General features: G+C 45.8%; 1 protein-coding gene across 2 annotated transcripts; it reads right to left on the reverse strand.

Moving 5' to 3' along the window:
- Positions 1-40707: 40707 nt before the first annotated feature.
- LOC123426874 (WEB family protein At4g27595, chloroplastic-like) lies at positions 40708-43519 on the reverse strand. 2 transcript variants are annotated; one of them, XM_045110774.1, is made up of 4 exons: positions 43314-43519; positions 43010-43127; positions 41330-42898; positions 40708-41111 (listed from the first exon to the last, which is right to left on the reverse strand). In XM_045110774.1, the coding sequence occupies exons 1-3, from the start codon at positions 43433-43435 to the stop codon at positions 41345-41347; spliced, it is 1794 nt and encodes a 597-aa protein (XP_044966709.1). In that variant the 5' UTR covers positions 43436-43519; the 3' UTR covers positions 40708-41111; positions 41330-41344. The 2 variants fall into 2 exon arrangements, with proteins under 2 accessions (XP_044966709.1, XP_044966708.1); XM_045110773.1 differs by lacking the exon at positions 40708-41111 and having other exon boundaries at positions 41241-42898; positions 43314-43516.
- Between the last annotated feature and the right edge of the window lie 28570 nt (positions 43520-72089).

Here is a 72089-nt window from a genome sequence, read left to right on the forward strand (position 1 = left end):
ATGTTGTATGTTGTTTTTCCTCTAGTGGTTTTATGTGAACGTCGACTACATAACACTTCACCATTATTTGGGCCTAGAGGAAGGCATTGGGAAGTAGTAAATAGATGATGGGTTGCTAGAGTGACAGAAGCTTAAACCCTAGTTTATGTGTTGCTTCGTAAGGGGCTGATTTGGATCCACTAGTTTAATGTTATGGTTAGACTTTGTCTTAATTCTTCTTTCGTAGTTGTGGATGCTTGCGAGAGGGGTTAATCATAAGTGGGATGCTTGTCCAAGTAAGGGCAGTACCCAAGCATCGGTCCACCCACATATCAAACTATCGAAGTAACAAACGCGAATCATATGAACATGATGAAACTACCATGACGAAAATTCCCGTGTGTCCTCGGGAGCGTTTTTCCTCCTATAAGACTTTGTCCAGGCTTGTCCCTTGCTACAAAAGGGATTGGGCCACTTTGCTCCACCGTTGCTACTTTTGTTACTTGTTGCTAGCTACGAATCATCTCACCACACAATCACTTGCTACAAGCGCCAGCGAGTCGGCGGACGCTCGAAAGCCAACGTTGGCAGGGAAGAACTCAGCGGGCGAACCCCCTCGGGTGGCCCTCAGCCGAGCTTGTTCTTCAAGATCGGTGTTGAGAGCGCAAAGCTACCTGTGGTGATCCTTGGAGGCCCTGCACCGACAATTAGCCTCCTGAGCCTCGGAGAGAGCACACTCGCGGGCTTCCGCCGCCACGGCAAGAGACCTCTCCACCTCCGCGCGGGCGCGTTCACGTTGCAGACGGGCAAGGTTCACAACAACTTCAAGCTGGCACCACCCTGATGCAAGGTGCCGGTGCTCGTCCTCCAGGCGGACTTTATTGGTGGCAAGCCCCATTCCTAGACGCTGAAGCGCTTCCGCCGCGGTGCGGAGCAAGCCCCATGACGTGGCACGCAAACCCTCAACAGGCTCCAGTGGCCAACGAGAGCTCTCGCTTTCTACACGACGAGCGGGAGAGGCGCGTGAGGAGTCTCTCAGCCCAAATCCATGCTCGGGGATTGGGGGCTCACCCGCAGGCGCTTCGTAGGAAAGAAGTGACCCCTGAGGCCCTACGTCGCAAAGCAGAGGGGGTTCGGAAGGGAGGCGCTGCATGACCCTGGGAGGAGCCGCAGGCAAAGGGAATGGCACTCCCGTGGGGAGCCGGAGGCCACGGGCGAGGAAGACCGCAGTGGGCTCATGCGCGAGGGACTCAGGAGGTTGAACCCCGCTGGGTGCGGGGGAAGAAAACACAATATGCTCGGCGATCTCAGGGGCGGGCAGCACCGACCCGCCTCCCCTGTCGCCGGTAGGGAGCCTACAGAACAAAGTCTGAGAAGGGAGGCGCAAAAATAAAGGACGAAGGAGGGTGCGGGCGCTTACGCGTCTATGGCGACCCACTTCCTCTGCACTGGGGCCCATCGCGTCGAGGGGCGGCCGCCCTCAGGCGACCTCCTCTTCCGGCAAATGTGACTTTCCTGCGAGGAGACTCGGTGGACCTCGGTTGAAACTTCAAAGTGGGGACGGCGACTTGCACCGTCGACCGGTCATCACCACCAACCCCGGCCCGTCCCGGAGCAAGAGTCGGGGAAGCAGGCGGCGATACACCTCCCACCTCGGCTGCCGGAGGCGCAGCACGTCCAGGGTTTCGTGGGCCTTAACCCCAAGGGTCGAAGCCCCCCGGGGGCGCTCGTCCCCCCACGGAGGAACCCACATTCATCGCAGAGCAGCATCACTACGACGAGAGCTTCTGGGGCCTTGAAGTTATACAATGGGAGGCCATTCTGAGGAAGCTCGTCAGGATCGCCACCGGTCAGTCGAAGGACCAACTCATGCAAGACGTCAGGGGAGAGAGGTAGGACCTGGAACCTCATTGGGTCGCGACGTCCCACTTAGGCCCACATCGGGTGGGAGTGGCGCTGAAGAGGAGCGATCCGCCGACAGATAAACTCCCGCACCACCATCGCCATCGTCACCCCCGCCTGCTTCAGTCTCTCCAGTCGGGTCAGGACCGGTGTGAGCCAGGGGTCATTGATCTCCTCACATTTCCACCTGGGGTTTGGCGTTGTGGGGGTTGATGAGGGCTGGAACTGGGCTCCTGCCTCGGCAATTTCGACATGCACCCACAGCCGCCGGAACCCCTTTGCTTCGGGGAGGAGCTCGGCGTCGAGAGCACCCGGGGTCGAGGCGTCGGTCGTTCTCAAAGACGCGCACCCGGAGCACTGCTCCTCGGAGTCCAATTCGAGGGAGAATAAGTGGCGAAGTAATGCCACGGAAGGGGTAACACCGACAAAGGCCTCACACAAGAACGCGAAGGCCGAAAGGAGAACCAAGGAACTAGGGTCAAGGTGGAGCGCGTGGATCTGGTAATGTGAAAGCACTGCATTGATGAAGCTCGAGAACGGTGGCAGTACACTAGAAAGAAGAGCATGGATATGAAGGGGGACCGTGGAGGTCGCCATCTCGCCCCGGGGCCATGAACCTGGCCAGATCTTGGTGGCTCCCCACTCATTGGAGCCGGCCGCGACTACCAGTCTGATCTTTTCCAACCCCTCGAGGTTCACCACCGTCGACCGACCCAACGCGCGCAGGGGCGCCGTCGGGGCGGTCGGACCCCGCAAACCTCCGCTTTTCCCCCCTTTCGGAGACATGGCGAGGAGAATGGGGGGAAAAGACACGACGCGCGGGGGCTCGGAGGACAGAGCCGAGATCGTGCAGGAGGAAGAACCGATAGTGAAGTCTACGGGAGACGAAGGCGGCTTGCAGATGCGGGTCAAGTGGTTCATCGAGCCTGGGTGAGGCTGGTCAAGCACAGAGAAGATGGGGAGATAAGCTTTCAGTTCGTTGTGCATAGGGCCTGGCCCACAGGCAATTAGGGCCTGCGACGCCTCAGGCTGCCCTGAAGGCTTCGCCCAGAAACCAACCCGAGCGCGCCATGGGCCCGGGGGCTACTGTCGGTGTTCTGGAATTGGGGTACCCATACCAGCCTGCCTGCGGGCCAGGGTTGGCCCACCTCGCCGACCAAAACCAACAGGCCCGACACCACTAAAAGCAAGGCCCTCTCGAGGGGCCAAGCATCACAAGGAGGAGCACCTTCAAGACCCGCATGGGGCCTCCACAAGACCCCTCCGGAGCGGCAGAGATTCCGAGGTAAGACCCAGCCTCGGGAGTCAAGGATGATGTGGGGGGAGGGAACGCAAGCAGCGGATTGCAGGACGGTGCAGTTTCCCCTTTCGTGCAAAGGAGGCAAGGACGTACGCAGGTTCCTAAGGCATCTCCCAAAGGTTTTCATTCTCGTGCAACAAAGCCATCGCCGCCCGCCAGCAGGACAGACGTCATCCCTGGACCCGTCCATGCAGCGCTGGCAGCCACTTTGCAGACAAACACCACCTTTTGGCAGGAGGAGCATGTTCCCGTGTTCCCCTTCAAAATTGGCCATTGTGGGATCCCTTCCCACCGAAACGATAAGGGAAGAGGACCCGGGCCACCACTATATAGAGAGGATAGGTTGCTTCGTAGAAGGGGGGACCGAGATCTATTCATTCTCCCATCGACACCACACAAAGGCCATCGAGCCTCCAGAGGCCCTCGAACACTGTACTAGTTCAACCACTAACCTCCACGAAAGGCAATCCACCAAAGCTGGAGTAGGGTATTATGTTTCCCAGTGGCCCGAACCTGGGTAAACTGCCGTGTTCTGCGTCTTTCTCGCCATCGAGTGAGTTCTTTGCCATTCCCGACGAGTAGTGAGTTAGGTGGGGCGAGCCCATGAGAAATCTTCATACACGCCCCTGAGTTCGAATCTTAAGGGTTTTGCGGAGCCCAAAAGGAGCACCAGCATCCCGAGCTTTACTTGTGTGTCACGATGGAGGGTGCTCGGGCGATAGAATCCCGGTGTTCCAAAGATGTAATTTCTGAGCAGTGGTATTGTAGTGTGCCTTGGAACAATCTATCTTTATGAAACTTGTCCCGATGTAATGCACTTTGAATTATTTTTTGACTCATGCTTAGCCGTTTAATCTGAAAGTTTCCAGTCGTCGGCTTCAGCCCCATGTAGAGAGTACAAGGGGTGTTTCGACATCCGCACTCTCTCCCTTGCCGGTGTTGGAGAACGTTGCATGGGAAACAAAAAAATTCCTACGCACACGCAAGACCTATCCATGGTGATGATCATCTACGAGAGGGACAGTGAATCTACATACCCTTGTAGATTGCTAAGCGGAAGCGTATATAACGCAGTTGATGTAGTAGAACATCTTCATGATTCAAATCGCAACCCGTCCCTCGATCTCATCAAGATCCGTCCCGCGATCTCATTACAATCCGTCCCGATCTAGCACCGAACGAACGACACCTCCGCGTTCCGCACACGTACGGCTTGATGACATCTCCTCCTTCTTGATCCAGCAAGAGAGGAAGGAGAAATAAATGGGATCTCAACCAGCACGATGACATGGTGGAGATGATGGTGGAGTGGTGCTAGCAGGGCTTCGCTAAGCGCTGCCAAAACCGATCTGAGGAGAAGACGGAGTTATGGGAGAGTAGGGCTGCCACCGGGGTGTGGGAATTGATGTGTTCAGCCCCTCCCTCTCCCCCGCTATATATAGGAGGCTAGGAGGAGGGTTGGGTCGCAGCCCTAGCCCCTCCTCCAAGGAGTGGGCGTGGGCTTAGGGAGGTTTCCTCCCTCCCCAAGGCACCTAGGAGGTGCCTTCCCCTTTAGGGACTCTTCCCTACCAACTACATGGGCCCTTGGGGGCTGGCCCAACAAGGCTTGGACGCCGACTTACAGCCCATACACCTCCTAGGGTCTGGAGAGATCCTTCCAGACTCCTCCGGAACCCTCTTGAACCTTCTCGAACCTTCTAGAAGCTTCCCGATACAATATCGATAAAACTTGAAACTTTTCCGCTCGCCAAAATAGGGCTTACCATAAATAAATCTTTACCTCCACACCATTCCGGAGCTTCCCGGGACGTCCGGGATCTCACCCGGGACTCCGAACAACATTCGGTCACCAACATACATATCACAATACTACTCTAGTGTCACCGAACGTTAAGTGTGCAGACCCTGCGGGTTCGAGAACAATGCAGACATGACCTAAGACACTCTCTGGTCAATAACCAATAGCGAGACCTGGATGCCCATATTGGCTCCTACATATTATACGAAGATCTTTATCGGTTGGACCTCTATGTCAAGGATTCAGTTAATCCCGTATGTTGTTCCCTTTGTCCTTCGATATGTTACTTGCCCGAGATTCAATCGTTGGTATCTCCATACCTAGTTCAATCTCGTTACCGACAAGTCTCTTTAGTCTTTCTGTAATACAAGATCCCGTGACTAACTCCTTAGTCACATTGCTTGCAAGGCTTATTGTGATGTTGTGTTACCAAGTGGGCCCCGAGATACCACTCCGTCACACGGAGTGACAAACCCAGTCTTGGTCCATGCCAACCCAACATAAACCTTCGGAGATACCTGTAGAGCACCTTTATAGTCACTCAGTTACGTTGTGACGTTTGATACACACAAGGCATTCCTCCGTTGTCTCGGAGTTGGATGATCTCATGGTCATAGGAACAAATACATTGACATGTGGAAAACAGTAGCAATAAACTGACACGATCATATGCTACGTTCATAGTTTGGGTCTTGTTCATCACATCATTCTCCTAATGAGGTGATCTCGTTATCAAGTGACAACACTTGTCTATGGCCAGGAAACCTTGACCATCTTTGATCAACGAGCTAGTCAACTAGAGGCTTACTAGGGACAGTGTGTTGTCTATGTATCCACACATGTATTTGAGTTTCCAATCAATACAATTCTAGCATGGATAATAAAAGATTATCATGAACAAGGAAATATAATAATAACCAATTTATTATTTGCTCTAGGGTATATTTCCAACAGTCTCCCACTTGCACTAGAGTCAATAATCTAGTTAACACCACTATGTGATTGTAATGAATCTAACACCCATACTGTTCCGGGGTTCAATCATGTCTTGCTTGTGAGAGAGGTTTTTAGTCAACATGTCTGAACCTTTAAGATCCGTGTGTGCTTTACAAATCTCTATGTCATCCTATAGATGTTGTTACCATACGCCATTTGGAACTATTCCAAATGACTGCTCCACTATACGAATCCGGTTTACTACTCAGAGTCATCCGGATTAGTGTCAAAGCTTGCATCGACGGAACCCTTTACGACAAACTGTTTTATCACCTCCATAATCGAGGAAAATTCCTTAGTCCATTAGTCACTAAGGATAACTTTGTCCGCTGTCCAGTGATCCTTTCCTGGATCACTCTTGTACCCCTTGAGTGACTCATGGCAAGGCATTCTTCCCGTGCGGTACACATCATGGCATACTTTAGAGCCTACGGCTAAGTCATAGGGGACGACCTTCGTCCTTTCTCTTTCTCCTACCATAGTCGGGTTGTGAGTCTTACACAATATTCACACCTTACAACACAGCCAAGAACCCCTTCTTTGCTGATCTATTTTGAACTCCTCCAAAAACTTGTCAAGGCATGCATTTCATTGAAAGTTTTATCAAGCGTCTTGATCTATCTCTATAGATCTTGATGCTCAATGTTCAAGTAGCTTAATCGAGGTTTTCTTTTGCAAAACACTTTTCAAACAACCCTATATGCCTTCTAGAAATTCTACATCATTTTCAATCAACAATATGTCAACCACATATACTCATCAAAAATTCTATAGTGCTCGCACTCACTTTCTTGGAAATACAAGTTTCTCATAAACTTTGTATAAAACCAAACGCTTTGATCACTCATCAAAGTACTTTTTCCAACTCTGAGATGCTTGCTCCAGTCCTTAGAAGGATCTTTGGAGCTTGCATACTAGTTAGCATCCTTAGGATCGACAAAACCTTCTGGTTGTATCACATACAACCTTTCTTCAATCAAATCGTCGAGGAAACAATGTTTTGACATCCTATCGGCAAGATTTCATAAATAATGCAGCAACTACCAACATAATTCCAACAAACTTTAGCATCACTATGAGTGAGAAAGTATCTTCGTAGTCAACTCTTTGAATTTGTCGAAAATATCTTTGCGACAAGTCGAGCTTTCTTAACGGTGACATTCACCATCATTGTTTGTCTTCCTTTTAAGGATCCATTTGTACTTAAAAGTCATGCGACCATCAATTAGTTCTTCCAAAATCCACACTTTGTTTTCATACATGGATCCTCCCTCGGATTTCATGAGCTCCAGCCATTTGTCAGAATCCAGGCCCACCATCGCTTCTCCATAGCTCATAGGTTCATTGTTGTCCAACAACATGACCTCCAAGACAGGGTTATCGTACCACCCTGGAGCAGTACGTGACCTTGTCGATCTAAGAGGTTTGTAGTAACTTGATCCGAAGCTTCATGATCACTATCATGATCTTCCACTTCAATTGGTGTAGGCGCCACACGAACAACTTCCTCCGCCCAGCTACACACTAGTTGAAGTGACGGTTCAATAACCTCATCAAGTTTCCACCATCCTCCCACTCAATTCTTTCGAGATAAACTTTTCCTCGAGAAAGGACCCGTTTCTAGAAACAAACACTTTGCTTCCGAGTCTGAGATAGGAGATATAGCCAACTGTTTTGGGTATCCTATGAAGATGCATTTATCCGCTTTGGGTTCGAGCTTATCAGGATGAAACTTTTTCAGAGAAGTGTTGCAGCCCCAAACTTTTAAGAACAACAGCTTAGGTTTCTCCAAACCATAGTTCATATGGTGTCATCTCAACGGAATTACGTGGTGCCCTATTTAAAGTGAATGCGGTTGTCTCTAATGCCTAACCCAAAAACTATAGTGGTAATTCAATAAGAGACATCATAGTATGCACCATATTCAATAGGGCACGGCTATGAAGTTTGGACACACCATCACACTATGGTGTTCCAGGTGGCATGAGTTGTGAAACTATTTTCACATTGTCTTAAATGTGTACCAAACTCGCAACTCGGATATTCATCTCTACGATCATATCGTAGACATTTTATCCTCTTGTCACGATGATCTTCAACATCACTCTAAAACTGCTTGAACCTTTCAATAATTCAGACTTGTGTTTCATCAAGTAAATATACCAGTATCTAATCAAATCATCTGTCAAGTAAGAACAAAACGATATCCACTCGTACCTCAGCACTCATTGGACTGCATACATCTGAATGTATTATTTCCAGTAAGTTACTTTCTTGTTCCATCTCACTGGAAAATGAGGACTTCAGTCATCTTGCCAGTGTGGCATGATTTGCATGTCTCAAGTTATTTAAAATCAAGTGAGTCCAAACGATCCATCTTCCAGGAGTTTCTTCATGCGTTTAGACCAATAGGCATGGTTTGCATGTCTCAAACGATTCAAAAACTAGTGAGTCCAATGATCCATCACTATGGAGCTTCTTCATGCGTTTTACACCAATATGACTCAAGCAGCAGTGCCACAAGTAAGTGGTACTATATTTACTACTTTATATCTTTTGGCATCAATATTATGAACATGTGTATCACTACGATCGAGATTCAATAAACATTCATTTTAGGTGCAAGACCATTGAAGGTATTATTCAAATAAACAGAGTAACCATTATTCTCTTTAAATGAATAATCGTATTGCGATAAACACAATCTAATCATGTCTATGCTCAACGCTAACAACAAATAAAAATTATTTAGGTTTAACACTAATCAAGATGGTAGAGGGAGCGTGCGATGTTTGATCACATCAACCTTGAAAACACTTCCAACACATATTATCACCTCTCCTTTAGCTAGTCTCCGTTTATTCTGTAGCTTTTATTTCGAGTTACTAACACTTAGAAACCGAACCAGTATCTAATACCCTCGTGCTACTAGGAGGACTAGTAAAGTTCACATCAATATCATGTATATCCAACATACCTTTGTCAACTTTGCCAGCCTTCTCATCTACCAAGTATATAGGGTAGTTCCTCTTGAGTGCCTGTTCCCCTCATTACAGAAGCACTTAGTCTTGGGTTTGGGTTCAACCTTGGGTCTCTTCACTAGAGCAGCAATTGGTTTGTCGTTTCATGAAGTATCCCTTCTCGCCCTTGCCCTTCTTGAAACTAGTGGTTTTACGAACCATCAACAATTGATGCTCCTTTTTTATTTCTACTTTCGCGGTGTCAAACATCGCGAATAGCTCAAGGATCATCATATCTATCCCTGATATGTTATAGTTCATCATGAAGCTCTAGTAGCTTCGTGGCAGTGACTTTGGAGAACCATCACTATCTCATCTGGAAGATTAACTCCCACTCGATTCAAGTGATTGTAGCACTCAGACAATCTCAGCACATGCTCAACGATTGAGCTTTTCTCCCTTACTTTGTAGACAAAGAATCTTGTTAGAGGTCCCTTACCTCTTGAGGTGGGCACAAGCCCGAAATCCCAATTTCAGCTCTCGGAACATCTCATATGTTTTGTGACATTCAAAATGTCTTCGGCGCCTCAATTCTAAGCCGTTAAGCATTACGCACTGAACTATCACGTAGTCATCAAAAACATGTATGTCAGATGTTCGCAACATCCATAGACGATGTTCGGGGTTCAACACACCGAGCGGTGCATTAAGGACATAAGCCCTCCGTGCATCAATGAGGACAATCCTCAGTTTACGGACCCAAACCGCATAATTGCTACTATCATCTTCTTTCAAGTAAGTTTTCTCTAGGAACATATTAAAAACAGTAGAGCTACAGCGCAAGCTACCACAAAATTTGCAAAGACCATTTGACTATGTTCATGAGAATGAGTTCAATTAATCATATTACTTAAGAACTCCCACTCAAATTGACATCCCTCTTGTCATTCGGGTGTCGCATGATCCAAATTCACTAACTCAAGTCTGATCATCACATGAGTTGAGTTTAGCTTCAATGGTGAACATCTCCATGTTGATCATATCAACTATATGATTCATGCTCGACCTTTCGGTCTCTTGTGTTCCGAGGCCATGTTTGTACATTCTAGGCTAGTCAAGTTTAACCCGAGTGTTCTGTGTGTGCAACTGTTTTGCACCCGTTGTATGTGAATGTTGAGTCTATCACACCCGATCATCACGTGGTGTATCAACATGACGAACTGTCGCAACGGTGCACAGTCGGGGAGAACAGAACTTTATCTTGAAATTATAGTGAGGGGTCACCTTACAATGCTCTCATCGTCCTAAGCAAAACAAGGTGCATAAAAGGATTAACATCACATGCAAATCATAAGTGACATGATATGGCCATGAGCTTGTGCTTCTTGATCTCCATCATCAAAGCACCGGCATGATCTCATCGTCACCGGTGCCACACCATGATCTCCATCATTGTGTTGCCATCGAGGTTGTCGCGCTATCTATGATGTTACTACTAACGCTACTTCCTAGCGATATAGCAAGAACATATGCAAGCGCGAAATGAATTTAAAGACAACCCTATGGCTCCTGCCGGTTGTCGTAGCATCGGCGTGCAAGTCGATATTTAACTATTACAACATGATCATCTCATACATCCAATATATCATATCATGTCATTGCCCATATCACATCACAAGCATACCCTGCAAAAACAAGTTAGACGTCCTCTAGTTTTTCATTGCATGTTTTACGTGGCTACTATGGGTATCTAGTATGATCGCATCTTACTTATGCAAAGCCACAACCATGATCTGCAAATTGCTATTTAACCTTCTCCAAGGACCGCCTTGGTCAAATCTGATTCAACTAAAGTTGAAGAAACAGACACCCACGAGTCATCTTTATGCAACAAGTTCCATGTCACTCGATGAAACCGGTCTCTCATAAGCGTACGAGTAAAGTTGGTCTGGGCCGCTTCAATCCAACAACGCCGCCGAATCAAGAAAAGACTAAGGAGGGCATCAAATTGGACATCAATGGTCACAAACTCTTTTGTATTCTACTCAAGATATCATCTACGCATGAACCTAGCTCTGATACCACTCTTGGGGAATGTTGCATGGGAAACAAAAATTTCCTACGCACACGCAAGACCTATTCATTGTGATGATCATCTATGAGAGGGGAGAGTGAATCTACATACCCTTGTAGATCGCTAAGCGGAAGCGTATATAACGCGGTTGATGTAGTGGAACATCTTCGCAATCCAAATCGCAGCCCGTCTCGTGATCTCATCATGATCCGTCCCGCGATCTCATCGCGATCCGTCCCGTAATCTCATCACGATCCATCCCGATCTAGCGCCGAACGGACGGCACCTCCGCGTTCAGCACACGTACGGCTCGAGGACGTCTCCTCGTTTTTGATCCAGCAAGAGAGGAAGGAGAAATAGATGGGATCTCAACCAGCACGACGGCATGGTGGAGATGATGGTGGAGTAGTGCCAGCACGGCTTCGCCAAGCACTGCCGGAACCGATCTAAGGAGAAGATGGAGATATGGGAGAGGTTGGGCTGCCACCGAGGTGTGGGAATTGATGTGTTCAGACCCTCACTCTCCCCCAATATATATAGGAGGCTAGGAGGAGAGTTGGGTCGCAGCCCTAGCCCCTCCTCCAAGGAGGGGGCGTGGGCCTAGGGAGGTTTCCTCCCTCCGCAAGGCACCTAGGAGGTGCCTTCCCCTTTAGGCACTCTTCCCTACCAACCGCATGGGCCCTTGGGGGCTGGCCCAACAAGGCCTAGACGCCCCCTTACAGCCCATGCATGTCCTAGGGGCTGGAGAGACCCTTCCGGATTCCTCCGGAACCCTCTGGAACCTACCAGAAGCTTCCCGATACAATAGCGATAAAACCCGAAACTTTTCTAGTAGCCAAAATAGGACTTCCCATATATAAATATTTACCTACACACCATTCCGGAGCTCGTAGTGACGTCTGGATATCATCCAGGACTCCGAACAACATTCGGTCACCAACATACATATCCCAATACTACTCTAGTGTCACCGAACGTTAAGTGTGCAGACCCTGCGGGTTTGAGAACTATGCGAACATGACCTAAGACACTCTCCGGTCAATAACCAATAGCGGGACCTGGATGCCCATATTGGCTCCTACATATTCTACAAAGATCTTTATCATTTCAACCTCTATGTCAAGGATCCAGTTAATCCCGTATGTTGTTCCCTTTGTCCTTAAGTATGTTACTTGCCCGAGATTCGATCGTTGGTATCTCCATACCTAGTTCAATCTCGTTACCGGCAAGTCTATTTACTCGTTCCATAATACAAGGTCCCGTGACTAACTCCTTAGTCACATTGCTTGCAAGGCATACTGTGATGTTGTATTACCGAGTGGGCCCCGAGATACCTCCCCGTCACACGGAGTGACAAATCCGAGTCTTCATCCATGCCAACCCAACAGACACCTTCGGAGATACCTATAGATCACCTTTATAGTCACCGAGTTACGTTGTGATGTTTGATACACACAAGGTATGCCTCCGGTGTCTAGGAGTTGCATGATCTCATGGTCATAGGAACAGATACATTGACATGGAGAAAACAGTAGGCATAAACTGACACGATCATATGCTACGTTCATAGTTTGGGTCTTGTCCTTCACATCATTCTCCTAATGAGGTGATCTCATTATCAAGTGACAACACTTGTCTATGGCGAGGGAACCTTGATCATCTTTGATCAATGAGCTAGTAAACTAGAGGCTCACTAGGGACATGTGTTGTCTATGTATCCACACATGTATTTGAGTTTCCAATCAGTACAATTCTAGCATGGATAATAAATGATTATCATGAACAAGGAAATATAATAATCACTACAGGAATCAGCTTCTTTGCCGTCTGCCATCACAGACGGCAAAGACAATATCATCGACGGCAAAGACAATATCACAGACGGCAAAGATTCTCACGGCCGGCAAAATTTCTGCGTCAGCCTACGACGGCATAGGACCTTCTTTGTCGTTTGCCCCCCCCCCCCAAAGCGGACGGCAAAGCTCTTTGGCATCAGCTTTCCTTAGGAGCAGTCGGCAAAGTGCTCGAGACGGCAGCCGACAGGTGTTGCCTCCGTTAGGGGTTAACGGAGGCTTTGCCGTCTGCCTCCCCGTCCATATTTGCCGTCTGCCTCCCCGTCCATCTTTGTCGTCGGCCTTCTCTTCCCCTCCCCTCCCCCTCCATCTTTGTCGTCTGCCTCCCCGTCCATCTTTGCCGTCTGCCAGCTCCTCCCCTCCCCCCTCTCTCCACTCTTTGCCGTCTGCCTCCTCCTCCCCCCTCCCCTGTTCCCTCCTCTTTGCCGTCTGCCCACCCTGGAGGCTGACGGCAAAGAGACTACATAGACACCCCAGAATGCACAGCTGGGTGCCATGTGGCACCTTTGCCGTGTGCCAGGTGATGGCACAGGTCTTTGCCATCTGCTGGCAGACGGCAAAGAGACCACATAGTTCCTGTTTTTTTTGTTTTATATTATTTAACATCACATATATATATATATATATATATATATTTGACAACACATTTATATAATTCACCACACATATATGATATATAGTTCACCACACATATACTTGCCAACACATATATATAATTCAACACACATATATGATTCACCAATGTACATCCCCATATATCCAAAGAACCAACATACCAAGTATTGCACTGTTTATCCATATATACATATACATATAGTTCGACATTGTTCATCAACTCAAATGAAAACTAGATGATATACATATAAAGTTCATCCATCGACATTGTTCAACTCCATGAATGCCAGCTTCCATGCATGTAGTATATCCAATCTGCAAAAAATGTGAATAAGAAAGTTAGAAGAAGAACAAAATATGATGTTTTTCAGCTAATTATGTCATTTTTAGCGGAAAACAAGCTAAGTATATGTGTGGTGAACTATATATCATTTGTTGGAGCTAAATTACCTAATTATGTCTTTTTTGAGCTAAATGGGCTAATTATGTCATTTTAGAGGAAAACAAGCTAAGTATATAATATTCATGCGCTAACCAAGGTTCTTATGCCATTTTGAGCTTATTATGGCATTTTGGAGCTAAATGGGCTAATTATGTAATTGTTGGGTTAATTAAAGCAAGGATAATATGAAATAGGAGAAGAAAGAGGAGGAGGAGGAGGAGAAGAAGAAATCAAGAAGAAGGAAGAGGAGGAGGAGAAGGAGGAGGAGGAGAAGGATAGAAGGTCCTTGGCCTTCTCCTCCTCCTTCTCCTCCTCCTCCTCCTCCTCCTCCTTCTCCTTCTTCTCTTCTTCTTCTTCTTCTTCTTTCTTTTCATTTTGCCTATTTCTTATCCTCTTCTCCTCTTGTTGGAGCTAAATTACCTAATTATGTCTTTTTTGAGCTAAATGGGCTAATTATCCCATTTTAGAGGAAAACAAGCTAAGTATATAATATTCATGAGCTAACCAAGGTTCTTATGCCATTTTGAGCTTATTATGGTATTTTGGAGCTAAATGGGCTAATTATGTCATTGTTGGGTTAATTAAAGCAAGGATAATATGAAAGAGGAGAAGAAAGAGGAGGAGGAGGAGAAGAAGAAGAAATCAAGAAGGAGGAGGAGGAGAAGGATAGAAGGTCCTTGGCCTTCTCCTCCTCCTCCTCCTCCTCCTCCTTCTCCTTCTTCTCTTCTTCTTCTTCTTCTTCTTCTTCTTTCTTTTTATTTTGCCTATTTCTTCTCCTCTTCTCCTCTTGTTGGAGCTAAATTACCTAATTATGTCTTTTTGAGCTAAATGGGGTAATTATCCCATTTTAGAGGTAAACTAGCTAAGTATATAATATTAATGAGCTAACCAAGGTTCTTATGCCATTTTGAGCTTATTGTGGTATTTTGGAGCTAAATGGGCTAATTATGTCATTGTTGGGTTAATTAAAGCAAGGATAATATGAAAGAGGAGAAGAAAGAGGAGGAGGAGGAGAAGAAGAAGAAATCAAGAAGAAGGAGGAGGAGGAGAATGATAGAAGGTCCTTGGCCTTCTCCTCCTCCTCCTCCTCCTTCTCCTCCTCCTCCTCCTTCTTCTCTTCTTCTTCTTCTTCTTCTTTCTTTTCATTTTGCCTATTTCTTCTCCTCTTCTCCTCTTGTTGGAGCTAAATTACCTAATTATGACTTTTTTGAGCTAAATGGGCTAATTATCCCATTTTATAGGAAAACTAGCTAAGTATATAATATTAATGAGCTAACCAAGGTTCTTATGCCATTTTGAGCTTATTATGGTATTTTGGAGCTAAATGGGCTAATTATGTCATTGTTGGGTTAATTAAAGCAAGGATAATATGAAAGAGGAGAAGAAAGAGGAGGAGGAGGAGAAGAAGAAGAAATCAAGAAGAAGGAGGAGGGGGAGGAGAAGGATAGAAGGTCCTTGGCCTTCTCCTCCTCCTCCTCCTCCTCCTCCTTCTCCTTCTTCTCTTCTTCTTCTTCTTCTTCTTCTTTCTTTTCATTTTGCCTATTTCTTCTCCTCTTCTCCTCTTGTTGGAGCTAAATTACCTAATTATGTCTTTTTTGAGCTAAATGGGCTAATTATCCCATTTTAGAGGAAAACTAGCTAAGTATATAATATTAATGAGCTAACCAAGGTTCTTATGCCATTTTGAGCTTATTATGGTATTTTGGAGCTAAATGGGCTAATTATGTCATTGTTGGGTTAATTAAAGCAAGGATAATATGAAAGAGGAGAAGAAAGAGGAGGAGGAGGAGAAGAATAAGAGATCAAGAAGAAGGAGGAGGAGGAGGAGAAGGATAGAAGGTCCTTGGCCTTCTCCTCCTCCTCCTCCTCCTCCTTCTCCTTCTTCTCTTCTTCTTCTTCTTCTCCTTTCTTTTCATTTTGCCTATTTCTTCTCCTCTTCTCCTCTTGTTGGAGCTAAATTACCTAATTATGTCTTTTTTGAGCTAACCAAGGTTCTTATGCCATTTTGAGCTTATTATGGTATTTTGGAGCTAAATGGACTAATTATTTCATTGTTGGGGAAATTAAAGCAAGGATAATATGAAAGAGGAGGAGGAGAAGAAGAATAAGAAATCAAGGAGGAGAAGGAGGAGAAGGAGGAGGAGGAGAAGGACTAGAAGGTCCTTGGCCTTCTCCTCCTTCTCCTCCTCCTCCTCCTCCTCCTCCTCCTCCTCCTTCTCCTTCTTCTCTTCTTCTTCTTCTTCTTTCTTTTCATTTGTCCTATTTCTTCTCCTCTTGTTGGAGCTAAATTACCTAATTATGTCTTCTTGGAGCTAAATGGGCTAATTATCTCATTTTAGAGGAAAACAAGCTAAGTTTGGAGGAGAAACTTACAGTACTGGTCATCAAGGAGGAGAAACACCACGGTTGCTCGCGCCGGCTTCGTTTGGAGACGGTTGCCCTGGAGAAGGGTCGTCGATGCCGCTCAGGAGTTATTCTGCAGAAAAGATATTTTGCAATGTCTCAGTTAGCACGACGACACTCAATTATTAATACTAGTTTATAATGAAACTCACCGTGTCAATCGAAGAGAAGACGGGCATCGGCGGAGGGACTTGACCGCTCTTCTCGCACAGACCCTGAAGAGTGGGTCGTATTAGTTAGTATTGAAACAGACATTACACACATGATTTGGCTAATGTGAAAAAAACATACCACAAAAAGCTCGTACAGGGCCCTTTGACCCGCCTCATTCCGGGCCCTCTCCTCCTCAAGCAATCGTGTCGTGGTCTGGTCCTTCTCATCAAGAGCAGCCTGAAGAGCAGCCTGGCTTGCCAATCTCTCTTTCTCAAGAGCAGCCTGGTTTGCCGCTCTCTCTTTCTGAAGAGCAGCCTCAAACACCATTCCTCGTTACCACAGTAATGATCTATGGTGACACACATAATGAAATGGATGAAAGTGTTCTTAGTCCGTACAACTAACCTCGATGGCAAGTTCGACTGGCCGTGGACGAGACGTTATCTCAAGACATCTGCTCGACTGGCGCGCCTTGATCTCCGGAAGAGTGAGTGGACAACGTATTATCCCATCTCCAATGGCTATCGAGCCATGAGGCCTCCCGCCACCAGATATCATCACCAGCTCTGGATCCAAAGGTTCCTGGCTAGGGTTAAAGTCATCCCCTTTCGTAGCCTTCCCCGCGTACCTGTATGCCACGAGCTTCTGGTGGGATGATATGTTGGTGAAGTTATTGGGATCATCCAGGTCAGACTCAGAGAATGCCTTCGCCTTCTTGTATGAGGCAGTATGGGCCATGCCATAAAGGTCATACAAGTGTGGCATCTCAGTCTTATTGTGATGCGCCTAAAAGAGAGGAACAAAATATTAGCATCAAGAATGAATTGCATGAATCATGACGCAAATCACATACCCAGTTTCGTCCAAACTGAAGTAAGTTGGCGCTGCCTTGATGGTGTGGCACACCAACCATTTGGCTACACCGATCCTTCGCATTCTCGTGGACGGCTCGCCAGCTGCGTGTGCACCACTCATCAACCAACGCCTCCCAACAATCCATCTTATCCGCACACCATCTCGGGGGCACCTGTAAGTTATTAGAAAGAATTTTCAGCGCTACGCCTATGAATGAAATCAAGAAAACTACGTAGAATAACTTAAGAATAGGTAATTACCTTCATGTATTTCTCCTTCTTCAGAAACTTTCCGCGGCAATCCTTCTTCTGCTTCTTAATACCATGCGTGGCGTAGTAATCTCGAATAGCCTGCGGCCGAGCCTCGTGGCGCAAGTTCTGTAGTAACCGCCTACATTCGACCTCGAGAACCCTGGCCTCCTCCTCCTCATATCCATCCTCACACCTATAGAAGGTCTGCAATCAAACGTGAAAACACCGATTAGTACAATAATTAGGTATATTGTTAATTTTAGATTCTGTAAAAGGATAATTTACCCAAAATCTCTTGATCACCATCTCGGCCCTCATGTGGCACAAGACACCATCTATAATCTCCTCCGGTGGGGCCTGCGCAGCCTAGTAGTGCTCCGAGGTAAATCCTAGTGTAGGAACCTGACCCTCACCAGGCAACGTGACAAACCCCGGGAAATTTGTCCGGCAAAGCACACCAAGGACGGAGTTCGGCCTGCGGACTCCAAGAGGGTGTACCCATCCCCTGCAGTATGATAAGGTCGGCGCATTAGATATTTGAACAAACTTGAAGGCAAAATCTAAAAAAAGGGTAAATGTACTTACCTATCTCCTTCAGGTTTAATCACCGGCCTCTGCTCGCGGGTAGCCGGGGCGACCGGGAGACGTGTACTACCACGCTTGTACACGGTGGTCCCGTCCACCTGCACATCACCCTCACTATCTGTAAGCTCATCCCCGCCATCCCCGCCCCCTGAGCCACCCGGACCCTCGGTCCAATCCGGCAACTCGGTACGATTCGGCCAAGGCTCCCATCGGGGCCTCTCCACGTCGGGTGAAGCCTCCGGAACCGTAGTCTCCTTCGGCTGCTCCTGGGCCGAATGCACCTCGACCCGAGGCTGCTCCTGGACCGGAGTCTCATGGGACGAATGCCCGTGAACACCAGGCTCCTGGACCGGAGTCCCCGTAGCCTCCTCCGCAAACGGGTCGACCCTACTAGTCCTATGCTCGGGTGAATGAGTTGGTGGTGGTGGCGAGGATGGCTCAACAGTCCTCCAGGGTCTTCCGCGGCCACCACCTCTCCCTGTACCCTTCCCCTTCCTCCCTACCCGACCAGCACCTCTCCCAGTGGGCAATGCCGCCGACAAAGAAGAACCCCCGGCTGGTGTCGAAAGACTGTCTGCCAAGGCTCTATGGAGAGATAGGGGTGGAAGGAAAGTACCACCCCTCGTGCGGGGCGCCTCGGAAGAACCCGTCGAGCGCTCTGGACCCGCGCCCACCATCTTTCAGCACCTGCCATGATAAAGATTAAAAGAAATTAGTACAACATAAAAAAATTGAATGACTGACATGAATAATAATATGTACATGAATAATAAATATTAAAATATGTACATGAATAATAAATATTAAAATATATATAATTTAAGTTGTGAATCTTACAAACTAATAATCATCATCAATAAATGCATCATCATCATCACTATCACGCATGTCTTCATGAATGACGTGCTCATCGGGTTCAACGGCGTGAAGTTGTGAAAGGCCTTCCTTTAATCGTTGAAGCATTGACACGTCATCTGCATCAGTAATCTCTACGAGTTCCAGGTCTTCTGGTTCCGGCTCAGGGCTGGAGTCGGATTCATTGTCGCTGTCTACTTCCATGTTCTTGGATGAAGCACGGCGGTTCTTGAAACGTTTCTTGGAAAGACGTGTTTCTTGGAAGAATTCTCCATCATATCTGTCTGGGTTAATGTGAGGTTCATAATCCTGTTCATTTGGGAGAGGTGGTCTTACATGTGGCGGCACTTCATAAACAACATACCAACCTTCCAGATTCTTATCCGTTTGGCATGCCCACGGTAGATAGAAAACTTGGGTCGCCTGTTGAGCCGTAATATAGACATCGGGAACATCTAAATGGGTGTTTGGATTGATTTCGACTAGTCCTATATGTTCATGAGTCCTTCTAGTCTTTTTCGGCTGGAACCAATAACATTTGAAGACTACGACGTTTGGTGGGTTTTCACCATAGAATTGAAGTTCATAAATTGCTTCAACTCTTCCAAAATACTCGATAACACCTTCGCAGATAGCAGAGACACCACAATTTGTAGATTTCCGGTCGGGCATAGATAGCTCTTTGCCAAAGGTACGAAAGAGATACCCGTTGATGTTGTATTTCTCAAATGAACGGACCTTATAGTCAAAACCATTAGCGACTTGTCATTGTTGCGGAAATTAAAGCAAGGATAATATGAAAGAGGAGAAGAAAGAGGAGGAGGAGGAGAAGAAGAAGAAATCAAGAAGAAGGAGGAGAAGGAGGAGGAGGAGAAGGACTAGAAGGTCCTTGGCCTTCTCCTCCTCCTCCTCCTCCTCCTCCTCCTCCTTCTCCTTCTTCTCTTCTTCTTCTTCTTCTTTCTTTTCATTTTGCCTATTTATTCTCCTCTTCTCCTCTTGTTGGAGCTAAATTACCTAATTATGTCTTTTTTGAGCTAAATGGGCTTATTATCCCATTTTAGAGGAAAACAAGCTAAGTATATAATATTAATGAGCTAACCAAGGTTCTTATGCCATTTTGAGCTTATTATGGTATTTTGGAGCTAAATGGGCTAATTATGTCATTGTTGGGTTAATTAAAGCAAGGATAATATGAAAGAGGAGAAGAAAGAGGAGGAGGAGGAGGAGAAGAAGAATAAATCAAGAAGAAGGAGGAGGAGGAGGAGAAGGATAGAAGGTCCTTGGCCTTCTCCTCCTCCTCCTCCTCCTCCTCCTTCTCCTTCTTCTCTTCTTCTTCTTCTTCTTCTTCTTGTTTTTCTTTCTTTTCATTTTTCCTATTTCTTCTCCTCTTCTCCTCTTGTTGGAGCTAAATTACCTAATTATGTCTTTTTTGAGCTAAATGGGCTAATTATCCCATTTTAGAGGAAAACAAGCTAAGTATATAATATTAATGAGCTAACCAAGGTTCTTATGCCATTTTGAGCTTATTATGGTATTTTGGAGCTAAATGGGCTAATTATGTCATTGTTGGGTTAATTACCCTGGTGCATGGACATGCACCTACCATGCAAAGTTCGCAGGTCGAGAAGTTGCCCTTTTGGTCCAGAGGACTTTCCAGGTTACCTGTACTACTTTTCAGTTTATATAAAACTTTTCGATATTTTCTACATTTGAGGATGGCAATATTATTTAAGTTGTCCTGTTTTGCTCCGTTACCAATAAATATAGACGATACATTATTTTGACAGACTTGATTTCAACAAAAGAACATGTGATCTTCTTTGAAGTAGTCTTGAACCTAAGCAATAATGATGGGCGAATAAACTAACAGAATCTACCACTAAATCTACTAATTATCTAACAGAATCTACCACTAAAACTACTAATTAATTCCAAAAAACTAAATACCAAACATGTGATCTTCTTTTTGTCTTCTCCTCCTCCTATTCTTCTTCTTCTTCTTCTTCTTCTCCTCCTCCTCTTCTCCTCTTCTCCTCCTCCTCCTCTTCTTCTTCTTCCTATTATTTCTAGTAAGCTAACTAACTAACTAACCTAACTAACCAAGCTAACTAAACCTATCGCTAAACCTAGATAGCACTAAACAGCAAAAAAAATAACAAAAACAGAATCTACCACTATAAAAAAACAGAATCTATCACTAAGTAACTAAAAAAGAATCTAGCTACCACTAAATACCAAACAATAAAAAATCAACTTCTTCTTCTTTTTTCTCTTCTTCTCCTTCTTATTTTTTTCTTATTCTCTTCTTCTTTACTTCTTCTCCTACTTATTTTTTTTCTTCTCTTCTTCTTCTTTTTCTTCTTCTTCTCCTTCTTATTTTTTTCTTCTCCTCTTCTTCTTCTTCTTCTTCTTTTTCTTCTCCTCCTCCTCCTCCTACTCCTCTTCTTCTTCTCCTCTTCTTGTCCTCCTCCTCCTCCTCTTCTCCTCTTCTCCTCCTCCACCTAACTAACCAAGCTAACTAACTAACCTACCTAAAACTACTAACCTAACTAAATCTACCACTAAAACTACTAACAATAACAACTACTAAAACTACTAAAAAATAATAAAACTAGTAAAAAATAATACGGGTGGGGGTGGGGGTGTGGGGGCTCACTGAGAGGGGCGGCTGTGGAGGGGCCGGGGTGTTGGGGGTGGCGGGGCGGCGGCGCGACGGTGGTGGGGCAGCGGCAGCGGCAGCGGGGGCGAGGTGGGGAGAGAGAGAGAGGGGCGGCGGCGGGGGCGACAGGGGCGACAGGGGCGGCAATGGGGCGCGACAGGGGCGGCGACGCGACGGGGGCGGCGACGCGACGGTGGTCCTGGCGGCCGTTACGGAGAGAGGAGCGCGCGGGGTGAGCCATTACAGAGAGAGAGAGGGGCGGGGTGGGGGGGAAGGAGCCGTTAACGGAGTTAGCGCTCTGCCGTCTGCCGGCGGACGGCAAAGAGTCTAGACTCTTTGTCGTCTGCCTCCGGACTCTTTGCCGTCCGCTAGCAGACGGCATTGGTCCGACTCTTGTTTGACCTAGCCACCCCGCGGTCAGGTGGGCCTATCTATATCTTTGTCGTCTGCCTCTGGACTATTTGTCGTCCGCTAGCAGACGACAAAGAGGTGACAGATGGCAAAAAGACTGTATGCCATCAGCCAGTACTATGTCGTCTGTTTTGCTGAAGCTGACGGCGAAGACAGTCTTTGCCATCAGCTAGCAGACGCCAAAGATTAGGCAGATGGCAAAAAACTATTTTCCAGTAGTGAATAACCAATTTATTATTTGCCTCTAGGTCATATTTCCAACAACCGATATATCCCTGGAACATGCATATATATGTAAGGGCACTGTGGAAGAGTATATGGATAATATTTACTATAATTCATGGCGCCAAGGCAACTGTTACACGGAACTATTGTTTTGGACAACATATTTCAAAACGACTTTTCCTACATGGCCTATCATGGGTGACTTGACGTCCTCCCTACTTCCAGGTGCGCAGTTTCTCCTATACTTCTTAGAAGGGAGGGGTATTATCCTTTAAAGGTGGTTGTTGTCGGCAAGCGGACCTTGAATAGAGGGTATTGAGAAGTTTCCAGGCTATACGTGAGCTTGACACTTGAGAGATCCTCAATGACATCTCGTTCTTGTCTGTGAAGACATTTGGACTGTTGTTTGGTCGAACCGAACATACGGTCCTTGGTGGTAGATACCCATAGCTGCCCATGGTATTCTTAGAATGAAATTATGTCTATGAGGGACATACCTTAAGGGTGACCGGGACGTGCTGTGGGGAGCGTATTGCTATTTGTTTTGACCCGGAGACGTCTTCGGGGGATCCAATTGGGCTCGAGCTTGCTTGCCCGCTTGTCGTGCCTCGATGGCGAGCTTGTTGCTTGATGCTTTATTGTTGTATTGGTAATCAGCTGCCAAGGCCGGTGCGTGCTCCTATGTCTGGAGGGAGCATTCTATATTGTTGTTGATGGTGATGACACCTCTGGACCCGAGCATCTTGAGCTTTAGGTAGGCGTAATGAGGCACATCATTGAAGCGGGCGAATGTCGTGTGGCCGAGTAGTGTGTGATACCCGCTGCGGAATGGGACGATGTCGAAGATCAAGTCTTCGTTGTGTAAGCTGTTGGGTGAGCCGAACACAACCTCCAGCATTACCGTGCCGGAGCAGCGGGCTTCGACGCCTCAGATAACTCCTTTAAAGGTAGTGTTGCTAGGTTTGATCCTTGATGGGTCTATGCCCATCTTTTTCACCGTATTTGAGTAAATCAGGTTAAGGCTACTTCCTCCATCCATGAGGACTCTACTGAGGTGATACCTGTCTATGACGGGGTCTAGGACAAGGGCGGTTGACCCTCCATGACGGATGCTGGTCGGATGATCCCAATGATCGAAGGTGATCGGGCAACCCGACCATGGGTTGCACTTCGGGGCTATAGGCTCTACGGCCTATACCTCCCGAAGGGCTCGCTTCCTCCCCTTATTTGGTATGTGAGTAACATATATCATATTTACTCATTTAACTTTTGGGAGGAACTATTTCTTGTCCCCAGTGTTCGCATCGCGGGGCTCCTCATCGTCCTCGCTTCGTGGGCCCTTGCCTTGTTTCTCGGCTGCTAATTTGCCAGCCTGTTTAAACACCCAACAATTACGGTTGGTGTTGGTGGCGGTCTTGTCTTGGGTGCCACGGATCTGGCAGGGCCTTTCCATAATTTTATCTAATGGAGTTGGTCCGTCCCTATTCCCTTTAAAGGGTTTCTTCCGCTATCCGAGTTTTGAGCTGCAGAAGCCAGCATTTACGACTGTGTCCTCAGCGTAACCGTTACGGTGGTGGCATTTGGTCTTGTTTCGCCTTGGCTTGTCGTTTCCATCCCGAACTTCAAAGGTGTCGGGATCTTCTGCATTATGGCCGCACCGAGCTAGCCAATTGTCCTCACGAGCGCAAAAGCAGGTCATGAGGGAAGTGAGGGCGGACATTGTTCTCAGCCTGTCCTGGCCGAGCTGGTGAGCCAGCCGTTCGTCCCGGATATTGTGCCTGAAGGAGGCTATTTCCTCGGCATCCGGATAGTCCACTATCTGGTTCTTCTTTGTTAGGAACCTATTCCAAAATTCAATGGCCGACTAGCCCTGTTTTTGGACGACATTGCTCAGGTCGTAGGAGTCCGGTGGCCGGACGTAGGTTCCCTAAAAATTAGACATGTAGGCTTCTTCAAGATCTTCCCAACTCCCGATAGAATCTTCAGGTAAGCTATTTAGACAGTGTCGTGCTGGCCCTTTTAGCTTCAGGGGGAGGTATTTGATGGCATGGAGGTCATCCCGTGTGGCCATATGGATGTGGATAAGGAAATCTTCTATTCACACGGCAGGATCCGTAGTCCCGTCGTATTGTTCTATGTTCACGGGTTTAAACCCTTCCGGGAATTGGTGCTACATGACCTCGTCAGTGAAGCACAATGGGTGAGTGGCGCCTCTGACCCGGGCTATACTGTGCCGGAGGTCGGCTGTTGGTTGTGTCTGGTATGATTCCCGGTCTCTATTGCTATGGGTAAACCGAGGTCGGTCTCCATCCCATCGAGTGGGAGAGTACCTTCTGGATTTGTAGAAGGATCTGTTGCGACTTGTTCTGTTGTCCAAGTCATGACGTAGGTCGTGTCTGCCCATGGGATGCACATGTTCCTTTCCTTCCCTGCAACGAGGCTCGGGTCTATAATCGTCTTCTTCGCCCGCTCTGTCGCGCCCTCGAGGTGGTCGATTGGTCTGGTCATAGTGTGTGTGCCTGGGGGACACATGCTCTAGGCCCGTGTCATCGAGCTGAGGCAGCACGCCCCTGTGTGGGTAGCTTTTGTTTTGTGCCGGCCTCTCGGTGCCATATCCTTCTTCGGCTACCAGTACTTTTGTCCATCTATTGTTGATAGTGTTTTCTTCGGCTTGGACCGATGTTGCTTCGCCTGGAGGCTGCGGGCGGTTGCTATGAGCTGTTTCATGAACCGTTCCTGTCCCTTAGGGTCCTCGGGAACTATGAAGTCTTCAGCCTCCAAGTTGTCCTCCGGGTCATCAGGAGGGAGGTAGTTGTCATCGTCTCAGACATCTGGGTTGTCACGATCGGACCGGCCTTCGGGCTTGTTCCGGTCCTTCAGTGTTTGCTCGAGAGCTCTGAGGTTATTGGTGTCTTGTTGGGTTGTATTCTCCCCGGTGCCATGTATGGTCACCCTTCGTTTGTTCACCTTGGATTGTTTACGCTTCTTTAGGCTCTTTGATGGCTTTTCCCCGGACTTATCGCCGTTTTGTGGTACGAGGATATGATCGCCGTTGCCGTTGGGTGTGTCCACCATGTAGACGTCGTAGGTGTAGGTGGCAGTCCATCACCCGGTATTTACACGGGCAAGGTCATCGGTCATATAAGTCATGTCTTCGACCTCCTCGAAGGCGTAATCCAACACGTCGATTAAGTCTTCGACGGTGTCTACCAAGTGGGTGGTGGGTGGATCGTAAAAGTCGTTGCAATCGACATCTGACCGGTACGAGTATAGGCCAGGTCTGGGACATCTGCGATTTTCAACAATTGGATCTGGTTGAGCATCTCGTTTAACATCGAGAGGCTGTCCAGATCGATCTCTTGATGGTGTTTAGAGCTAATGACCATATCTTCCATGACGTATGCGTGTTCGGAAATGGCCGTTTGTAGTTGCCCAAGCGCATAGGTCGGATCCAGGCTCGAATCCAACTATCCGAAGAGGGAACCGAGGTCATGGTCGGACAAGAGACCCGAAGCCAAAGCTTCAAGATTTTGGATCTCATCGGGCGAAACCGTGATCTTAGCTGGGAAAAGATTGCCCCGGGAGTCGGCGGAGAACTCTAGGTTTTCGATCCTTATCTCCTGATCGGGGACGAAACCTACACTGTGGCCAAGGCGGCCGGTCGGTTCGGCACGCAGCATGAAGCTGCTGAACATGAGAACCTGCCCGGCGACAAAGATGTCCCCCTTGCTGATTTGGTCGCTTACAATTAAGCGGGCCATCAATCCTTCCGGCAATCCCACAGTGGAACTCTCAATTAAAAAACCAATGTCGGTGTCAAAACAGGCGGATCTCGGGTAGGGGGTCCCAAACTTTGGACCTTGGATTGATGGGTTGCAGGAGACGAAGGAGACATTATTTACCCAGGTTCGGGCCCTCTTGAGCAGGTAAAACCCTACATCCCGTTTGATTATAATGATGGTATATGAGGATTACAGAGTTGATCTACCTCGAGATCGTATGAGCTAAACCCTAGATGAGTCAACCTGGCTATGCGAATGAAACCCTCTGGTTTACATAGACACCAAGGATCTGTAGGGTTACATACAATCGACCTCCAGCCGGGGATAGATGCGCCGATCTAGCCTACTCAACTTGGATGACATGCCAGTCTTCGGAGCTTTCCTTCTTGAACACAAAGTCACCATGCAGTCCGGTATTCAATAATACATCCCATATGGTTGGCCTCTAAGACATGGGCCGACCATCCGAGGACCCCTTAATATAGTACTCCCTCACCCGTTGGACCGTAGGGTTTCCCGGTGAGCCCGCGTGGGGCCAAGCCATTAGTACGACATGGAGGGCATGCCTGGGTTCCCCCATATCTGCCCCATATTTGGGTTGGAAATGAGGGTGTCGGTCAGTCCGAGCATTTGAGGCCGGTTTGAGAGGCCCGTCTGGGTCGATTTTTTGTGACCATGCAGTGACCGGGCGGCCTGCGCGAGAGTTTGAGGAGGGTTTGAGGGGTCCGATTGTAGATTCTCTGGCTACAAACCGTTGTTCATTTGTTCGCCTCGTCTAATTGTTGACACCGTCTTCAACAGCATCGGTGCGCTTTGCGGGCTATGACAAGCCAACTACCGCGGTGTGCCGTCGAGGCGCCGTAGGTATGTCTCTACTCATTGTCCGCGGTCTGTCATCTTCAGTCTTCCCTCACGTGCTCACTTGTTCTAGTTTTCTTCTTCCTATTTTCTATTTCTGATTCCCCCAATTAACGAGTTAATAGGTAATTGTTGGCTGGTTCATCAAATCATTGAGCACACATAGATACATTAGATTATAGAGAGAAGGTAGTTAAGGTACTATACTATGCCCTACCAAATTTTTTCATGATATTATATGAAGATCTTATATAATTAATCTAATATTTTAATTAGCTTTGTGCTAATTATAAAAGCCAGTTGTTTATTTCTATTTCAACAAGGGTTCGGGTAGAAAGTATCTATTAGGAAGTCATAAAAGAAAAAAAGAATTAGGAGGTAGATGAGGAAAAAGAGACATTGAGTGGACCCCTTTTTAAATATTATAAACGCAACACGAGCACTTTAAGAAATCCAAAGGAGTTGACGATAGTTCTTGTGGATGACCAAACTAATGCCAATCTGAGAGATGACGGTCATACTCCTACAAAAGACGATGTTGACATCAACATAAATGATACCAATGTGCGTGATCATGTGCCCATATTTAATTCATCTTCGGCATAATTTGCTAGTGTTGATGAGGAATCGATTATTACTGTGGATACCTATGATCCAAGCAATTGGGGTAGTCTTGATAACAAAGCTATGGACATATTAGTGGAAAAGGGCCCTACAAGGGAAGAAGAAAGTACTACATATCCTTTGGATGAAAATTTACGACATTTTTCGTATAGCCATTACTAAAGAAAAATGAGCAACGGAGAGCTGCGTGATAGGAGATGGTTAGTTTAAATGCTTGGCAACTTTATGCATTGAGAAAAAATGCTTAATGAAATTGATATTGATACTATCATTTGCGATTTTGGTTCTTAGAATGTTAGAGAATTTTTTTAAGGTAGTATGTAATACATTAAGTGATATATGCACATTGATTTTGGATGCACTTAATTATATTGTTTGATTTTTTTATCTGTATATTATGACTACTAGTTAGCTATTTATACTAAGGACCCCGAAGGGGCCGGGATTGCGGTTTTGCCCCGGGTCCGTGGAACATCAGGACCGGCCCTGTCCAGCGCCTCCATTCTTATTTGAAAAGTTCCAAGGGTTCAATCTGCCGAAGTTACTATAAAGGAAAATCTAAAATAGGAAAGTAGGTTTATACTCACCCATTCGATGGGGTTATGATTTGAGTAGACTTCCTTGGTGCTCCTGCTAATGAAGTCTTCCTTTTCTCCTTTGAAGAGGTGAGCTAACATAGTAGCCGTCGCTGCCTGGTTGGCGGGACTTACCCGTTTGTACCGTGTGGCATCACTTGAGCCATTATAATGCCAAAGAGGGTGAGATATTTTTTGAAGATGCTATAAACATCGGTCGCGACCATCACATCAATAATGGCCAGCTTGAAGTGTGCCAACAGTCTCACCTTGGCAACCAACTGTCTCACTTCCAAAGTGTCGTCCTCGGAAGGACTCTTCGGGGGCCAGTTGAATCGCTTCTTTATGGGAGCAGTTGAGAATTCAGGTAGACCCCTTCGAATAGGATCGAATAGAGGAACATCCCCAATATAAAACCATTCAGAGGTCCATTGTTCGGAGGCTTCCTTTGGGGTCCCTACCGGATGTCGAGTCTCGGCTACGTGCCACACTTCGGTTTCACCTACTTCACAAATTGCCCCTCCTTGAGTTCCGGAGACGAGGCAAAAAAACTTCCTCCACAGATCAAAATGGGCTTCACAACCCAGAAACATCTCACAAAGGGTAACAAGGCCCTAGATGTGAAGAATGGATCCAGGGGTGAGGTGGTGGAGTTTAATCCCGTAAAATTCTAATAAATCCCTTAAGAAGGGGTGAATGGGGAAGCCCAAGCCTTGTAAGAGGAAGGGAACAAAACATACCCCCTCATCCTTGCGAGGAGTAGGGAATTCATGTGCGAAAGCTTCACCATTCACGAAAATTAATCCGGAACGTGAAGGCACGAGATCTGAGGAAGGGAGATACCCTTGCACCTCTAATTCACGCAAATGAAGACGGGAGACAAAACAGCTTACCCAGTCGCCTGAGAGAGGGCCATGAGGGCACGAGGAGGAGCGTGGATCGCTCTCCATGTCTCTGGACTTTCTGGTGTTCTTCTTGATGGTTGGGGGACAAGGTTTGTTGTTGGAAGCGCACCTCGCTTATGTAATAAGTAGTTTTCCCCATTATGCGCGAGGGTTTTTTGTGAAAATATTATTGGAACCGCCTATCTCTTCTTGGCGCATAAGAATCGAGGGGTGTGATTAACCTTGTAGAAGATAATTTAATTTTGTGGGCCATGCGATGTTTTTACAATCAAGAATGCGGCGCAAGCTGGACTCGAGTCAGCCGAGCATAGGGGATGATGGCAACTCCCCCATTGGCCAAAGACTTGGGACGCGTGAAGGCACTAGATCAATACTACGACATTAGAGGCCAGTCCGGGGGCTACTGAGGGAGTCCGGGAATAAGGGGTCCCCGAGACTTTCATGGTCCGGACTCCTGGGTCGTCCCATAATTATCAGAGGAATGTGGATTACAACACAACATTGTATCCAAGATGGACTCTTCGAAGACTTGGAGTGCACCGTTCGACAAGATTATAATTGGCATGTGTTTTTATTGATGTAACCTACATTGTGTAACCCTGGTACCCCCAGTATCTATATAAACTGGAGGGTTTTAGTTCATAGGACAAGGGATGATCATTATTCCTAGGGTTTAGACCACAACATACGATCTTGAGGTAGATAAACTATGTAGTCGATACTCCATCATCAATATAAACAAGAGCATGACATAGGGTTTTACCTCCATCCAAAGGGCCGGAACCTGGGTAAACATCGTCTCCTTTGTCTCTTGTTACCCATCGATCCAAGATCCATAGTTCGGGGCCCCCTACCCGAGATCTGCCGGTTTTGACACTGGCAACAGGCTTTCCACGTCGACTGCCAAGACAACACGTTCAATCAAGGCCATGCTTTCGATCCCAATGAGACACAATGCCAAGATGGCCGTGACCAATATGGAGTCGACGAAGAAGAAGAGGCTGACAACCATGGAAACTCATGGAATGAGGATGATGAGGACATCTATTATGATAGTGAGGAAGAAGAGGTCGACATTGTGCAGGAGCAATTGATCTTCATCGATGAGCTCACCCAAAGAATCCAGGCACAAATAAGGGGGCAAGAGCATTCGCACTCGATCATACAACAAAGATGATGACTCTTTGATTTGAGAGAGTTGGATGGAGATATGCGGCTCCATTACCCTATCGAAACAGACAAAATCAAGACAAAACAAACGTACATTTGGGGTCGTGCATTGGAGTTGGCATGGCCCCGAATCGTATGTTCGCGTTTGTTCCGGGCTAAACGGACACAAAACCCAGCCCAATGCGCAGGAGCAAATTGACAAATGTCCATTTTCGCCCCATCCTAGGCCCAAATTTGGGACGCGTTTCCGCCAAAACGGACAACCCGCGGATGAGTGGGATGCACGCCCTTGTCTTCCCCTCGCCCACCCATCATGCAGAGAACTCTTTTTCTCTTCCACTTCCCCTCCTTCCACCCCTCCTTCCGCCCCGCCATCGTTGCCTCCGTCGCCTCTACCCGTTTTTCCCGACTGTCTTCCTCGGTAACTTCCCAGGTTGCCTACACCACGAACACTCCCCGTGCCATAGCCTGCTCCCACGCAAGCAGTGTTTGTGTCTCTTCGGACAGGAATGGAATTCTAGTCGATCTTGTGGATGAGTACTTGTTTATGATTGAGTCCACATGCCTTCAATCAATGTACAATTTCTGGAAGGCTGTGATGGGAGTGTTTGGCCCTAGGTACTTGAGACACACAAATGCCGCTGATACAGAGAGGTTGTTGGCAATCAATGTCGAGAGAGGCTGGTCGGGCATGCTTGGTAGTATAGACTGTATGCATTGAAAGTGGAAGAACTGATCATTTGCTTGGCACGGGCAGTACAAGGAGCATCTGAAAGGTTCCATTGTCATAATAGAAGCGGTTGCATATCAAGATATCTCGATCTGGCATTATTTCTTCGGCATGGCTAGTTCTAACAATGATATCACCGTGCTTCAGCATTCACCGGTGTTCGCAACGCTTGCAGAAGGCCACTCTCGAGATGTCAACTTTAAGATCAATGGCCACCATTGCAAAAAAGGGTACTACCTAGCTAATGGTATCTACCCTCAGTGGTCAACTTTTGTGAAGGCAATACCAAAACCACAAGGAGAGAAGAGAGAGAGATTTGCCCAAATGCAAGAGAGTGCTAGGAAAGATGTAGAGCGTGCTTTTGGTGTGCTCCAATCACGATGCAATATCGCTCAAAACCCTGAACTGCCTTGGATCACTAAGAAACTTTGAGGGGTGATCACTGCTTGTGTGATCATGCCTTCGACCAAGGATTTGAATTTCAGGGTGAAAATATTAAGCCTTCGCACCAAGTATCGGCAACCTTTGAACAGTTACCCAATTTTACCATGAAATGCGTGATTGGCATACTCATATGCACTTTCACGATGACTTGGTTAGCACATGTGGACTCATATTGATAACTAGTAGATGTATCAATGGTTCATTTGATTTTCATTAATTCAAGACAATTTCAATTGGGTTGTAATAAACTATTTGTTTGTGCTTTTTATTTGAACATGGATCATGAGTAATTTTGATTTGGTTGTAAAATTGATTTAAAACTATTTTTGCAATGTTTGTTTTATTGCATAGTTATAGACCGTAGCGGACCACGCGCGATCAAGATGCATCTGTCTTGGGCACATGACCAACGCATCCAGAAAACAGGCCAGATGCCATCTCATTGTCCTATTTAAATGAATAAAATCCGAATAAAATAGACGTTCATTTAGGGTCGTGCGTAGGAGTTTTCCTAAGGCCAACTCCAGCGCGCGACCCCATCCGAACGTCTGTTTTGCCGGGATTCTGTCAGTTTGGGGCGGGCGATGGGGTCGTGTCCGAGCCATTTCTGGGATGCGGTGGTCGTGCGCCCAACGCAAGGACACATCCTTGGCCGCATCTTGTTCGCCTCATTTTCAAACACAAACATTCGAATAGCCATGGCCCATAGTTCATGCAAAGCGACCCTAGATCACGCAGGCAACACAGCCAGCCTACATGTCCTCATCGGCAACACAGCCGGCCTTCAAAAAAGAAAAGGTTTTCCGCCGGCAACACAGACGGTGGCCGGCAACACAGCCAGCAACCGGCTCACCATGCCAGCCTCCAAAAAAAGAACGGCCAAGACCGATCTGACGCCCTAGTTCAGGCCATCCGCGTCGAACATCTCTTTCTGCTAGGCCTCGAACCAGCTCCTTGTCTTCTCGCTCATCTTGCTCAAGTCAACGCTCATGATCACCAGCGCCACCTCCTTTAGTTTGGTTGCGGCATTGGTGGCCTCGATGTCGATCTGCCTCTACCTGGTCATGGCATTGGCAGCCTCGATGTCGAGCTGCCTCTGTGTGGCCGCCGCCTCCATATCGATCTTCCTCTTCTTGGCTGCCTCCTCCACCTCAAGCTTCTTTGTTTGCAGCTCCGTGTATTGCTTCATTTGCTCCTCCTTGCCTTGTCGCTTCTTCTCGTCCCTCACTTCCTTCTGAGACATCATGCCATGCAAAGTCTCATGCAAAGCATACGATGCCGCATCAAGCTTGTCGTCCACCTTGGAGTTGGTCTTGCCCCTCGGCCTCTTCAACGCCTCACCTTCTCCACCTCCTTGGAAGCTCACGGTATTGATCTATGAACTTAGGGAAATTGTTGATGATTTGCCGACAATGCATGAGAGTAAATGGCTTGTGGTTGTGTCGGGCCTTGAATGCTTCCAAAGATTTAAATGCCTACATGATCAACAACAATTGGACATTCAAACACAATTAATCCTAGAGGAGGTCGAGGCACGGCAGTAGCAAAGGAAAGAGAAGAGGCCATACCATGTCCCCGATGCCAAGATCACTCACAGGACGTGCTTCAACGCTCTCAAGTGCGGCGCAATATTTGTTGCATTCTTGTTGGATGAACAACCACCTCTTTTGAATCGAGTTGATGTTACGATCGCTCGTAGATTGGTAGGGCGGAAACAACTTTCTTTCATGGAATGTTTTGTGAACTCTTGTCCAAAAAACAATTCCCTTTTGTTGTGCATCGACTCTAGGATCCTGGCCAATCTCCTTCCAACTTCCTCAAATCAACTTGTCCTCATCTTGTGTGTATGATCCCGTACGAATGCTCTTCTTCCTCATTTGAGCTTCCGCCCTTTGGGTGAGCTTGTCGATGAACAATGGACCGCCCGCAATATCTACGTCGTCCTCTTCTTCTTCATCACCTTCACAATATATGTCATCTTCTTCATGCCACGAGTCGCCATGGTCGGCCTCAAAGTCTTCATCGGCCATGTACTCGCCGCGGCCATCTTGACTCGGGGTCTCCTCCGGATCGAAGGTCCCGCCCTGCCTACCCGTCTGAAAGGCCTTGCCACGGCCCTCGAAGATAACACTCTCCATGAACTGGTCGTAGAAGGGGTCCTCGGCCGTTGGTGTTGGCATTTCGCCGAACACGACACGGGGCGACGGCATGGTGGCCGTAGACGGGGGTCGGGCTTGCTTTCTTTGCATCTCGACGGCCGCCGCTGCAGGACCCCAGCGTGACGTTGAGGTCGATGACGGCCTAAGGGCGCGACGTGGACGGCGCGATCACGCTGACTTCCGGCGACACCGACAAACGGGTCTGGGCTTGGCACCTTGGCGGAGGGAAACCGGGCGACAATGGCGTGGTCGACGACGTCGGGGAGGGGCACTGCGGAGGCCGGACGATCGACGAACCTGTGCTCGCCGGCCCGACGGGCGCAGCCGCAAAGCTCGTCGGACGGCACAACCCCATCATGAGGAGGGTGTGCGCTTTGCTGACGATGTCCTCCTTCTCTTGAGCATCGGCCTTCTGTCGCGTGGCCTCCAACGGAGCGAGCTCGATGGCGTACGCGGCCGCGACATCCTTCCTCTTCGCCTTCGCCCGTCGGTTCCGTCTCTTGGCCGATTCCGCGTCCAGCTTTGCGATCTCCCCCGGCGTGAGTTCCGACCGTGGCTTCTTCGTACCCTGGGGCGCCTTCTTCTTCTTCGCCTTGGTGGCCGTGACGACGGTCGGGTCGCCGAAGTTCGGCGGGGGATCGTTCATGGTGGGAGGGTGGCGGGCAGAGGGGAGAGCTGGGCGTGGGAGGATTTTGAGGGAAAATAAAATGGAATGGGGCGTGGGGGCGGGAAGGTCGTGCTGCTTTGTGCCATCGACGGACGGGCCAGGAGAGGGCAAGCGCGCGGGTCCGCGCGCTGTCCATTTCACCTTAAAACCGGACCAAATTTGAGTCAGGTGGGTCAAAAGCGAACACAAAACGGACAAATGTCTACTTACGCCCGCATTGGACTACCTTGTGTGCCCCTTTTACTTCAAACGAGATAGAATACGGGCATGCGCTGAAGTTGGTCTAAGGGCATGTATAATTGTTTAGACACGTTTTATCTATAACACCATGCCATGTCAAGTATAGACCGCAATATAGACACCGTTTCTGTCTATTCACCTGTCTATACAATTCCTAAATTTTCGGAGAAACGGCAGCCAATAGATTTGATTCGCACAAGTGAAAAACTGTTGGTTTTAGACACCCCTCATGCAACAGCCAAAACGCCGGCCTTAAGATACGATTATTATGGAATCAGACTGTAGCTAATTCTACAGACGGGCTGTCCTTTTATCCTTCTTCTCTTTCCTCCAGGTAGACCAAAATCCTAGCTGGCATGAAATACAGACGGCTGACTAATCAGCGCTGTACATGCCCTAATAGGATTGGCAAGATGCAGGTCGGCAAAGAGCCGAATGCGGACAACGCTGACTGCACGAAAGGGCGATGCACTGGTGCAGTCAGGCCCTTAAAAAGACTCGCCGTTCTTTCGGCACGCGCGAAAACCAGACTTGTTTCTTTCTACCCATCCCCACGCCTGGCCTGCGGCCTGCCCTGACCGGACGGTCTCCCATCCCCATTGTTCCCCGCTGACGATTGACCGATTCTTCTCCGCACCCAGTTCGTGTCACTCTCACCCTCCGTCCAAAGTTTCCGGAGCCCCGGCCGGGACCATCGGAATCCCGGAGACATGTTGTTCCGCCCCACCAATGCAAAGCTTCAAACTTGCCAGTCCCGCCACAACATGGGTGTCTCTCTCTCGTCACCTCCTCAATTTTGCAGGACGGGCGCCGTGGCTCGGCGTGACAATGAAATTCGCCGTGCTCCTGCCTCCGGTGCCGGAGGGGGTGCTATGCCAAATGACATGCCACTGCCGTGCTGGACAGGTGTCTGGTCGTGATGGCAACCGGCAACGCCCCCGGCCCGTCAGGTTCGTCGACACAATCAGACTCCTCCCATAAACTTTCTGATCATGTGACACCAACGCCAGCTTAATTCGCATAGCTGAGCACATTTCAGTAGCTTGGATGCACCGTGTCCTGTCGTGCCCAGCGTAGCGATCTTCCGGGATCAAAGTGGTGGGGTTTAGTGCGATGTGATCCAGCAGCCAGCAAGGGAATGTTCATGTTCTCGACACACACATTCTCCGCGCACTCGAGAGGGCCTAGGCCCTTGATCAACGGCACGCCACACGATCTTCTCCACCGACCGAGGCATAGATCATATCATACAGATCATATCATACAGTGATCGGGAGTTATCTCACGGATACCAATCACATTCGGGTAGTGGGCGTAGGATATGCTTGCGTGGCGTGCGATGCGCCTCTGCCGTCTCCGGTCCGGACTCCAGAGCCTTCAGAAGCTTCTGATTGTCATGCAGCGCCACCGCCCAACCGTGAAGCTCCGTTCGCAAGCACTAAATAACTGACAAATGAATCATATCTCGCGTCATGATGTATGTGCAAAGCACCCAAGCCGCGACGTACAACTCAGATTACCTACCCGGAGCGCTGAGCTATTTAGGTGTAACTCGTGTGGTTGTTATCATGCCTTCTGAACCAAGCACAGGTGAGCACCGACACTCGACACTTGTGTCCTTGTCAATGAGTGAAGTCTGATTTAAACTTTGAGAATGTAAGCCGCGACGCAAATGGACCTCCACCTTTAAATCCCTGAAGTCTGTATCCTAAGCACCTCAATCCCGGTGTGATTTAAACCTTGACGGTATTTGAGGAGGGGATTTGCTGATGTGGCAGATTGGTTTGCTGGTTGGTGGGCCGATGCCATCAGTTATTTCTCTCTCCACGCGAAGTAGTACTCCAGACACCACCTGTTGCAGATCGAAGTTAGGGTTCATCGGGCGACAGAGAGGGCTTCTTCTCGCCGACAGCGCGGGGACGATGTAGTCATTCTCGAGGGCTTCTTCTTCCTCCCACGGGGCTGGCCATCAAAGCAGAGGTGGGAGCATGGCGGCAAAGAGGTCGCCGGTGCCGTATCGTGAGGATCCAATGGCTTACTCGCCGCCGAAGTACTGCAGCAACTGCGGCAGTAAGGCGCCGCGGTGGATTTCCTGGAGTTTAGCTAACCCAGGAAGGAGATATTACTCTTGTGTGGTATGTTTCATTTTTTCCCTTTTTTGTCTGAACTTTTTCTGCATTTTCTGAACTTTTTTGCTCGATTTCAACAGAGAACATCAGCGTGTGGATTCGTTGACTGGCATGACACAGCAACAAGCCCATTTTTGCGTGAATTGCTGGGAGATCTTCGGGACAAAATTTGGGATTTGGAGAGTGTTGGTGCTAATGCTGCTGGAGGAGAGGTTGTTGCATTGATAGATGAGCTAGAGATGAAGAATGTGCACATAATGAATATGAAGATGAAGAATGAGCTGGAGCTTAGGGCTAGATGTGATAGCAATGAGATGGTGTTGATATATAAGTATGTAATGTATGCTGTTGTAATATTCCTGACAGGTTTATTTGCAGGGCTACTGTTGGCCTAATAGTTGAACAATGGAGGTTGTAATGTATGATGTTGCAATGAAATGAACTGCTGAAAATTGAGACTCATTTGACACATAAATATGGTTTCTGCAGCAACATCACATAAGCATCAATGTTGTCATAGTTTGACAGCGTACAAAATAAGCACTAGTTTCATAGTTTAAGGGTTGAGACTCATTTGACACATCCAAAGTAAGCACAAGTTGCTGTGAAATAATACATGAAGAACTTAGTAGTTCCCACTTGCTGTGAAATAAGCCATGAAGCCCCCCTGATTTCTTCCTCTCTTCTGGCCAGCTGTGGTACTGCTTTGTGTTACACCACTTCCAGTTGGAGTTGATGCTCTTGTTGGAGACGAGGCTCTTGGAGTAGCTGATGCTGTTGGAGGAGTTGATGCTCTCGGAGTAGCTGATGTTGTTGTAGTAGCTGATGCTCTTGTAGTAGTTCATGCTGTTGGAGGAATTTGAGAGCTTGATGCACCTGCTTTTGCCCTGTTTTGTATAGCTTCTGTCTCTCCTTGCTGCAAGAAGTTATAATCACAGTGGTCAAAAATACAGCAAATGGAGCTATATAAAGATCAAAAACAGAGCAAAAACAGAGCAAATGAAGCTATATAATCACAATGCTCTTGTAGTAGTTTATATACCTCTTTGGCCCTTAGTTTCTTCCCTCTCTTAGCAAGATCTGCTTTAGCTTTCTTGTTTCTATCTGGATTTTGTTTACAAGAACCTTTGTTGTGGCCCTTCTGCCCACAAGATCCACAAGTGATTTGAATTCCATGCTTGCTCATTTTCTTTCCCTTTGGTGCTTCTCCCTCTTCTCTCCTCCTATCATTGTTTTTCTTTCTTGCTCCTGGCATGGCCACATATCCAGGTGCAATGGGCCTTGGCTTTTCAGAAACTGGCCAGTTTTCTTCACCTTCAACAGGTTGCAAACAATGCTCATATATCTTATTGAAAGTCTCAATGGAGTAGCACTTGTCAATATAATCCTCAAGTTTTCTTCCACTCTTGTAGATAGCACAAATAGCATGACAGCAAGGAAGGGAAGCCAGCTGAAAATATCCACATGAGCATATCCTGTGTATCTTCTCTTTCTTCCTTTTATATGCTTCACCTCAAAGCCATCCTTGCCATTCCATAGTACCTCACAATACTGTGTCATCTTAATGCTGGTCTTCAATTTCTTGAAAATGTTAGGGCAAATAGTACCATTCCACTTAGCACCTTTGCTTCTCTGCTCCTGAATTCTTCCAAATATTTTCTTCCTTATCTTCTCTTGTTGTGAAATGATGGGAAAAAACCTTGCATCTATGATGGCATTGTTGAAATACTCACAGAGATTGTTGTCAACTGATTCACAAGCTGACCCAGGTGGAAAAAATGCCCTAGCCCAATGTTTTGGCTCAGTCCTCATTATGTCCTTTGCACCATCAGGAGTCTCTTGAGCTAGCTTGGCCTTATTGTAGTTGAAATCTTCCCTGTTTGCTGACTTGGCTATTGCCCAAAACATCAAAAAAAATTGCCCTAGCACAATTTTTTTTGCTGCTTTGCACTTTAAAGTAGAGACATCAGCAAACATATCCTTAAGAACAGTGGTTTTTATGCTGTCTATCTTCCACATTGGATTGGCAAGTATAAAATGCTCATATCTCTGTGCTATCACTTTAGCTCTCACCCTAAATAAGCCAGGGACAACCAGGCCATCCCCATTGAGCTCTCACCCTGCACTCCTCTGACTTCAAAAAAGAAATGCTCCTTTTTGTTGCTAGCCCATATCTCTTCACAGCTTTTACAAACTGGTTCTTGCTTCTGAAGACCATGTCCAAAGTGAAATGTGGAATATCAGAATCAGGGTCAAACCTAGTGTACTTTCTCTTCGTCCTCACCATAGTCCCATCTTCTTCCTCATCATAAGAGTAATCTTCATCGGAAGAAGAAAACTCCATTTCTCCTACCACCTCCTCAACATTTGCTATAAAATCAATTGGTACAACCCCATTTGATTCACCTTCAATCCATTTCTTTGAATCTTTCATTTTCTTCCTGAATTTCCTAGCATGTTTTCTCAGTTCCACAACTTCAGATTCTTCTCCACTATCATCACTGTGGGGCACATAGTCATCATCATCTTCTTCTGAATCTGAAACTTTTGTTGCTTGCTCTGCTGGTTGCTTTGATCCATGCTCTACTCCATGCTCTGCTCCATTGATCTGTGTAGGATTCAGTACCTGAGAACCTTGAGCAGCTAATTGTGTCATACTGATTCTCTTAATTGGGCTGCTGATTACTTCAGTTATCACACATGTCTCATTTGGAACTAGCACTTGTTCAAAATCAGTCTCATCTGCAGTCATCACAACAGGAACATCATCATCTGCAGCCATCACAAAAGGAACATCACCATCTTCACTTCCACTCTCAATCAGACCATCCATTTCATTTTCAAAATCACTGCCACTTTCTTCTTCCCCCTCTTCATCTTGCTCGCCATTGTATTCAACGTATATGTCAGCTACACCACCATCTGTGATATGATCTGGCATCCTCATGCAACCAGCATCATCAAACAAAAAAACCAATCCATTAACCAATTCTCTGCCAGGCATCAGAAAATAGAACTTCATGCTTTCTTTAACTACAACATGATCTGCAAGAAAGCCTTTGACTTCAGGAAAAGAGAGTTTGTCCCTCTCAATGACTAACATTGCCTCATCTCCACCAACATAATCCAGATTAGGCCCAATTCTCACAAACTGTCCCCCTGTATGAAATCTGACATTCAACAATTCGGCTCGGTCCATGTTTCCTAAACGAAAACCTACATTGCAAAAACCATTCATTCTTAGTGTTTTGGTGTGATCATAACACTACAAACACCAGTAATCAACCGATTTGAGCCCCCCAAAAACTGAACTTTCCCCTGTTAAAACCCTAACCCTAGCCAATCGAAGAACAAAAAAAAAGCTACTTGACAGAGGAGAAGAACTGGGCGCACCTTTTTCTTTGCTACGGATTACGACGCCGTCCTAAGCCACGATCACGCCATGGTCGTCCTCTCCGCCATGGATAGGTGAAGTAGTTGATGCGTCGCGGGGGGAGAAGGGGGAGGAAGGGGGCGAATGGAGAGTACGGAAATCGAGATGGTCCGGCTCAACCAAATGGAGAGGTTGCGTCGGACCCACCAACAGGAGCCAGGATGGAAGAAATCCCACCAAATCGACCTTTCCTCGTTTGGATATGCCAGCAAGGTTTAAATCAGACCGGGATTGAGGTGTTTAGGGTACAGACTTCAGAGATTTAGAGGTGGAGGTCCATTTACGTCGCGGCTTACACTCTCAGGGTTTAAATCAGACTTCACTCCTTGCCAACAGATGGAAAGAAGTCACGAGTGCTTCCAGATGAGTTGATCTTAAACCACAATGATGCTTGGTTCAGAAGGTTCGATTTTAAACCACTGTTGTATATGTTCGCAACCAAAATTTCAAACTCCAAAGAAGGGATGGGTAACTTGTGACGAACTAAAAGGTCGAGCTGGCGAACCAGCAAAGCATGCCACTTTGCACGTCCAGATTTTTGCTTGCCGTTTGGTCTGAAATGGTACGAGGCTACCGCATGAGTGAATCCAGGATAAAGTCAAGTCAGAGAGAAGAATGAAGATCAAAAGAAGCGACAATTCAGAAGCTGGACTAGTAAGAGTACTCAAGTACTCCTACTACGTATGAGCCGAGACCTTTTCTGGTATGCGTCCATTCTGTTGACATTACATGCAAACCGAGGCAAAACAATGGTGCCAAAATTCGCAAAATGCTGCCCAGAGCTATGCCTGTCACGTGGAAGGAAGGCTCCGATCATGTATTCATATTCCGGTGGCCATTCCTCTTCTGATCAACGACCACTATTACCGTTAACAGCACCTGCCCTAATCCACTGACAAATGGCGAGATTTGACTTGCCTGCACTAAACCACTGACAAATGGCGAGATTTGACTTTCCTTGGTGCTTCTAGAAACTCACGTGTAAAAGGAAAAAAAAACTACACACGTCAAGACTTGCCAGGGGCTGCATCTTGTACTAATGGCATCACCGTGTCCCCTTCAAATGCCATCTTTTCAACCTGCATGTACATCAGACACGAGAAATGTCAATACGTTCATCTTTTAGCCAAAAAAGTGTAGGTCTGACAAGTGACAGCGACTCTACAAACCATTCGAAATTTCGACGCAAAAGGAGAGAAACAGTTAGATACTTAGATGCAAGAATATCTCATTAGTCGTGTAAGTAGTATTTAGATGAACAAATCAAAACTAGATGCATTACATTACATTACATTACATGGGGTGATCAAATTCAAGTGTGCACCGGCGCCAAATTCGCCTTGTAGAAGCTTTTCCTCCGGAAGAGATCCCCGAACTTGCGAAGGATCGGCCTCTTCTTCTTGCCGTTCATGGGGTGGTCCATGTCCACGTAGTGGCTCTCGTCGATGTGGTCGAACTCGTCGTCGTAGTCGTCCATGGCCGCGTCCGCCGCGGCGGACTTGAGGTCGGCCATGTTGCTGAGCGACGCGAACATCCGGTCCTTGGGGTTGAGGTTCCCCATCCTCGCCGACTGCGAGTAGCCCACGCCCTTGAACTTGCCCGGCTCGCCGATCGAGTAGCTCCGGCCGCTCGGCGTCCTGGGCTTCTCCGCCATCCATCGCCGCGACGCCGTCTCCGGCGTCCCCTTGGCGCTGGCGACGAGGAGCCCGTTCGGCAGGTGCTGCTGGTCGAAGCCGCACTCCGGCGCCACGGGCGCGGGCGTGCTGCACGTCGTCGTCGTCGTGGCGGCGAGCAGGCTGTTGAGCTCGTTGAGGCTGCCCTGCGCGGCGGCCTCGCTGACCTTGATGCACTCGTACTCCTGCCGGAGGCTCTGCAGCGCGCTCTCCTTGTCGGCGACCACGCCGTTGAGCCGCGCGTTCTCGACCCGGGCGAGCTCCAGCGACTCCTTGACGGCGTTGGCCTCGCCGACGGCCTGCTTGAGGATGTCGCGGAGGCGGGCGTTCTCGTCGCGGATCACGCGCTGCGACTCCACAAGCTTGGTGTTCTCCTGGCGCGCCAGGTTCACCTCCTCCTCGGCCGCGCGCACGCACTCGAGGAACACGCGCTCCTTGTCGCCCCACGCGGCCGCCGACTCCTCGGCCTCGAGCCTGCACCGGTGCTGCTCCCGCAGCCGGGTCTCGGCGGCGGCCAGCTCCCCGCGCAGCCGCGCGGCCTCGGCATTGGCGGCCTCAAGCTCCGCCTGCGTGTCGGAGAGCCAGCGCTTGACCTGCTTGGCCTCCATGGTGACGTCGGAGAGCGCGAGGGACAGGTCGTCCAGCGCCTTGCGGCTCTTCTCCTCCCCCTGCATGGCCGTCCGGAGCTCGCCGCGCAGCGCCCTGATCTCCTCGTCGGCGCCGCCGAACACGAGGTCCTTGACGCTCCGCTGGTCCATGACGCCGCGCCGGGCCTCGAGGCTCCGGTTGCTCTGCTGCAGCGTGGCCATCTCCAGCTTGGCCTCCTCGAGGCTGATCTTGGTCTGCTCCAGCTGCTTGGTCTGGTATATGAGCGACTCCAGCATCTTGCGCTCCGACTCCTTGGCCCTCTCCACCTCCCGCTCCAAAAGCTGCGCCTTCTCCGCGCCGCCGCCATCGCTCCTCCTATGCTCGTCGAGCTCCCGCACCGCCCGCGCCTTGTCCTCCCGCTCGCTCCTCAGCTCCTCCTCAAGCCGCACCACCCGATCCTTGTCCTCCCGCTCGCTCCTCAGCTCCTCCTCAAGCCGCACCGCCCGACCCTTGTCACCCCGCTCCTTCGTGAGCCCCTCCTCCAGCTGCTGCGCCGGCGTCGGCGTCGGCATCGCGCCTCCGCCGCCGGTGACGCCGCGACGTTTCTGCCGGGCGGACAGTAAAACCAAGAAGCGCCGTTAAAACAAGAACAGAGCAGAAATATAATAGCTGGCGATGGGCAAATGCTTGGAAGGTAACGTAAGGCTGGCGCGTACCTCCGGGGAGGGGGACGCCTTGGAGGCGCCGGCGGTGGAGCGGGTGCGGTGGAACCGAGGGGAGGGCTTGGAGAGCGAGAGGGAGGACGCCCTGAGCCCCGCCTCGAAGGACCCGGATCTGCACGGCGGAGAATCACAGCTCATGGGAACCCGAATCGCATCGCGGAGCGTTACTAAATACTCTATGGCGGTCAAACAATAAAAGAAGAGCGCAAAAGAAGGATCTTATTGAGGCGGCGAGGCGGGGCGAGGGCGGGCATGGCCGCCGAGTGGAGTGGCCACTGGCCAGCGGTGCTCTGCTCACCTCGGCCTGGAGGAGAGCATCCCGGGCGCGCACGCGGGCGGCGCGGCTGCCGAGGAAAAAGAATTGCCGTGGCAGTGGCGGTGGAACCGTCTGAATTTTAGAAGATGGCCCCGGTGCAACATGTGCGGGCGGGCGCGATTAATAGTCCTGTTTCGTTTAGATTAGGGGAGGGGGGGAGTGAGGTCATGGGTTAGCAACGGAAAGAGAGTGGGTTCTTGTCGGGTTTGTTTAGTGGTGTGGCGCGGGCGAGGGCCGCAAATGGCGGTCGTGGGTCGTGGGACGCGCGCTTGCAGGCGGGGGCCGGGGAGTGGTCAACCCGCGGAAGTTTTCTTCTTCTTGGTGTTTGTGGCCTGATTGGTGGAGGTTTTGGATGGGTTTGAATTCATCGGAACGGATCGGACCAAAGGCGGTGACAGTGGCATGCATGCATGCCCGGGTGCGTGCCGACCGGCGCGTCGAGTAGTGGGGATTGTTGTTGTACGAAGGAAGCATCGTGCATGGGTGCGGGTTGTTCGGGCCCTGACTCGTGCGGACTGACTGACTGGATTGATTTGGTGGGGCGGGGCAAAATTCCGGTCTCACGTGAGGCCAGAGCCGCGTCTTGCTTTGCTTGCTGCTCCAGTGGTGGGATTTGGTGGGTCAAACCTTGTCTGCAGGAGAATTCTACGTGCAGTTGCAGCCCTTGTGCACGTTGGGCCATCCGTCGTCAGCGAACAATTCGCAGCTCCGGGGTTATTACAGCATCTTCGCTGCCGTGCACAGTGTCGCTTTGGTACCCCCACTCCCAGCTGAAAACGTTGCTTTTTCTTGTGCAGTGGCGGTGGATCAAGGGCAACGGTGGAGTGGAGGTGAGGACATGCTATGCCATCTCAAGATCAAGGCTTCAACAATTTGATGTGAACTGATGCCTGTACCAGTACCATATCAGTACTAGTATTTGCCAGTGTGGGAAGCCGTGAAATCGTAAACTTTGGACTGATTCGATCCGAGCTGAATCTGTGGACGGGTTTCGAGGCCACCAACGACGTGAAGCTCGGGTAAGGAGCTTCCAACCGTAGTAAACGAGAAAGTCATGATTCCTTTATAGGAGTAGGTATGGAGGGACAAGGATCACAGCGTCAACCATGATGAAAAAATTGATCGCTGTGTGAAATGTGCCGGAATCTTCTATTTGTAAAAAATTACAACCCACTATCTATTTTTTCTATACATGCAACTACCGTATATTCACATAAGTAATCCACGCATGTAAGTCATAAATTACATCATTTTTTTATTATTCTATGCATGCAAGTATCATATCATTAATTCATGCATGTTACTTTTAAGTTAATATATGTGTTAGTCGTATGTACAATATATATGTAGTTTACATTCACTTTTTTGTTAAAAATAACATTCTTTTTACTGCATTTTTTATACATTTTCTATTTTATTTTCATTTATAAGCTTCCATTCGTTTTCCATAAGTTATAGATGTTTTTAGTAACTTTCGTGACTTTTAAAAAAAAAAAATCCACAGCAACGCGTAAGGATATCATCTCATAGTAACAAATGCAAGAGTACAATTCAGAACCAAATTGGCACTGTCAGCAGTTATCAATGCATAACCGCATACTACCCTCCTGTCCGGTGTGTTAGGCCTTGTCAAATTCTCTGCAACCAAGGCTTTATTCGATTGGGTGATCAAAAGTTAGTGAGAGAGGAAATATCCTCCAATGACAATGTTTATCTTCAGTGGCGGAGTCAGGATTTAGATATGGAGGAGGGCAAGCCAACAAAATAAAAAAATTCAGTACAAAATTAATCATATAGGACAAGGTTTTGCTGAAGTGACATAAAAATGTCATTACATTTCTATTAATTTAAAGTGGCCTCTACGATTGCCGATCACATCAAAAATATTAACAATTTTATCAAAAGATATCTTAGCTGTTAAATTTTTTTCTATGTAAATTATCGTGCTTATTTCGAGATTTGGTAACATCAACATACCTATTAATTTCATTATAAAGTCAACTCAACTCTCAAGATAAAAATCAACAAAGATATAACTTAATATAAGTTAAGTAATTTTAGAAAGTAGAAGAACATACTTGCGGTCCAAATCTACGATATCAATCTCATGCTTGACACAAAAAGATTTGACCTCCTCTAAAAGATATTCCCAACCATGTTCTCTTAGCTCACCAAGTAGGACCTTTGTGTTAGAAACAGAACCCAAGGCATTTAAAATATCCAAAGATTGCTTGGATTCACACTGCTTGGATTTGAAACTCAACGTGGATCCGCTTCACTAACTGAACTTGGATTCACACTACTTGGATTTGTGACTGAACTTGAAGAAACCGGCTTAAAAAAACACTAATCTTAATGGTATTTTGCCCTGCTTTTCTTTTCATAGTTGTTGCATGAAGTTCGACATAATCACTTAAAAATTTGAAGTGATGAGCTAAAAAATTACAGGAATTGCAGCGAGTAGTGAGTGTAGCCATATACCTGAGTACGTGAATACAGTTATACAGATAAACAGTTAACTACAGACAGAATCGACACTCCGGCAGCCGGTCATGTTGGAAATATGCCCTAGAGGCAATAATAAAATAATAATTATTATATTTCCTGTTTCAAGATAATCGTTTATTATCCATGCTATAACTGTATTGAATGGAAACATAAATGCATGTGTGGATATATAGATAAAATTGTGTCTCTAGTGACTCTCTAGTTGACTAGCCTGTTGGTCAAGGATGGTTAAGGTTTCCTAGCCATAGACAAGTGTTTTCACTTGATGACAGAATCACATCATTAGAAGAATGATGTGATAGACAAGACCCAAACTATAAACGTGGCATATGATCGTGTCATTTTGTTGCTATTGTTTTCTGCATGTCAAGTATACATTCCTATGACCATGAGATCATGTAACTCACTGACACCGAAAGAATGCCTTGTGTGCATCAAACGTTGCAACGTTACTGAGTGACTATACAGGTGCTCTGCAGGCATCTCCGAAGGTGTCCGTTGAGTTAGCATGGATCAAGACTGGGATTTGTCACTCCGTGTGACAGAGAGATATCTCGGGGCCCACTCGGTAATACAATATCACATACATGATGGGGAACATCGCATGGGAAACAAAAATTTTCCTACGCGCACGAAGACCTATCATGGTGATGTCCATCTACGAGAGGGGATTTCCGATCTACGTACCCTTGTAGATCGCACAACAGAAGCGTTAGTGAACGCGGTTGATGTAGTGGAACGTCCTCACGTCCCTCGATCCGCCCCGCGAACCGTCCCCCGAACCGTCTCGCGATCCGTCCCACGATCTAGTGCCGAACGGACGGCACCTCCGTGTTCAGCACACGTACAGCTCGACGATGATATCGGCCTTCTTGATCCAGCAAGAGAGACGGAGAGGTAGATGAGTTCTCCGTCAGCGTGACGGCGCTCCGGAGGTTGGTGGTGATCTAATCTCAGTAGGGCTCCGCCCGAGCTCCGCAGAAACGCGATCTAGAGGTAAAACCGTGGAGGTATGTGGTCGGGCTGCCTTAAAAAAGTTGTCTCAAATCAGCCCTAATAGCTCCATATATATAGGAGGAGGGAGGGGAGGCTTGCCTTGAGGCTTAAGGAGCCCCAAGGACTGTGCACCAAGGGGAGGAGGAGACCTCCTCCAATCCTAGTCCAACTAGGATTGGAAGGTGGAGTCCTTCTCTCCCTTCCCACCTCCTTTTTTTTCTTTTCTCTTTGATTTTTTATCTATGGTGCATAGGGCCTTCTTGGGCTATCCCACCAGCCCACCAAGGGTTGGTGCGCCACCCCAAGGCCTATGGGCTTCCCCGGGGTGGGCTGCCCCCCCCCGGTGAACACCCGGAACCCATTCGTCATTCCCGGTACATTCACCGTAACTCCGAAAACCTTCCGGTAATCAAATGAGGTCATCCTATATATCAATCTTCGTTTCCGAACCATTGCGGAAACCCTCGTGACATCCGTGATCTCATCCGGGACTCCGAACAACATTCGGTAACCAACCATATAACTCAAATACGCATAAAACAACGTCGAACCTTAAGTGTGCAGACCCTGCGGGTTCGAGAACTATGTAGACATGACCCGAGTGACTCCTAGGTCAATATCCAATAGCGGGACCTGGATGCCCATATTGGATCCCACATATTCTACTAAGATCTTATCATTTGAACCTCAATGCCAGGGATTCATACAATCCCGTATGTCATTCCCTTTGTCCTTCGGTATGTTACTTTCCCGAGATTCGATCGTCAGTATCCGCATACCTATTTCAATCTCGTTTACCGGCAAGTCTCTTTACTCATTCCGTAATACAAGATCCCACAACTTACACTAAGTTACATTGCTTGCAAGGCTTGTGTGTGATGTTGTATTACCGAGTGGGCCCCAAGATACCTCTCCGTCACACGGAGTGACAAATCCCAGTCTCGATCCATACTAACTCAACGAACACCTTCGGAGATACCTGTAGAGCATCTTTATAGTCACCCAGTTACGTTGCGACGTTTGATACACACAAAGCATTCCTCCAGTGTCAGTGAGTTATATGATCTCATGGTCATAGGAACAAATACTTGACACGCAGAAAACAGTAGCAACAAAATGACACGATCAACATGCTATGTCTATTAGTTTGGGTCTAGTCCATCACGTGATTCTCCTAATGACGTGATCCAGTTATCAAGCAACAACACCTTGTACATAGTCAGAAGACCCTGACTATCTTTGATCAACTGGCTAGCCAACTAGAGGCTTGCTAGGGACAGTGTCTTGTCTATGTATCCACACATGTATATAAGTCTTCATTCAATACAATTATAGCACGGATAATAAACGATTATCTTGATACAGGAATTATAGTAATAACTATATTTATTATTGCCTCTAGGGCATAATTCCAACAATACAAGCCTTGCAAGCAATGTGACTAAAGAGTTAGTTACGGGATCTTGTATTACGGAATGAGTAAAGAGACTTGCCGGTAACGAGATTGAAATAGGTATGGAGATGCCGACGATCGAATCTCGGGCAAGTAACATACCGAAGGACAAAGGGAATGGTATACGGGATTATATGAGTCCTTGACATAGAGGTTTAACCGATAAGATCTTCTTAGAATATGTAGCATCCAATATGGACATCCAGGTCCCGCTATTGGATATTTACCGGAGAGTGTCTCGGGTCATGTCTGCAAAGTTCTCGAACCCGCAGGGTCTGCACACTTAAGGTTCGGTGACGTTTCGGTATAGTTGAGTTATAGGTACTCGTGGCCGAAGTTTTGTTCGGAGTCCAGGATGAGATCCCGGGCGTCACGAGGAGTTTCGGAATGGTCCAGAAATGAAGATTGATATATAGGAAGTTGGTATTTGGATTCCGGAAGGATTTCACACATTGTCGGCAGTGTACCGGGAGTGACGAATGGGTACCGGGGGGCCACCAGGTGGGCCAACCACTCCTCAAGAGGGCCACGTAGACTTGATTATTATGCAATAGCTCTTAGTGGGCTGACTAGTCAACCAAAGAAAGCCCATGAGGTAAAAAATGGAAAAACCAAAAGAAGTGGACAACTTGGAGAGGAGTCCTACTCCAACTAGGATTGGATGAGGACTCCTCCTCTCCTATTTGGCCGAGCCCAAGGGAGGTTCCCTTCGTGCTCAAGGCTAGCCCCTCCTTCCTCCTATATATACTAGAGGTTTTAGGGTTTTTGAGACACAATTTCATCCACATGCAACCCTTCCCGCTATCGGATTTCTGCGGTGCTTAGGCGAAGCCCTCGAGGATTAGATCACCACCATCATGATACGTCTCCAACGTATCTATAACTTTTGATGGTTTCATGCTATTATCTTGTCAAACTTTGGATATTTTGTATGCCTTTTATATATTTTTTGGGACTAACTTATTAACTCAGTGCCAAGTGCCAGTTCCTGTTTTTTCCATGTTTTTGACCCCTTTCAGAGGAGAATTTGAAACGGAGTCGAAACGGAATAAAATCCCCGAAAAGATTTTTTCCGTAACGGAAGAAGATCAGGAGACTTGAGAGCCAAGGCAGGGGGTCCCCACGGGCCCCACAAGCCCCCACCCCGCGGCTAGGGGGAGGCCGCGGCCCTGAGGCTTGTGGCCCCCTGGACCTCCTTTGCCCTAGGTTTTGCGCCTATATATCCCCAAAATTTCCACAAAAAATCAGGAGATCATCGAAAGTACTTTTCCGCCACCGCAAGCTTCTCTCTCCGCAAGATCCCATCTGGGGCATGTTCTGGTGCCCTGCCGAAGGGGGGATTCGGATACGGAGGGCTTCTTCATCAACACCATGACCTCTCCGATAATGCGTGAGTAGTTCACCATAGACCTGCGGGTCCATAGCTAGTAACTAGATGGCTTCTTCTCTCTCTTGGATCTTCAATACAAAGTTCTCCATGATCTTCATGGAAATCTATCTGATGTAATCTTCTTTTGCGGTGTGTTTGTCGAGATCCGATGAATTGTGGATTTATGATCAGATTATCTATGAATCTTATTTGAGTTTCTTCTGATCTCTCTTATGCATGATTTCATATCCTTGTAATTCTCTTTGAGTTGTGGGTTTTGTTTGGCCAACTAGATCTATGATTCTTGCACTGGGAGAAGTGCTTGGTTTTGGGTTCATTCCGTGCGGTGACCTCACCCAGTGATAGAAGGGGTAGCGAGGCACGTATCGTGTTGTTGTCAACAAGGGTAAAAAGGTGGGGTTTTCATCATTGGTTTGAGATTATCCCACTACATCATGTCGTCTTGCTTAAGGCGTTACTCTGTTCGTCATGAACTCAATACACTAGATGCATGTCGGATAACGGTTGATGTGTGGAGTAATAGTAGTAGATGCATAAAGTATCGGTCTACTTGTCTCGGATGTGATGCCTATATGTATGATCATTGCCTTAGATATCGTCATGACTTTGCGCGGTTCTATCAATTGCTCGACAATAATTTGTTCACCCACCGTAATATTTGCTATTTTGAGAGAAGCCTCTAGTGAACACTATGGCCCCCAGGGTCTACTCCACACCATATTTTCAGCCTTACACTTTTTACTTCGTTGCACTTTCCGCCTTCAGATCTCACTTTGCAAACAATCTTGAAGGGATTGACAACCCCTTTAAAGCGTTGGGTGCAAGCTCTTTTGTGTTTGCGCAGGTACTCTGGACTTGACGAGATTATCCTACTGGATTGATACCTTGGTTCTCAAACTGAGGGAAATACTTACTGCTCCTGTGCTACATCACCCTTCCTCTTCAAGGGAAAAAACCAACGCAAGCTCAAGAGACGACAGAAGGATCTCTCGCACCACTGTCGGGGAAGGACTTTTTTGACGTAGCAGAAGGATTTCTGGCGCCGTTGCCGGGGAGGATCAAGTCAAGAACTCATCCAAGTAGGTGTCGCAAACTCATCTCTTGCATTTACTTTGTTTGCCAGTTGCCTCTCGTTTTCCTCTCCCCCACTTCACCAATTTGCCTTTTTTGTTTGCCTTTTCGTTCGCCTTTTTCTCGCTTGCTCTTTGTTCGTGTGCTTGCTTTCTTGCCGAAGTAACCATGAATGAAAACACCAAACTTTGTAACTTCTCGAATACTAAATAATAATGATTTTATTAGTACTCCGATTGCTCCCGCCACTAGCGCGGAGTCATACGAAATCAATGTCGCTTTGCTGAATCTTGTTATGAAAGAGCAATTCTCCGGCCTTCCTAGTGAAGATGTCGCATCCCATCTCAATACCTTCATTGAGCTTTGCGATATGCAAAAGAAGAAAGATGTGGATAATGACGTGATTAAATTGAAGCTTTTTTCCTTTCTCGTTGCGAGATCGCGCAAAAACTTCATTTTCTTCTTTGCCCAAAAATAGTATCGATTCTTGGGATAAGTGCAAAGATGATTATATATCCAAGTATTTTCCGCCGACTAAGATTATCTCTCTTCGTAATGATATCATGAATTTCGAGCAACTTGATCATGAACATGTTGCACAATCTTGGGAGAGAATGAAATTAATGATTAGAAATTGTCCCGCTCATGGCTTGAGTCTTTGGATGATTATACAAATCTTTTACGCTGGCTTGAATTTCGCTTCTAGAAATATCTTGGACTCCTCCTCAGGTGGAACGTTCATGGAAATCACGTTAGGGGAAGCCACAAAGCTCTTAGACCATATCATGACGAACTACTCTCAGTGGCACACTGAAAGGTCACCTACTAGTAAGAAGGTACACGCTATAGAAGAAATTAACTCGTTGAGTGCTAAGATGGACGAGTTAATGAATTTGGTTGCTAGTAGAAGTGCTCCTTTGGATCCTAATGATATGCCCTTGTCGTCTTTGATTGAGAGTAGCAAAGCTAGCTTGGACGTTAATTTTGTTGGTAGGAATAACTTTGGCAACAATAATGCTTTTAGAGGAAACTACGTTCCTAGGCCTTTTCCTAGTAACTCCTCTAATAACTTTGGCAACTCCTACAACAATACTCATGGAAATTACAATAGATTACCCTCTGATCTAGAGATTAATATCAAAGAGTTCATCAACTCTCAAAAGATTTTCAATGCGTCCATAGAAGAAAAGCTACTCAAAATTGACAATTTGGCTAAGAGCGTTGATAGAATGTCTAGTGATGTTGATGCTTTGAAAGTTAGATGTGCTCCTCCCAAAATCAACATGGATGAAACTTTGAAAGCTATGCGTGTTTCCATGCTTGAGAGCCAAGAAAGAACCGCCCAAATTCGTGCTAGACATGAAGGGCTTAAAAAGGCGTGTTCTCGTGATGAGAATCACGAAGATCTTAAAGTGCTTGGTGTGACTCCCATTGAATCTTTGTTTTCTTGTGTCAAACCTAATGATTATGGGGCTGGATATGAATCCACTCTGGTTGAAAAGTGCCCCAATGATTCGGAGTCCATCTATCTTGATGCTAAAAGCATTGAAAGTGGAGTAGAAGATGTTAAAACTTTGAGTAGTAAGGAAATTACTACCATGGATTTCAAGGAATTCAATTATGATAGTTGCTCCTTGATTGAATGCATTTCTTTGATGCAATCCATGTTAAACTCTCCACACGCTTATAGCCAAAACAAGGCCTTTACCGATCATATCGTCGAAGCTATGATAAAATATCTTGAAGAGAATCTTGAATTGGAAGTCTCTATCCCTAGAAAGCTTCATGATGAGTGGGAACCTACTATCAAAATCAAAATCAAAAACTATGAATGCAATGCTTTGTGTGATTTGGGTGCTAGTGTTTCCGCGATTCCAAAGTATTTATGTGATGTTCTGGGTTTTAAAGAGATTGAAGAGTGTTCTCTTAATTTGCATCTTGTTGATTCTACTGTCAAGAAACCCATGGGAAGGATCAATGATGTTCTTATTATTGCAAATAGGAACTATGTACCCATAGATTTCATTGTGCTTGACATTGATTACAATCCTACATGCCCTATTATTCTTGGTAGACCTTTCCTAAGGACTATCGGTGCTATCATCGATATGAAGGAAGGGAATATTAGATTTCAATTTCCTTTAAGGAAGGGCATGGAACACTTTTACTAGAAAGAAAATAAGATTGCCTTATGAATCCATGATGAGGGCCACTTATGGTTTGAGCACCAAAGACGACGATACGTGATTCTATCGCTTTTATGCCTAGCTAAGGGCGTTAAACAATAGCGCTTGTTGGGAGGCAACCCAATGAATTTATCTTTTTCTTTCTGTTTTGTTGCGTCCACACCATCACAATTCTGTTGTGATTGTGTTTTTTGTGTTTCTTTTTGTGTTTGAGCCAAGCAAAACCTTTATGACTAGTCTTGGTAATGGTTGTTTGATCCTGCTGGAAAATGACAGAAACTTTTTGCTCACGAGATGATTTTTCATTTTTATTCAGAAAGAGCTTTTGAGTTGATTCTCTTTGCTGCTTGTTGATATGCCTTTTGCCTAGGCTGTCGTAATTTTTCAGATTTTTCAAGGTACCAGAAGTATACGAAGTATACATATTGCTACAGACTGGTCTGTTTTTGATAGATTCTGTTTTTGTTGAGTTGGTTGCTTGTTTTGATGAAACTATGGTTAGTATCGGGGGGTACTAGCCATGTGAAAAGGACGTGGATGTCGCCTAGAGGGGGGGGGGTGAATAGGCGCTTTAAAATAGTTAAGGTTTAGGCTTGAACAAATGCGGAATAAAACTAACGTTTAATATGACAAGCACAAAACCTACAAACAACTAGGCTCACCTATGTGCACCAACAACTAATGCTAAGCAAGATAAACAACTAAGTGATAGCAAGATATATTACAATAAACAATATGTCTATCACAAAGTAAAGTGCATAAGTAAAGGGTTCGGGTAAGAGATAACCGAGGCACGGGGAGACGATGATGTATCCCGAAGTTCACACCCTTGCGGATGCTAATCTCCGTTAGAGCGGTGTGGAGGCACAATGCTCCCCAAGATGCCACTAAGGCCACCGTAATCTCCTCACGCCCTCGCACAATGCAAGATGCCGTGATTCCACTAAGGGACCCTTGAGGGCGGTCACCGAACCCGTACAAATGGCAACCCTTGGGGGCGGTCACCGAACCCGTACAAATGGCAACCCTTGGGGGCGGTCACCGAACCCGTACACGTGGCAACCCTTGGGGGCGGTTACCGGTACCCGTACAAATTGCTCGGGGCAATCTCCACAACCTTATTGGAGACCCCGACGCTTCCCGGAGCTTCACACCACAATGATTGAGCTCCGAGACACCACCAAGCTTCTAGGACGCCAAAGCATCCACGAAGAACAATATCAAGGGTACTAAGTACCAAAGGTAGTAAGCTTCTCAACTTCTCACTTCCACGTATCACCGTGGAGAACTCAAACCGATGCAACTAATGCAATGGCAAGAACACACGAAGTGGCAAGTCCCTCACACTCAAATCCCTCCACAACAACAAAAGCTATGGAGAAATATGAGAGGAAGAACAAGGAGCTCACAAAGAACTCCAAGATCAAGATCCAAGGGGTTCCCCTCACATAGAGGAGAAAGTGATTGGTGGAGATGTGGATCTAGATCTCCTCTCTCTTTTCCCTCAAGAGCAAGCAAGAATCATTGGAGGGATAGAGAGTAATCAAGCTCTAAGAATGTCAACAATGGAGATAGAACAAGAGCTCAACCGCAGAATCAGGCAAGGGGGAAGAAGACCCCCTTTATATAGTGGGGGGAAGAATCAGACCGTTACCCCCACTTTCTGCCCGAGCTCCAGCGGTACTACCGCTGGCTGCAGCGGTACTACCGCTGGCACTCCAGCGGTACTACCGCTGTCACTCCAGCGGTACTACCGCCAGCTAGCGGTACTACCGCTAGCTGCAGCGGTACTACCGCTGGCACTCCAGCGGTACTACCGCTGGCCCCAGCGGTACTACCGCTGGCCCCAGCGGTACTACCGCTGGCCCCAGCGGTACTACCGCTGGGCCCCTGGTAGTGCAAAGGCACTACCACCGCCAAGAAAGTCTTCGCAAAAAGGTCCGTCCACGAACAACCGCTAGGCAGGCGGTACTAAGCTCCTGGGGCGGTACTACCGCTGACCAGGGGCGGTACTACCGCGAGCCAGCGGTACTACCGCTAGGGCCAGCGGTACTACCGCCAACTCTAGCGGTACTACCGCTAGGTCGAGCGGTACTACCGCTAGGTCCAGCGGTACTACCGCTCGCCACTGAAACAACCATAACTTTCGCATACGAGCTCCGAATCGAGCAAACCCAAGCTTGTTGGATTCAGGACGACAAGGGCTATCCAAACAGCGAGTGGAAATCTTAAGACCATGCGGTTATGAATATGCCAAAGATATAGAGATGTGAGATCTCTATGAATGAAGAACCGGCAAAAACTCCAACATCGAAAACATCATAGTAGATGCATATGGACTCCGTTTTCGATGAACTCGAGCTTGTCATGAAGATGACCATAAGCTCTAAAACTCACAAAGAGAAACACCAACTAAGAACCAAGAAGTATGATGCAAGGATGCAAATGGTTTGAGCTCTCAACGAACGATACGATCAAGCTACTCACTTGAGAGCCCCCCTTGATAGAACAACAATCTATCCTAACCAGAAAACCTATCAAGGGCAAACCTATACCTTGCACCTCATCCTCTTGAGCTAGATGATGATGATCTTGGCTTCCTCAAGATGGACCACCTTTCTTGATTGTGTTGGCTTGATGAAGACTCGTTGATTGCTCCCCCATACTCACTATGGGTGAGCCACTCTTCAGCATATCTTCACAAGTCCATTGCCACCACAATGGACGGAAAGCTTCAAGCATGCTATCTTCGTGCTGATCCACTTGAACTTGCACATCGCAATCTTGATGACGATCACAACTTGACGTCATACTCCATGGGTTGTATGAGATCTTCCCTTTGACGCAAGCCCATGGAAACACACCTAACCCCCACATAGAACTCTCACGAAGACCATGGGTTAGTACACAAACACGTAATGGACAATGCTTACCATACCATGGGATCACTTGATCCCTCTCGGTACATCTTGTACGCTTTGTGTGTTGATCATCTTGGTTTACTCTTTGTCTGAGATCTTGATCAACCATTGATGATGATCACAACTTGACGTCATACTCCATGGGTTGTATGAGATCTTCCCTTTGACGCAAGCCCATGTAAACACACCTAACCCCCACATAGAACTCTCACGAAGACCATGGGTTAGTACACAAACACGTAATGGACAATGCTTACCATACCATGGGATCACTTGATCCCTCTCGGTACATCTTGTACGCTTTGTGTGTTGATCATCTTGATTTACTCTTTGTCTGAGATCTTGATCAACCATGTCTCTCTATGACCATTCTTTGGATAATACCTTGGATACCATCTTGGTCATCATATAAACTCCTTGAACCCAACAGATGGACTTCAAGAAGTGCCTATGGACAAATCCATACCATGGGATCACTTGATCCCTCTCGGTACATCTTGTAGGCTTTGTGTGTTGATCATCTTGATTTACTCTTTGTCTGAGATCTTGATCAACCATGCGTCTCTATGACCATTCTTTGGATAATACCTTGAATACCATCTTGGTCATAATATAAACTCCTTGAACCCAACAGATGGACTTCAAGAAGTGCCTATGGACAAATCCTATAAATGTAACTTAAGGCAACCATTAGTCCATAGGAATTGTCATCAAGTACCAAAAACACATATGGAGATATATGCTCAATATATGCTCCAACACCATGGAAAAGTGAGAATGCAGTAGCCCAACACCAATATAGATAGAATTAAAGTTTTCTAGAGTACCAAAAGAAGTGATAGTTTGTTTTCTTGTGTTAATGTTATCACGAGTTTCTGTTTAAGTTTTGTGTTGTGAACTTTTCAAGTTTTGGGTGATGTTCTCATGGACAAATAGATAAGGAGTGGAAAGAGCTCAAGCTTGGGGATGCCCAAGGCATCCCAAGCCAAATTCAAGGACACCAAAAAGCCTAAGCTTGGGGATGACCCGGGAAGGCATCCCCTCTTTCGTCTTCAATCCATCGGTAACATTACTTGGAGCTATATTTTTATTCACCACATGATATGTGTTTTGCTTGGAGCATCTTGTATCTTAGGAGTCTTTTATTTTTGTTGTGTCACAAACATCCTTGTTGCACACCTTTTTGAGAGGGAGAGACATGCACTCATCGTGATTTTTGCTAGAATGATCATAGTGCTTCACTTATATCTTTTGAGCTAGATACTTTTGCTCTATGTGCTTCACTTATATCTTTTAGAGCACGGCGGTGCATGACTTGGTAGTTGGCTTATGCTATGAAATTAGTACCAATTGTGATAGGTATCCAAAGAGGATGCGAAAACCTCCATCTTCATGTGCATTGAGTAGAAAGAGAAGTCTTGATTCCTCTCAATTAGTTTTGAGACGTGAATTTGGTAACATTAAGAGCTATGCTAGTAGGGTGTTGTGAATCTGGAAATACTTGTGTTGAAGTTAGTGATTCCCGTAGCATGCACATATGGTGAACCTCTATGTTAGGAAGTAAGAGCATAATTGATCTATTGATTGTCATCCTTTGTGTTGAGGTCGGGATCGCGCGATGGTTAACACCTACCAACCCTTCCCCTAGGAGTATGCGTTTAGCACTTTGTTTCGATTACTAATAAAAACTTTCACAACAAGTATGTGAGTTCTTCATGACTAATGTGAGTCCATGGTATAGATGCACTTTCACCTTCCACCATTGCTAGCCTCTCTAGTGTCGCGCAATTTTCGCCGGTGCACAAACCCACCATATGCCTTCCTCAAAACAGCCACCATACCTACCTACTATGGCATTTTCATAGCCATTCCGAGATATATTGCCATGCAACTCCCACCGTTCCGTCTCATGACTTGTGCCGTCACTCTCATATTGCCATTGCATGATCGTAAGATAGCTAGCGAGATGTTTCAATGTCATACGCCATGCTAGATCGTTGCACATCCCGGTACACTGCCGGAGGCATTTCCTATAGTGTCATCATCATTTTGAGCTTTGAGATGTGAGTAAATAAAAGTGTGATGATCATCATTATTAGAGCATTGTCCCATGTGAGGGAATAAAAAAAAGAGGCCAAAGAGCCAAAAAATAAAATATAAAATATAAAAAAAGAGAAAAAAGAGAGGCCTAAGATCCCAAATGAAAAAAAAGAAAAGAGAGAAAAAGAGAGAAGGGACAATGCTACTATCCTTTTCCACGCTTGTGCTTCATAATAGCATCATGTTCTTCATGATTGAGAGCTTCTCGCTTTGTCACTACCATATGCTAGTGGGAATCTTCATTATATAACTTGCCTTGTATATTCCAATGATGGGCTTCCTCAAAATTGCCCTAGGTATTCGTGAGCAAGCAAGTTGGATGCACACCCACTAGTTTTCCTTTTGAGCTTTCACATACTTATAGCTCCAGTGCATCTCTTGTATGGCAATCCCTACTCATTCACATTGATATCTATTAATGGGCATCTCCATAGCCTTTTGATACGTCGAGTCAATGTGACCATTGATGACCCACAAGTATAGGGGATCAATCGTAGTCCTTTCGATAAGTAAGAGTGTCGAATCCAACGAGGAGCAGAAGGCTCTGATAAACGGATTTCAGCAAGGTAATAACTGCAAGCACTGAAAGTAGCGGTAACAAGTGATTGTGTAGCGAGGTGAAATGTAGCAAGCAAAGAGTAACAAGTAACAAATAGTAGCAACGGTGCAGCAAGTGGCCCAATCCCTTTTGTAGCAAGGGACAAGCCTGAACAAAGTCTTATAGGAGGAAAAACGCTCCCGAGGACACACGGGAATTTCTGTCATGCTAGTTTCATCATGTTCATTTGATTCGCGTTCGTTACTTTGATAGTTTGATATGTGGGTGGACCGGCGCTTGGGTACTGTCCTTACTTGGACAAGCATCCCACTTATGATTAACCTCTCTCGCAAGCATCCACAACTACAAAAGAAGAATTAAGACAAAGTCTAACCATAGCATTAAACTAGTGGATCCAAATCAGCTCCTCACGAAGCAACGCATAGGCTGGGGTTTAAGCTTCTGTCACTCCAGCAACCCATCATCTACTTACTACTTCCCAATGCCTTCCTCTAGGCCCAAATATGGTGAAGTGTTATGTAGTCAACGTTCACATAACACCACTAGAGGAAAAACAACATACACCATATCAAAATACCGAACGAATATCAAATTCACATGACTATTATCAGCATGACTTATCCCATGTCCTCAGGAACAAAAGTAACTACTCACAAGACATAATCATAATCATAACCAGAGGTGTAATGAATAGCATCAAGGATCTGAACATAAACTCTTCCACCAAGTAATCCAACAAGCATCAACTACAAAAAGTAATCAACACTACTAGCAACCTTACAAGTACCAATCGGAGTCGCGAGACGAAGATTGATTACAAGAGATGAACTAGGGATTGGAGAGGAGATGGTGCTGATGAAGATGTTGATGAAGATGCCTCCCCTCCGATGAGAGGAGTGTTTGTGATGACTATGGCGACGATTCCCCGTCCGGGAGGGAAATTTTCCCGGCAGGATCGTCCTGCCGGAGCTCTAGATTGGATCTGCTCAAGTTCCGCCTCGTGCCGGCGGCGAAACCATGAAAAAGCTCCCTATTGATTTTTTCTAGACCAGGATGCTTCATATAGCAAAAGAGGGGGGCTAGTGGGCCTTCAGGTAGCCCACAAGCTTGCCCACCGCCACCAGGGGTTGGTGGCGGAGTGGGGGCTTGTGGCGCCTTGGTGGCCCCCCTCCGGTAGTTCTTTCACCCAATATTTTTAATATATTCCAAAAAAAATCCACGTAAATTTTCAGGGCATTTGGAGATGTGCATAATAGTGGACTAGGATTTGCTCCTTTTCCAGTCCAGAATTCCAGCTGCGTGAATTCTCCCTCTTCAAGTAAACCTTGCAAAATAAGAGAGAAAAGGCATAAATATTGTACCACAAGTAATATAACAGCCCAAGAAGCAATAAATATCAACATGAAAGCATGATGCAAAATGGACGTATCAACTCCCCCAAGCTTAGACCTCGCTTGTCCTCAAGCGAAAACCAAGTTCCATAAACATGTCCACATGTTGAGGGACAAAGGTGTCGACAAAACATAATACAGACATGAGGGCATCATGATCACACATAGAACAACAATATATGTAGCGACCCGACTCAAGACGAGTCAAGCCTCTGTGTATCTGTGCCATCCCTGGATCAGTATGCTGGCACACACAGTACATCAATGTATATATCAAAGTGCAATCACATGTAAATAGCGTAAAACTGATATATACCTTAAATATCTCAGCGGAAGCAGTCAAGGGAGTGGAGTCCCAATAAACACCAACGGCAAGTTGAGTGTAGACCGTAACCCTGAATCGTACTCTTACTCGTCGAAGAAAAATATCTGCAACATGAGACGTTGCAGTCGTGTAGGTCAGCATATTGAATATGCCGGCAAGTCACATAAGAGAGGGGTAAAATGTCATCTATACTATATGCATATATGGCAGGTGGGGTTGTAAGTTTTAGCGTAAAGAAAAAAATTTATCCTACAACAAGAGGGGCTAAAAGCAAAATGTTACTACATTGTTGGTTGTTAACGAGATGGTTCCGCCAACCAGTTCTCGTACCCGAGTTGTCAATAGTTGCCCTCATCAAATATATTTAATTGTGTTGAGAAATCCAGATAACTTCATTTCCTTTGGCTCAAGTTGTCCATGACCGTGGACACGGCTAATCGATTAGGTTTGAGTACTCTGCAGAGTTTTGCACACGTTCCCCACAAGATTTGATCGCCTCCGAGTATGTCCTCGCACTTCAATGTGTTTGAAGACCGGATGATCAAAACATGGTCTTTCAACGGGTCCCTCTGAATCCCTGTCGGTGCCCATCCATTCCTACCGTTCTTCTACATCTGCTAGCACCGCCTGTCCAGAGTCGCCGCGTTGTCCAACCAAGCCAGAGCCCATAATGACTTGTGGCTGTGCAGGTAAGCCTTGGGTCTTGAAAATATCCGTCCGTCTCTTTGAGCCTGGGTGAAGCTTTCCGCAGGATGTCATGGCCGTCCCCAGCATCCCGGGCATTCACTGGGTTCTCCAGGGAGCCGATCAACCGTCCTTCACCCAGAGTTGCATTGCGTCCAAGGTCTTGAAAATCTTGTCTTAACTGGTCTTGATTATTTAATCAACCTCGCATCACTCGTGTTATGCACTCAACCGAAATCCCGTCTACTCAAGCATAGCAATATGAAATTTGTCGTCCCGGGGCCAAGTATCGGGGTTGTTGTGTGCCTACCACATGATACTACAATCTATACTAAAATTTCCAAGTACCTAAGCAGCATGCAATTGGGCATAGGATGGTAGAACTACGATGCATAAAACATAGGTGATAGTATGATCAAAGTGACTTGCCTGGTATTACTTGATGAAGATAGTCGCTCTCAAACTCCTGATAATTCTACTCGCCACACTCCGAGCAATCTATCGTAAATGAATAGCATTCAATAAACATTCATGCCAAAAGGAAGAACCAAGAGAACATAAGTACAAAGCATGTCTTGGTGCAAAATAACAACGTACTGAGGTTTTGTAAAGTGAAGGTGCATGAATGAGATCAAAAGAGTTAATGGACGAGGAATCATTGCTATATAAGCTCGACTTGCATACACTATGGGAGATGATCAAAAATATTGGGAGAACAACATGAATGTTGTTTGACAAATAGTATAAGACATAAGAATTTATTTGTAGAAAGAATTTCTTGAAATGGAGCACTACAACGCAAGTTATAGCGAATTGAAGTATGAATTGAATTTGCATTAAAAAGGTCAAGAGAAGTTGAACTGAAGTACGATGGTTACGTACAAAAATATATGACATGAGTGTTTAGGGGTAAAAGGCATCAATTGAAAAGGTGGTACGATTTGCAAGATAAGATCAAATGAATGTTCGAATACAAATTTGAATCGCTCAAATTTGTAAGGTTCAAAGGTCGAAACTAATGATGCTATTGGATATAGTAGATCAATATGAGCATGTAGAAAAAAGAATTACTAGATTTGAAATAGCGGATCAAAAGATACAAATACTTCAATATAACATTGAATCGGCTTAGAACGATGTGAACACTTTTGGGCACTAATAGATAAATCTGATTTGATCAAAATTATAAGTTGAAAAGTTAAAACTAATGATACAAACGGAAATATTACTTTGATACGAATCCGACGCAATTGAATTCATCTAAAACGGAGCTACGGATAAAAAGATATGATCAAAAGAAGTTTGAATATGAATATGAACAAATTTAGAAATTTGAAAATTTCAAAAAAGTTGATATGATAGGTTCATCGGATAGGTGGGATCAAGACGAAACTCTAGGCGTTGGTTTCATCTAATTCGGATAAACGAGTAAAAAGTTATGGCTATTTGAAAAATCAGGGCCAAGCTGTTTTACGGAATAAAAGTGCTACGTCTAAAAGAATTCTATTACTAATGTGTAAATACGAAGACTAATTAATATATCTAATTACTCTACCGTATACTAGTGTAGGAATACTAGTCTAGAAATAATAAACTACGGAAGTATAAAAAAATACGAAGAGAAATACCTTTAGAATGCAGAGTAAGAATTAATTCCAATGAGGAGACGACTTCGAAAAATCCCGCCGAAGAGAAAAGAATATTTTTATTTAATAAATCTAGTTAAACCAAAAGATTGATTTAACCCGAAATAGATGATTTTTGGATGCTCCTATGGGTCTATACTTATAGGTGGAAGGGAGGTCTAATGGTCCATAGATAAGCAATGTGGGACTAAACATATACGTAGTGTAGGGAAAATAGAAAAAAAGAGGGACAAAGGTGTGTCATGGGCCAAAAGAATCGGCCGGCCACATGCGTAGTACGGCCAGGCGCGGCCTTTGTTTTTTTTTCGCGAATGAACAATTTTGTTTTTTTAAAACAGAGAACAAAAACGTATAAACGAAAAAGAGAGAACATTTTATATAGGCATATAAAATATCAAAATTTTCAGAATAAAATTTTCTAAAACATGAACATATTTTCAAAACCAAAAAAATACTTTTAAAAAAATATATTTTTTTGCAATAACTTTAAAATGAAAAGGAATTTGAATTTCAAATAAATTGCAAATACTTAAAATTTGAATCAAGACATTGTCTGTGATTTTGGAGTGTCATTTTCCTCCTCTCGTTTGATTTTTTTTAATCAAAGGGTTTTGAAAATATTCAAACTCAAAATTGAAAAGGGATTCAAAATAGAAAATTTTGGGAAAGTCATTTTATTCCCTCTCATTTTTTTGAGAAGTTTCAAATTCCACTCAAGTTTCAATCACTCAAACAAACAAACAAACAATCAATCTAATAATTATATTAACATTCCAAAATTTATAATTTTGGGATGTTACAAACTACCACACTTAAAATGAATCTCGTCCTCGAGATTCGAAGAGGCTAGAAAGAAAAGGTTATGGTTTGGGTGGTCTTCTAACAAATATAGTCTCCTGCAAAGTGGGGTGCTACCACACTTAAAATGAGAGTTACTGGTCGCTCAAATTTTTAACAATCCTCTGGGGTCTTGGCATCTCGCTCGTCACATTCTTCATGGTAACTTCTTTGGTGAAGTTCTTCCATTATATTCATAATGTTTCCATCAAAATCGAGGGTTCTTCTGTTGATATAAGATTCTTCCGTCACTGGGTCTTCTTAACTAACAAGTCTCGTGACCATTCTAAATAACCTATCGATGAAAATATTCAAACTCAAAATTGAAAAGGGATTCAAAATAGAAAATTTGGGAAAGTCATTTTATTCCCTCTCATTTTTTTGAGAAGTTTCAAATTCCACTCAAGTTTCAATCACTCAAACAAACAAACAAACAATCAATCTAATAATTATATTAACATTCCAAAATTTATAATTTTGGGATGTTACAATATATCATAAAGATTCTTATGGGAAAGTAACAATTCGTTCACAAAGCAAAGCATGTAGCAAAAACCTTACCGAGAAGTAACCAACAATAATCCATAGTCATTGAAGCAATTGCAATTTATCACAACATCAGAAAGAGTCAAATAAGAGCTTGTAAGGCAAACCCACATACTCAATCATCTCTTTCGTTTTCCACAATTGTTACAACTCACGTGGTACTCATGGTGTCAAAGTTTCAGCTGGACACAGAGGAAGATAGGGGCTTATAGTTTTGCCTCCCAACCATTTACCTCAAGGGTAAAGTCAACAACAATAAAGCATGAGTACTCAACTCCAAGTTGATATATGAATATAGATCTTTCCCAAGCATGTGAAGGTAGCCAAGACAAAGGCAAAAAGGGAATTGGTGATGATCACCATGACTCTTACAAGGGTAAAAAGTAAAGGCACAAGATAAGCCGTTCGCAGAGGGAAGCATAAGTAGTGCGGAGGAACGTCACTTTATATTGCCTCCTCTGATAAAGAACTTTATTATGTAGTCTGTCGCTTTTATGTCTTCCTCACCACAGGTTCGTACAAATCTTATTTTCCACACACTAATAGATCATACATATTAGAGAGCAATTTTTATTGCTTGCACCGATGACAACTTACTTGAAGGATCTTATTCAATCCATAGGCATGTATGGTGGACTCTCATGGCAAAACTGGGTTGGAGGTTTATGGATGCACAAGTAGTATCTCTACTTGGTGCGGGAGTTTTGGCTAATATGAGGTGGACGCAATCGTCACATGCTAAGGGATCTCTAATCATATAACGATGTTTGGAACCAAGCAAACACAATTCATTATGTTGTCTTCCTTGTCCAACATCTACTCCTAGGCATGTAATAGTTTGGTGAGTGCTCACAATTGCAAAAAGTGTCTAAGATGATATATTTATATGTGAACCTCTCTTTCCTCATTACTTCTTATTAATTGCAACAATGACTAATGTCTATGTTGATTTATTCTCAACAAGTTTCAATCATCATACATGTCATAAGTGAAGTTATCACTTTCCATAAGATCGTCTCATGATCTTTCATGCTATCGTTCTTTTCATACTTTTGATCCTGGCACAAAGCAAAGCCCTTGACTAAGACACTCTTTATTATATAGCTCGTAAGCTTGAATACATCGGGGGAGAGACAAAAGCAAAAGACTCAAACTAAAAACTAAAGACTTATTCCTCTAAAAGAAGAAATAAAAACTGAAAAGGAAAGAACTAAAACAAAGGTAAAGGCAAAAGATATAAAGGTGATATGATACCAGGGCAACTCCCCCAAGCTTGGCAGAAGCCTAGGGGATTGCCCATACCAATGCTTAGTTGTCTTCCTTTGGTGGTGATGGTGATGTTGTTGGGGTAGTCTGATCCTCCGTCTTCCAAGGAATATGTGCTCCATCATGGCAGGATGAACGAGTCGCGGAATACTCAAATCTGCAGCCAACCTTATTGATTTAAATCTGTACTCATACTCACAGTTTTGATTATGTAGGTCATAGATCTGGCTCTAAAGTTGGTCAACCTATCGTAGAGCCTGGAGAGGTGTTTCCCAATATCAATGGCATCCATCTTGTGATTGCTAGTGAACTCCGTGATCATCGTGTGGTTGGCGTTGAGTCCACGCTCCACCATCCCTTGGCACTTGAAGACTTGTTGCTCCATTGCTTCGAGCCTCGTCTCCACGCTTCCAATCTTCTTAGGCCCCTCAACATCACGGGTGTGCAACATCCCCTCGCTCATCTTGATAGATTGAGGGTGTTTCAGCACTTCCGTGAGGTAGGGATTGATGACCTTCTCGAAGATCTTGTCCTTAGGAGCGTTTGGGGAAGTCATGATGATCTAGATCTGCGGCAGAAACAAGCTCGAAACGAAAACAGAGGAAAACTACGCGATACGGAGATCAAAACCTTCGGGCGACTATATATTGATTTTGTCTAGGCCAGAAGGAGTCCTCCGCAAGAAAACAGAGTCCGGGAGGCACACGAGGTGCCCACAAGCTTGCCCACCGCAGCCAGGGGTGGTGGCGGAGTGGGCCCTTGTGGCTTCCTCGTTTGCTCTCCGGACTGCTTTTTATTTTTCTAATTTTCCAAAAATTCCAAAACCGAGGAAATTTCCTATTGGAAAAGTATTAGAGTCCAATTTCTTGCCGAAACAGATACATCTTCGTTTTCAAGGTCTGAAACAGGCTGATAAACATCCCTTATTTACTCCTCTGGAGTTATGACATTGATGATGTCGGTCTCAACATTTATGGGAGTACCAGAGATGTAATGCTTGATTCTTTGCCCATTTACCACTCTAGGAAAATTTCCTTCCGTGTTATTGATTTCGATAGCACCGGAACGATATACTTCCTCGACAACATAGGGACCTTCCCATTTAGAGAGAAGCTTGCCTGCAAAGAATCTCAAATGAGAATTGTATAGCAAGACATAATCACCTACATTGAACTCTCATTTCTGTATCCGTTTGTCGTGCCATCTCTTAACCTTTTCCTTGAACAACCTGGCATTCTCATATGCCTGGGCTCTCCATTCATCTAACGAGCTGATATCAAACAACCGCTTCTCATCGGCAAGTTTGAAATCAAAGTTGAGCTCTTTGATTGCCCAATAAGCTTTGTGTTCAAGCTCAAGAGGTAAATGACAGGCCTTACCGTAAACCATTTTATACGGTGACATGCCCATGGGATTCTTATAAGCACTCTGTAGCGACCCGACTCAACGAGTCAAGCCTCTGGTGTTTCTGTACCATCCCAAGATCATGCTGGTACACACACAGTACATAATGTATATATTCAAGAGTGCAATCACACAGCTTTATTAATCGAAATCTCATAAAGAGTACTTTATTACAATAAAGGAATACAATAAAGTGGCTGAAGGCCAACTCATGAGATTATCTAACGAAGACTAAGCGGAAGCATCAGGTAGGCGAGTCCATCCGACTCCAAGGGCATGTCGCTGAGCGTAGAACGGTAGCCTCACTCCTGGTCGGAAAAGTACTCTGCAACATGATACGTTGCAGCCGTGTAGGTCAGCATATTGAATATGCTGGCAAATCATCAAGAGAGGGGGGGTAAAATAATAATCAACTATCTCTACATGCATATTTGGCCGGTGGAGCTAAGTTTTGCATAAAGCCAGTTTTCTCCTACAACAAAAGGGGTCGAAAGCAAAATATTACTACATAGTTTGTTGTTAACGAGATGGTTCCGCCAACCAGTTCTCGTACCCGAATAGTTGTTAACACCCACATCATTATTAAATTGTGTCGAGAGTTCAGGGGAAATTCAATGCCTTCGGCTCAAGTTGTCCATGACCGTGGACACGGCTAATCGATTAGGTTGAGTACTCTGCAGAGTTTTGCACACGTTCCCCACAAGATTTGATCACCTCCGGGTTTGTCCTCGCACTTCAGGGTATTTGAAGACCGGATGATCAAAACATGGTCTTTCAACGGGTCCCTCTGAATCCCTGTCGGTGCCCACCCATTCCTACCGTTCGTCTACATCTGCTAGCACCGCCTGTCCAGAGTCGCCGCGTTGTCCAACTAAGCCAGAGCCCATAATGACTTGTGGCTGTGCAGGTAAGCCTTGAGTCTTGAAGTCTCCGTCCGTCCCTTTGAGCCTGGGTGAAGCTTTCCGCAGGATGACATGGCCTCTCCAGCATCCCGGGCATCCACTGGGTTTTCCAGGGAGCCGATCAACCGTCCTTCACCCAGTGTTGCATTGCGTCCGAGGTCTTGAAAATCTTGTCTTAGTCCGGTCTTGATTATTATATCAACCTCGCATCACTCGTGGAATACACTCAACCGATAACCCGTCTACTAGAGCATAGCATATATAACATTGTCGTCCCGGGGCCAAGTATCGGGGTGTCGGTGTTCCTACCACATGATACTACAACTAGGATTAAAGTTTCCAAGTACCTAGGCAGCATGCAAATTGGGCAAAGAAGGTGATCTACTATGCATTGAAAACATAGGTAAAAATAACATGATCAAAGATGACTTGCCTTGATGATAGTTGTCCTGCTCGAGCGTCTCTAAGTAACACGCTTCGCACTCCAGATGATCTACCGTTACAAACACAAAGCACACCATAAGCAATTCAATCATGCCACAAGTAAAAATAACATCACATGCGATGATTTGCAAAAGACTACGCAAAAGAATTTTATCGCGTGCCGGTAAGCAGAAACTTGTTTCTGTTGAAAACACCAGTAAAAAGACTTTAAAAATTCTTAAAATTCTACCACAGTAAGATTTTATCACTAGAAAACAGTAGCAAAAAGAATCAACTCAATATCATTTTTGAAACTCCTGGAATAGGCAAAACAGTGTTTAAACTAAATCTTCTCTAACTTATATTAAACAATTTCAAACACAGACAAATTATATGTTTTTAAAAACTACAGGAAATTTTTGAGCTACTGGAAAAGGAATCAATGTCATTGGACGTAGGGATAAAAAGTTGTGGCCAAAACAAGATTGATAGTTTCTGTTTTCGAAATCTGGACAGGAAATTACAAAACTGCTAGTGCTAATGAGAGGCACACGTGGCAAGATTCTACTGGCTGTAGTGGCTGTTTGTTTCGTGACTTCGAGCAAATGGCCTAAGGCTAACAAGGTCGCCGGTTAATGCATAAGTGGCTAAAAGAACCTAATGGTTTTCTGGAATAAACCGAAGGGGTACTAGTGTTCTAATCCTAGCCATTGCATGGGATTGCATGGGATCTAATGGCTAGGAGGGGTTGCATGCCAATAGAGAGAGAGAGGGAGTTAGCTACCTGTTGCTGGAGGGTGTTGCACCATGGAAGAAAGGAGATGGCCGGCGAGGAAGGAGGTAGTAGCTCCGGGCGGTGGGGTGTCGGGCGGCGGCGGTGAGGTTCCTCCTCCGCGGGGAAGAGGCGGCGGTGGAGAGAGTTCGGGGAGGGCTCCTCCTCCGCGGCGAGGCCGAGGTGCAGCAGCTTTTGGGCTGCTGCCGCTGCTCGCGGCGGCGGCTAGGGCGGCGGTGGGGTGAGGCGCCGGCGACGGCTTGTGGAGGCGGCGGTGGAGAGACGGCGGCTAGGGTTGGGGAGAGGTGACGGTGGGGGGAGGTTTATATAGGCTTAGGGGAGGGGAGTAGAAGGAAGGAGAGGGAGAACTTTGGGAAGGAGATCATGGGAGAGAAAATAGGAAAGAGAGGGAGAGGTGAACGTGGGGAGTAAAAGGAAAAGGAGGGATAGAAAGAAGGAAGGAGAGAAATAAGAAAAGGGGAGGGAGGAGAACGTGGGGAGGGAGAGGGATTGGAAATTGCATGCGTGCATGCATGGGGGCTGGGCTGAGCCCTTGTGGCTCGGCCTGGCAGTTCTATATATATTTTTTTTGAAAAACAAACAAACAGCAGCAACAAAAAGAAAGAAAAAAAACAGAAAAAATATATATTTTCCTAGCTAACAAAAATACTAGAAACAGAGTAGGTACTAATATACGTATATGCACTAGAATACTAGGAGAAAACAAAATAACATATACAACTAATATATATATATAATATATAGGAACCCTAGTTCCACCTAATGCAACTTTAAAAAAAAGTTTTATGCACTAGGATCACACAACGCGATCGAAAAAAAAAACTCGACTAAAATAATTCGGAGTTTGGAAAAATTTTGCAAAAACCAAAAATGATGACTTTAACTCACAGGGGATAAGTCATATTATCTCCGCTCCGATAAATTGCCTGCAGTCACATGATGATAAAATTTTCACAAGAACACAATGATGCATAAAATATGGAATGCAAATGAATGATCTATTAACATCCGAATTTATGAAAATTGGGATGTTACACACTCCTATAAGCCCATAGTGCATCGTCAAGTTTGCTAGACCAGTTCTTTCGAGATCTATTGACGGTCTTTTGTAGGATCAACTTGATCTCCCTATTACTCAACTCCACTTGACCACTAGACTGAGGATGATAAGGAGATGCAACTCTATGGTTGACATCATACTTAGCTAGCATCTTACAGCAAACACCATGAATGAAGTGTGAACCGCCATCAGTCATCAAGTATCTAGGGACTCCAAATCTTGGGAATATGACTTCTTTAAGCATCTTAATAGAGGTGTGGTGATCAGCATTTTTAGTGGGGATAGCTTCTACCCACTTAGTAATGTAATCCACAGCAACTAAGATGTGAGTGTACCCATTGGAACTCGGGAAGGGTCCCATATAATCAAAGCCCCAGACATCAAATGGTTCAATGACAAGTGAATAGTTCATAGGCATCTCTTGACGCTTACTGATGTTCCCTATCCTTTGGCATTCGTCACAAGACAAGATAAACTTACGGGCATACTTGAAGAGAGTGGGCCAATAGAAACCTGATTGCAATACCTTATGGGCAGTTCTATCTCCAGCATGGTGTCCTCCGTAGGCTTCGGAATGACACTTCTGCAGGATCTGTCCGTGTTCATGTTCAGGCACACAACGTCTAATAACACCATCTACTCCTTCCTTATAAAGGTGGGGATCATCCCAAAAGTAGTGTCTCAAATCAAAGAAGAATTTCTTCTTTTGTTGATAGGTGAAACTGGGTGGTATGTATTTGGCTACGATATAGTTTGCATAATCGGCATACCACGGTGCACTAAGTAAAGTGCGGATGACACTTAGTTGCTCATCAAGAAAGCTGTCATCAATTGGTAGTGGGTCATCAAGGACATTCTCTAGCCTAGACAAGTTATCTGCTACAGGGTTATCAGCACCTTTTCAGTCAACGACGTACAAATCAAATTCCTGTAGCAGGAGAACCTATCTGATCAGCCTAGGCTTAGCGTCCTTCTTCTACATAAGGTACTTAATAGTAGCATGATCAAAGTGAATAGTGACTTTGGAGTCAGCTATGTAAGATCTGAACTTTTCACATGCAAACACGACTGCTAAAAATCCCTTCTCCGTAGTGGCATAGTTTCTTTGGGCACTGTCTAGAGTTTTACTAGCGTAGTGAATGACATTCAACTTCTTGTCAACTCTTTGTCCTAGAATAGCACCAACAGCATAATCACTAGCGTCACACATGATTTCAAAGGGCAAGTTCCAGTCAGGTGGTTGAACGATAGGCGCGGTTATCAAAGCCTTGTTAAGTATTTCAAAGGCTTCCTCACAATCCTCATCAAAAACAAAAGGAACATCCTTTTGCAAGAGGTTGGTAAGAGGCCTAGAAATCTTAGAGAAGTCTTTAATGAACCTTCCATAGAAACCAGCATGACCTAGGAAACTTCGTATACCTCTGATATCTGTGGGGCACGGGATTTTCTCAATTGCATCAACCTTAGCCTTATCAACTTCAATGCCTCTTCCAGAGATTTTGTGTCCTAAGACGAAACCTTCATTAACTATAAAGTGGTACTTCTCCCAGTTCAAGACGAGGTTGGTTTCTTCGCATCTCTGTAAGACTCGATCAAGGTTGCTGAGGCAATCATCAAAGGAAGGCCCGTAAACGGAGAAGTCATCCATGAAAACCTCGACAATCTTTTCCCAAAAGTCAGAGAATATAGACATCATACATCTTTGGAAGGTGGCAGGTGCATTACATAAGCCAAAAGGCATACGTCTATAGGCAAAGGTACCGAAAGGGCAGGTGAAAGTGGTTTTCTCTTGATCAGACTGTGCAACAGGTATTTGCGAGAAACCTGAATAACCGTCTAGAAAGCAGAACTGTGTGTGTTTTGATAGCCTTTCTAGCATTTGGTCGATGAACGGCAAAGGATAATGATCTTTCATGGTTGCCTTGTTCAGTTTCCGGAAGTCTATCACCGTTCTATAGCCGGTCATAATCCTTTGTGGGATTAGTTCATCCTTATCATTAGGAACGACGGTGATACCTCCCTTCTTAGGTACGCAATGTACTGGACTTACCCAATCACTATGAGCAACAGGATAAATGATTCCTGCTTCTAGAAGCTTTAATATTTCTTTTCTAACGACCTCTTTCATCTTAGGATTTAATATCCTTTGATGATCATCAACTGGTTTAAAGTCAGGATCGGTTTTAATCTTGTGCTGACATGGAGTAGGACTAATACCCTTAAGATCATCAAGAGTATATCCAATAGCAGCGCGGTGCTTCCTCAGAGTTTTTAGTAACTTATTCTCTTCGCGCTCT

This window comes from Hordeum vulgare, chromosome 2H, assembly GCF_904849725.1.
Source record: "Hordeum vulgare subsp. vulgare chromosome 2H, MorexV3_pseudomolecules_assembly, whole genome shotgun sequence".
NCBI lineage: Eukaryota > Viridiplantae > Streptophyta > Magnoliopsida > Poales > Poaceae > Hordeum > Hordeum vulgare.

Excerpts from the sequence above, each read along its gene's own strand:
- LOC123426874 (XM_045110774.1), bottom strand. The coding sequence starts at position 43,435 with ATGTTGCACCGGGGCCATCTTCTAAAATTCAGACGGTTCCACCGCCAC. Across the intron at positions 43,128-43,313 it reads ATGCTCTCCTCCAGGCCGAG|ATCCGGGTCCTTCGAGGCGG; the intron begins GTGAGCAGAGCA and ends TCCGCCGTGCAG. Across the intron at positions 42,899-43,009 it reads AGGCGTCCCCCTCCCCGGAG|AAACGTCGCGGCGTCACCGG; the intron begins GTACGCGCCAGC and ends TCCGCCCGGCAG.